The sequence below is a fragment of the Capsicum annuum genome, chromosome 3 (genome assembly GCF_002878395.1).
Source record: "Capsicum annuum cultivar UCD-10X-F1 chromosome 3, UCD10Xv1.1, whole genome shotgun sequence".
Classification (NCBI taxonomy): Eukaryota; Viridiplantae; Streptophyta; class Magnoliopsida; order Solanales; family Solanaceae; genus Capsicum; species Capsicum annuum.
The window spans coordinates 166025865-166097953 of NC_061113.1; the positions used below are offsets into that span (position 1 = coordinate 166025865).

Sequence of the window (72089 nt, forward strand, 5' to 3'; positions counted from 1 at the left end):
TAAGGACACAACCCAAACCTACTCTGGATACATCACATTTCACGACAAACCTATCTGGACCGTCTAGAAGAGCTAAGACTGGGGCTAAGGTGAGTCGAGTTTTCAACTCCTGAAAGCTCTTCTCGCAAGGATCTGACCACAAAAACTTGACTTTATTTTGAGTCAATCTAGACATAGAGGATGCAATAGACAAAAATCCTTCAACAAATCATCTATTAGCCAGCCAAACCCAAGAAACTCCTGATGCCTGATGGAGAGACAGGTTTGGGCTAGTTTCTTACCGCTTCATTCTTTTGAGGATCTACTCTAATTCCATCACCAAAAATGATATGGCTAAGGAATGCAACTGACCTTAGCCAAAATTTGGACTTATTAAATTTGGCGAACAACTGATGATTTCTAAGAGTTTGAAGTACAATTCTGAGATTGTCTGCATGATTATGCTCACTACGAGAATAGACCAGACTATCATCTATAAAGACTATGATGAACATGTCTAAGTACTTCTTGAACACATGATTTATCATGTCCATGAAAGCTACTGAGGCATTGGTAAGACCAAAGGACATGACTAGGAATTCAAAGTGACCATATCCGGTACGAAAGACTATTTTTGGAATGTCATATTCTCTGACTCTGAGTTGATGATAGCCTAATCTGAGGCCTATCTTAGAAAAATAGTTGGCACCATGAAGTTGGTCAAACAAGTCATCGATTCTGGGAAAATGATACTTGTTCTTGATCGTAACTTTATTGAGCTGACAAAAATCAATGCAAATTCTAAGAGAACTATCTTTCTTGCACACGAATAAGACTGGTGCACCCCACGGGGACACATTGGGTCCGATGAATCCCTTATCTAAGAGATCCTTCAACTGCTCTTTTAGTTCTTTGAGTTCTTCAGGTGCTATTCTGTATGGAAGAATAGATATAGGTTGAGTATCTAGAAGAAGATCAATGCCAAAGTCTATTTTCTTTTCGAGAGGAATTCTTGGAAGATCTTCAGGAAAGATATTTGAATATTCATTCACTACTAGGACTGATTCAATACTGGGAGTTTCAGAACTAGCATCCTTAACTCGAACAAGATGATAGACACATCCTTTAGACATCATTTTCTATGCCTGAAGGTAGGAAATAAGCTGACCTCTAAAAACTGAAGTACTACCCCTCCACTCTAGGACAGGTTTATTTGGAAATTGAACCTAGACTATTTTGTTTCTGTAGTCGACTGTGGCATAGCAGGAATAAAGCCAATCCATGCCAAGAATGACATCAAAATTAGTCATCTCTAATTTGACTAAATCTACTAAAGTGACTTTCTGAACTACCATAATCTAGCAGTTCCTATATACCCATTGGGATATGATGGTTTTACCCACTGGGGTAGAGACTGAAAAGGGCTCTGCTAGAATTTCGGGACTAATTCCAAAATCAAATGCTATATATGGAGTGACAAAAGACAAAAAGCTCGTGGATCTAGCAAACCATAAGCATGCACATAAAATATCTGTAACGTACTAGTAACCGTATCAGGAGAATTTTCTTGATCTTGCCGGGACTGGAGAGCATAGAGTCTATTTGGGTGTTGCCCACTAGTAGCACTGGAAGTGGCACCCTATTGATTTGGGAGACAGAACTAAGCTGAGGAATGGTTTTGCTGACCTGATAACTTAACTGGGGACAATCTCTGACTTTTTGGCCTGGCTTGCCACATCCAAAACAAATATCTCTACTAGCTCTGCAATTACCCTTGTGGTGCTTACCACATGTCTGACAAAGGGGATTAGTTCGGGCATTGCTGACACTTCCCTGAGACTTAGAGCCTGGTGCCCTATCACTATTTCTATCCCTGAACTTAGGACATGGAGCACTAGCTGAAGAAGAAGCTAGAACTAATGACTTAGGAAGGAACTGAGAGCGGTTTACTCCTTCTGATTTGGACTAAGCAAAGTTAAAACTACCTATCTTTGCTCTCTTATTTTGTTTCTCCCTCATCTTAACCTTTTAGTCTTCTATCTGCTCAACATGAGTCATAAGTCTAGCTAAAGTCATGTCACTATTCAACATTGCAGACCTACACTAGTTGACCATACTATTGTTCACCCCAGAAACAAATTTACTCATCTTAGCCCTGTTATCTGCAACCACATGAAGAGCATATCTGGCTAATTAAGTAAACTTAAGAGAATACTCTTTCACTGTCATGTTGCCCTACCTGAGTTTGATGAATTATAACACATTAGCCTCTCTCAGCTCTTAGAGAAAGAATCTATCTAAGAATACAGTGACAAACTCCTCCCACTCAATAGGCCCTGCATCATCTGGCCTTTCTGACTTCCACTATTTAAACCAAGTGTGGGCAACATCCTGTAACTGGTATGCAGCTAGCTTAGCACTCCCGACAGGAGTAACCCTCATGATGTTTTTAACCTTCTGAACCTGATCGATGAATTCCTAAGGGTAGTCATCTAACTTATACCCGACAAAGAATGGATGATTCATTCGGTTGAAATCCTAAATCCTGGCTGCAGCTGAATTGGCGACTGGGTTGGCCGGAACGACAGCTAGTCGTTCATTCTAAGCAACAACTGACTAAGCAAAAGAGTAGTGAATGCATCTCTGAACTCTGCATGAGAAACATGTTTACCCAAAGGTTCTTTGGCCTGAGGGGCTGACTAATTTCCGTTTCTTCTTTTAGGAGGCATGTTCTGTAGAAGAAAGAGAGAAATAAATTAGACTGAGAGAATAACTTGAGATATGCTCACTAGCATGACATGAATGCTGAAAAAAGGGAAAACTATTCCTAAAATATCTTATAGTCTCATGTACATAAATGTGGCATACAACACACCCATGAACACGACTCTACTAGATATGGCTTCCAGACTTTCTAGGACTCTATTGAACCTTAGGCTCTGATACCAAGTTTGTAACGCCCCAAATATAGTATTCGGAATGCTACACAGTGCTTACGACCCTGAAGGACCACAAGCTAACCCCTGATTGATATATGCACCTATATACTGTATAACATACTAAATATGATGCGGAAATAGAGGCTGAAAGAACATAAGGTTCAAAACTGCATGACTGATAAAATATAAATCTGAGTGGGGTAATAAAATACCCAAAACTAAAATACTGTCTGAACATATTGTAGTCTGAAAAGCCTCTAAAACATAACTATTTAGATAAGGAGTTAATGGGACATATCCCCCACTAACTCTAACTTATAAATTAATTAATGAGATAATAGATAAATGATCATGTCCTTGAAAGATGAGGGCTCACTGCTAACTCTGACTGCTGAGACTGAAATTCTACTGATGCTCTGGAACTCTTACTTCTGAACCTAAGGTATAAGACACCATAGCGCAAATAGTCAGTACTTTGAATGTACTGGTATGCATAGAAGGTAGGCTGAATGCATGGGGTTCATATGCATGAACAATATTGGCTAACTAATAAATATGAATATGAGAATGAATATATGCATGAATACGTCGTAACTATATCTGAGATCATGATAATATGAATTTACTAATAACTAACATGATTGATAACTGAATTCTGATGACTGATATAACTGATGACATGAGTGACTATATCTGACAGTCCCAAATCTGATGGAACTAGCTAAGTTTTGTATTATTTTGAGTTGACTATATCTGACAGTCTTGAATTTTGTAGAGCTATCTGAGTTCTATTACTGAGACTGAATAACTGTATCTGATAGTCCTGATTTTGTAACTAAAAATGTGAGAAGTAGTTATCTAAACAACATGCCCCTAATACGCCATTATGGCTGAGTTGAGGTCCAATCTGTAACCCTAATTGGAAGGGTGTCAATACCGCACCACTGGTAAGGATAAGCTATGGGTGACCCTCATCTGATAGTGTCCCTATAAGAGAATGGTGGGGCCATCATCTGACTGTCCTTATCCACCTCATCAACCCTCATCTGATAGTATTGATGTCTAGACCTAAGCTGGCTACATAGTTCTAAAATGGAAGGATGACTTCTAAGGATCACACCCTTATCTGACAGTGTGTGTTCCCATCCTTGGGTTCACTCGATTCTAATTCCTACTCCCATCTGAATAGAAACTGATCATGGATTACTGAACTGGACTGAATTAACTGAGTTTCGTTGACTGACGAAATAGTACTGAGATTACTGTATTACTGAGCTTTCCTGAGTCACATGACTGTCGAAGTTTTATGGATCATGGCTTAACTGAGGATATCGTGAAAACATGACATGGACTCTCGGCACACAGCTACATTTTTTGGGTACAAGTACCCCCCAGGACTCAATAGAAGGAAACTAACAAAACATGACTTTCTTGAGTACAGGACCAACATCAACAATACATAATCCATTGGCTAAGACATTTCATCAAACACTTAACATACATAACTTGTACATGAAGGGAGATTTCATATTATCATACTAGTATGGCACTTTTCCTTCACATAGTCATTTGATCAAACATAGAGGGGATCATGCTATGGTTAAACAATCATCAACACGTCTAATAATCAAGGATACATCAATAAACTTGTGAATTGAAGTGTTTATAATAATACCGCATAATTCCTCACATACTAAAATCAATTCTTGTAATTAATAGTCTATAACATGAACTGAAACTAAACAACAACATAAACATCACTTTTCAATTCAATCAAATCATGAACATTCGTAAATATACAAATCTTTGAATTTGAAATGAGATTCTTGAGCTTCACGGGTGAAATAGACCCATGAATCAACACATGACATACCTTAGTTCTTGATTTAGCGAAGATTGACGGAGAGACTTTCTTGAAATTGAATCCCTAATTGAAACCTTAGTTTGTTCTTGAGAGAAAATTGAGAGAAACTACTATATTTTAGATTCCAAATAGCTGAATCTCGTGTTAAAGGGCCTAAATTGGGGTTGGAAATTGACCCTTTTAACCCTGGACACGTCTTTTAAATTGGTGAAAATTTCCTGACCTGAACCCCTGTCGCGACGTAGCGCTATTATATCGTGTCACTAGAATTTGACAATTGGGAAATAAGGAAATGGAACGACGTGGATCCATCGCATTACCACTTCATTTGCGACCTGGAAGTTTGGCGTGATGCGGAGAAATCATGCTGGGACACTGGAAAAAGGACAAGTGCTAGTTTATCTTGTGGTACAGTGCGCCACTGACCAATATGGCGTTGTTTTATGACGGGGACTTGAAATAGTCATAACTTCTTACTCGATTATCGAATTTAGGTGAATTTTGTATCGATGGAAAGTTTATTGAATTTCCCATATGACAAAAAGTGAAAATCTTTAAAATTCTCCATGAAATAAACATCATTCAATTTAGAAGCTAAAACTTGACATTCTTGAGATAAAATTAGTTAGGAAACTTTGGGGTATTACAGATCTGATACCAAATGATACAAGAATAACCAAGGAACACACGAAACACACTCCAAAAATAGTCCACAACTTCAAGGAATCAGAGAACTTTTTAGAGACCACTCTCGAATTCAATAAATAAGAGAAGAATGAAGAGATTACAAGTTGTTTAACACACCAAGGCAGCCAACAACCAAACTAAGTTACAAAACAAGAAGAAAAACAATATTATAACAACAAGAACTTCACGAGTTACATTAACATGAACAAGAGAGCCAACGGTTACAACAAATACTGGGATAAATAGATAGATAAAAATGATATAATCTTAAGAACTCAATAACATATCACACTCTTGGACCCTTAACACTACACCCAACAATCACATATCTCCTATGAAGACACAAGATCATAATCCACCTCTCAAGCACCAACGTTTCTAATCAAAATGCAAACACAAATGATTCCACACTTGCACTCACCCTAGTTATGATTTAGGACTCTCTCTCTCTCAAGAGATATGTTCTTTCAATATCTTTTAAACAACTCAGGAAATAAAACCCTACAATGTTTTATTTACACTACATTACAAATAGTAGACAAGATGACAAAAAAAACCCTAAAGCCGGCCATTGAATGCACCATAGGGATGGTTTTTGGGCCTTTTTCACATTTAAATTTGTGCACTCTTTAGGTGGTCTTCAAAATACTCAAAAAGAGTCCATAACCATGATCGTACCTATACCATCCTCTCCATATTGGGAGGAATTTGACCATAAATTCACGGCCTCATCTCTTTTATAAAGACCATAACTTGTCTTTCACCTTTTGTAGATCTAAAGTTCACTTTTCTTGTTTTAACAAAAGATGAATGGGTAAAGAATCAACAAGAACACAAAAACAACTTCCAAGAACACAACAACAATATAAACCAATACCCAACAACAAGGTTTCCCACATGGACAACTTAGCACAACAACAACAAGTCACGGCCCACATCTTGTTCAAAACAACAATTTCAACAAGTTCAAGATTAAATACAGATATAGACACCTTTAGTGTTAGTAAATCAAGAAACTAACACAAGAAACACACTAGACAAACAAAAATATTACTAGATCTAGACACATTAAAAAGTCTCAGCTAAGATGTAACAACAACTCCAATTCTCGACCAAGAACAAGAACAACTTCTACATTTTTTTGTATTTTCAAGCAAGCTTGCCCGAGATTGATATTGTGGGACCAAAATCAAGCCATGCTCTGATACTAAATGATACAATAATAACCAAGAAACACACAAAACACACTCCAAAAATAGTCCACAAATTCAAGAAACTGAGGACCCTTTTAGAGACCACTCTCAAATTCAACAAATAAGAAAATAAATGAAGACATTACAAGTTGTTTAACACACTAAGGCAGTCAACAACCAAACTAAGTTACAAAACAATAAGAAGAAGAACAATATTATAACAACAAGAACTTCACAGGTTACATTAACAAGAATAAGAGAGCCAACCACTAAAACAAATACTAGGGATAAATAGATAGACAAAAGATGTTATAATCTTAAGAACCTAAGAATATGTCACACTCTTGGACCCTTAACACTACACACAAAAATCACCTATCTCCTACAAAGGCACAAGTTTGGAATCCACCTCTCAAGCACCAATGTTTCCAATAAAAATCCAAACACAAGTAATTCCACACTTGCACTCACCCTAGTTACAGGTTGAGACTCTCTCTCAAGAATATATTCTTTCAATATCTTTTAAAAAACTTAGGAAATAAAATCCTACAATGTTATATTTATACGACATTACAAATAGTAGACAAAATGATAAAAAAAAGGCTCTTTTAATGAAAGGTCTCCAAAAGCCGCCCATTGAATGCACTATAGGGATGGTTTTTGGGCCCCCTTCATACTTAAACTTGTGCACTCTTTATGTGGTCTTCAAAGTTCTCAAAAAGTATCCATGACCATGATTGTACTTGTACCATATAAGGAAGATGTAGTAGATTTTATAGCTCGTTGCCTATGTTGCCAGTAGCCAAAAGTCGAGCATTTAAGACCAGGTGGTTTGCTTCAGAGATTATCCATTCTTGAGTGGAGCGAATGAATCACTATGGACTTTGGGACTAGTCTGCCTCGTACTTCTCATGGTTTTGATAGTATTTTGATCATCATGTATTAATTTACCAAATTTGCTCATTTTATTCCAGTACAGGTTTTCTTTAGTGCTGAGAAGTTGGCCCGTATCTATATGATAGACGTTGTCACTATCTAGTTAGTTGGTTTAATGTTTCGAATATTAAACCTTGAGGAACATACTTGGTTTATAAGTCCTTATATAGGGTTCGAGTCATTCAGGATTGACTTTGAATGGCTCAGAGTAGGCAAAAATATTATGCGGATCGTAGACTTCGTGCCTTGAGATTCAGTATTGGTGATCAAGTTTTCCTTTGTATGTTACCCATGAAAGGTATGATGAGGTTTGGGAAGAGGGGAAACTTTAGCCCCAGGTATATTAGAGTTTTTGAGATTCTTTGGACTATTGGTGATGTGGATTATGAGTTGAATTTTCCCCATACCTATCATTTGTTCATCCAGTTTTTCATATTTTTATTTTTCTGCTCTACATCCCCGATAATTCTCATGCTATTCATTGGGATTCAGTTTAGTTATATGAGCAGTTGTCTTTGTTGAGAAGCCAGTCTCCATTCTAGCTAGGAATGTCAGACGATTGTGTTTTAGAGTTATTCCTGTAATTAAGGTCTAGTGGAGGCATCGGCCTATAGATGAGTCTACTTAGGAGGTCGAGTCTAATTTGCATAGTAGTCAACCCCATCTCTTTGCAGACTCAGGTATTTCCCTTGCCTTTAGTTTGAGAAAGAAATAGATTCTTAGTAATGGATGATGTAGTATGACTTTTTGGTGATTTGAGTGGTATATTTATTTGTATGATTTGACCCTTTTACCCCTATTATGGTATTTCTAGGGTGTGGGAATGATTGACATGATTCCCAATTCATTTTATTATGATTTGTGTGAGTTTGTGATAGTTAGTTGCTTGAAAAGCCTTATTGTTGACTTCGATCAACATTAATTGATCTGTGTGTTGGATGGCAAAACAAACTGTGCCAGCTGATCTGAAAAGTCAATTTTAGGTTAGTAGAAAGTTGGTATGGTTTTACGACTTTTATATCTCACTTTGAACCTTGATTCAAAAAGTTTTGAAATTAGATTTTAGAGGTCAAATTTGTGAAAATGATGTTTTTTCAAAATTTTGATATCGCTATTAAGTCTGGAGCATCGAATTTGATAGGGTAGCATAGTTCATTTGCATTCTTGGGATTCTATATAAATCCTGAGAGGTATGTGGAGACTTAAAATTCTCTAAATCTCCAACTGGTGCATGGCTGTTGGTGTGACCGCTAAAGCAACCCTTTGGGCGCTTTAACGAAGGGCACTTTAGCGTCCCTTTGGTGTTAAAGCGACCTGACTGCCTAGAAAGTACCGCTAAAGAGGTAACCTGGGTGCTTTAGCAGACTGTCATCCTGGTATGGGTACCACTTTAGCAAACTGACATATTTAAATACTCATCTTTCGTGATTCTTCAATATTTTTGTGACTGGAGCTGGGATTCTAGTTTCTGAGCATTTTCTTCGATTTCTATGCTTGGGTAAGCTCCAAATCCCTATTTTACTTCCTTTTGTTTGATTATTATCATCTAAACTTTGTTAAAACTTGGATTGAAAGGAGAAATTTGGGGATTTCGGCCCAAAAGGCCTAAAAATAGTATTTCTTTTATTTAAACCCTAATTTCAACCCATTTTCAGTTGGGTTTTCTCCTATAAGTTCCTTTAATCTTGGGAAATATGTTTTTTGACAAAAATTTTGGTTTTACCCTTCTTTTTTAAAAATCCGTTTTGAGGGTCTATTTTGACCCTAATTCAAAAGTGGGCAACATGGGTATCATTGACTTCCTTTTGATGCGTAGATTCTATATGTATGTTTTAGTTGATTTTCGATCTGTTCATGAGGGAAAATCTCCATACTGAAGTTTTGGGAATTGGTTTTCCGCTTTCGAGGTAGGTTATGGCTTAACTTTTTTCAAACTGGATTGAGTAGTTAATAGTAATGTAAAAGCATGCTATGGGTGTGGGGTTGTATCATAGAAAATGTGTTAGGTGATTCATGTACCTGTATGTGGGGCTACATGGATAATATTTGGTGGTTTTGAGACATTTTTGTTGTGTGACCGTGTAGGGTCTTATAAGATGTTATAGCTTAGTATTGATATATGTATATTTGGTTGTACTCTTTTTGTGGAAAATGCCTAGATTTTGAGATTCATCTAGTATCAATGATATTTGTTTGCATGTTTTACTTGATGGTTTATGAATTATATTGGATCATGGATGGTTGGTTCATTTGAGTGGATTTTTGGCTCACTTGGCTAGTATATTAGTTGGATATTAGATAATCTCATTTTTTTTGTTGTAAGAATTATATCCTCATGTCATATTTAATTATAAAAGTTTGGTACCACCATAGAAATACTGGAAACACAGGCTTTTTCTGATAGAATATGTGGCCTTTAAAACCTTTATCGATGGATGTGTCAGAGAGTAGATATGGATATCGTATTGGATATGGATTGTATATAGGTTGATGAATCCCCCATAGGTACTACCTCGAGAGCACAACTCCGTAGGTGTATACAGAGGTTGTGCGACAAACTCATGCATCACATCATCATCATCATCATCTTCATTGCATTCCATATATTGTGCTTATTTTTTTATTGTGTTTCTGTCCTTGACTTGATATCTATCCATTTTCTCATCTTCTTGTACTTGTATTCGGTGTATGTGTATATTTGTTCTTCTTTTCCCTACCCATATTTTTTATATGTGTATAGTAAAACTATTAGTGGAGATGGTGTGGGCTACCATTTGGGACATTTTTTGATTGCAAGTGACGTGCCCATGGTTTGTGTTTTATATGCTTTATTTTTTACTTTACTCAACCTACCTATGATACCTACTGAGTACAAGTGGACCGTACTCATCCCTACTGCGCCCTTTTGGTTCAAATCTAGGTACAAGTGCACCTCATGATAGTTGATTTAGGAAAAACTTAGAGCACATTCAAGGTAGTAGTTAATCTATGCATCCGGAGTCATACCTCTTCCTATCTAATTCATATAATATTTTGTATTCATAGATAGTTGCTCCTTTTTAGATATCCTGTGTATTTTTCCATTCAAGTTGTACTAGTTAATTCTTATAATGTGACACCAGGTTTTGGAATATTATATGGTATCTTGACTATGTATTTCCGCCTTTACTATATATGTGTGGTTTGACTCCGTTCTAAGTATGTTTCCTTGGGTTTTGGTACTGATTTCTTATTCATATCAATTTGGATGATAGGTTTACTTGTCAGGGCTTGCCGTGACAAGTGTCATCATGACCCTTGGTTTTTAGGTTGTGACATTTCTATCTAGGGTCATGTCCTCAGTAAGCTATAACTGCTCCATGCCATGTCTAATCACCTCCTTCAAATATTTCTTCAAAGTATCTCTACCTCGCTTGGAATAATCCATAGTCTACCTCTAATACCTCCATATTGGGACATTCATGCATCTCCTTATCATATGTACAACCACCTAAATCTCACTTCTTGCATCTTGTCTTCCACTGGCATCACTCCCACCTTATCTCAGATAACCTCATTTCTAATTCTATCTCTACTAGTAAACCCCCACACCCATTGTAGCATCCTCATCTCTACAACTTTTATTAATGGCCAACACTTCACCCCATATAACATAGCTGATCTAATTGCCACTCTTTAGAACTTGCCTTTAACTTTAGGAGGTACCAACTTATCACACAAGACTCCGGAAGTGAGCCTCCATTATCCACCATGCACCAATATGGTGAGTGCCATCCTTGTCAATCTATATATTTTCATAGATCATAGACCCAAGATACTTGAAACTATCCCTCTTTTGATGGCTTGAGTATCAAACTTCACTTCCATATCAGCCTCATGCGTCACCTCACTGAACTTTCACTCCAAATATTTCATCTTAGTCCTTCTCAACCTAAATCTTTTAGACACTAGGGTCTGTCTCCAAACCTTCAGCATTAACTCCTCCGTAGTTCTTATCAATCAAAACTATGTCATCTATAAATAACATACACCATGGCACCTCATCTTGAATTTGTTGCATCACTACATCCATAACCAAAGCAAATAAAAATGGGTTAAGGGTCGATCCTTAGTGCAACCCCATCAATACGAGAAAGTGCTCTAAGCTTCCTCCCAAAATTCTAACATGAGTTTTGAGTCCATCATAAATATTCTTAATCGACCTAGTATTCACCACTGAACACCTCTAGCCTCCAAGCACCTCCATAGAACCTCTCTAGGAACTTTAGCATAAGCCTTCTCTAGGTCAATGAACACTATGTGTAAGTCCTTCTTTCTCTCCCTATACTGCTCCACTAGTCTCTTACCAGATAAATGGCTTCTGTAGTCAAGCATCCTGGCATGAATCAAAATCGATTCTTGAAAATGTCACAATCCCTCTCAACCTCAACTCCAGCACCCTTTTCGAAATCTTCATAGTGTGGCTTAACAACTTGATACTCCTATAGTTGTTGCAATTCTGAATACCACCCTTGTTTTTGAAAATGGAATCATCGCACTCCATTCCAAGATTTGGACATCTTTGTTTTCCTGAAAATGACATTAAATAACTTGGGTTAGCCACTCCACTCTTGTCCTGCCTGTGCTCCTCCAAAAGTCCACCAGATCTCATTTGCACTAGTCGCTCTTCCCCTACGAATAGAACCCTTAACCTTCTCGACCTTAATTTGCCTATAATAACTATAATTGTGATGGCTCTCTAAGTACTCCAAGTCCTCCAGCACAATGCCTTTGTCTCCTGCTTTGTTTAAGAGCTTATGTAGTATTATTGTCGTCTCCTATTAATGAGTACCTCCCCTACCAATACTTTGTCAGCGTCACGCTTGATGCACCTCACTAGGTCAAGGTCACGAGCCCTTCTCTACCTAGCCTTAGCTAGCCTATATAACTTCATATCCCCATCTTTATCCTCTAATTATAGGTAGAAGCTTTCAAATGTTGTTGTTTTAATGCTATAACCGCTAATTTAGCCTCGTTCCTAGCCATTTTATACTCCTCATTCCACCAACTTTACTTAAGCCCCCTTCTTTGCCTCCACTTTTCCTTGTATTTCTCCATTCTACCACCAGTCCTCTTGATGACATCTGGCAGATCGACCTCTCGAGACACCCAACACCTCTCTATACATTTTCCTAATGCAACTAGCATTTTTATCCCACATATTGTACGCACCCCACTACTCTCTCAATCCCCCATATACATCAACTTCTCTCTTATCTCTAAGGCACTGGTCATAGTCAAGCTATCCTATTTGATCCTAGGTCGATCATCCTCAAACTGCTTCCTCATCTTCATTTTTATATCCATCCATCACCAAAAACTTATGTTAGGTCGAAAAATTTTCACTTGGGATAACCTTACAAATACCACTATCCCCCTTAATAACTATTAAATATCTTATATGTATCTGCATTTTTATTGATGTTACACAAAACACGAAAAATAGTTATTTTAATGTTATTTATCAATTTTCTCTTTTCCTTCCTTAATTCACCATCCTTAAACTATGCTACTATCTCCCAAAAAAGGGCAGTCTGGTGCTCTAAAGCTCCCGCTATACATAGGTATCCATAGATACTATTCCAGTAACCAAATATCTTAAATAGTATAAGCAGACATGAAAATGGAAACTTCTAGTTGCATTTGTAGAATATTTAGGAACTGGCATGAGAATGGTTCGGAATACATGACCCATTATATTAAGTCATAAATATAGGAAATGTAAGAGGAACAAGAATATGGTAGTGTGAGACAAACAGAATATTTGAAGTGCCATACTAACTGGTTGTAATAACTTAATCAATCAAGAAACTACCAGTAAAGATGACTTGATGTGTAACATATATTAGAATATCAGCACGACAAGTATATACAACATCATCAGCATCAGGATCTCCAAAGATCTTGTGTATATTATCAACAAAATAGGTGTGAATATAACATAGAGAATACACCTGAAAACTAAAGAATGGTTTTGGATGTATCTTAGCAACTTACATTTGCCTCAGCAGCTGGACTCATCTTTTTGTTTACAGAAAAGGCACCACCAAGAACAACAATTTGTCCAGTGTTTTTAACAAAAGCAAGATCTGATTGAATGGCCTATTTCAATATGCCATTTCACTAAACAGTTTTCTATTAGGTTAAAATCTACTCATTTTGTTTCAATTTATGTGGCATAATTTGATTGAGAACAAAACTTAAGAAAGAAAAAGTTTTGGTATTAAACGTGCCATAACATTTGTCTGACTATTACATGACTTTTAGAACTTGGCAACTTAAACATGTCATTACATTTGTGTGTCTATAAGAACTTAAGTTAAATTGCTTTCGAATTCAGAAATTGCATTCTGCTCGAAATAGACTAAAAAGGAAATGCTACCAATAAACTGCAATGGATCTAGTAATATTTAATTGGAAGATTACATACTTACTAGTGCTATATTTTTTAGGGGACCCAAAGCTACAACAGTAACCTTTCCAAGGTATAGAATAGCTTGTTGAACGAGAATATCATCATCATTCTATTCAATAGGCTTTCAATTTGGTGCAGGAAAGTTTTGTTGCCAAGTCCATCCGTGCCTTGAACAAAATCATCAATTTGAAGTTTTGTACCTTAATTTACATAAAATTAAAAAAAGTAAGTAGAAACATATTCATAAGAAAAAACATTTCTAAGTTTGCTGCCTATTCAGACTATTAATATTTCTCAAAAAAGGCTTGCATCCTATTTTGCTAAATATACTAGTACAACAACAACAACATACCCAATGTATTCCCATATAGTGGGGTCTGGGGAAGGTAGAATGTACGCAGACCTTACCACTACCTCAGGTAAAGCAGAGAGGTTGTTTTCAATAAACTCCCGGCTTAGGACCGATAACAGTATAATAAAACACAAAAGATAAGTACATATAAACTAGTACAATATGAAAAAATAATCTAACATCGCTAGACACAAGATAATACTATAGCCACAACACTACAAACAAGAAACTTCAGACACAAAAGAATGCTTCCCTACTGTTACCGATGCACTCCCACCCCCCAATCCTCTACCCTAATCCTCGTCCTCCACACCTTCCTAAATGTATTAGTAATCAGAAGAAAATCACATTAAAATTTAGCAAAAGGAAATGTTACTGGTAAACTATATGAGAATTCTGCAACAATCATTACTTCCAGGACTGATGTTGGAATAGATTTTTTTCTTATAGGGAGGAAAATGCAAGAAAATAAAATAAGAAGATCCAGCATACACTTCACTATTCTTTTATCATATTTCCTAACAATGCTTAATTCTATGGATATGTTTACTACTAAGTTAGTTATTGTAGGTTAAAAAATAAAATTCTAATGCTGTTAAGATAGAAGTTTGCTTTGAGCCACAACCTTCTTGGTCTTCCTAAGAGAGCATCTTCATTTCCACTTGTTATATGGAGCAAGATCGCTATTGGTACATGGAGGAAGCTCTTGAAATTTATATCATACACTTAGAATATGGAAGAAACATCTTGAAGTATTTTTCACAAACTTACTAAGCAAGATTTGTAATACGATCCGAGATACAAAACACCGTGGAATATTAAGTAACAAAAATTGAAAGCAAAGTAAAGATACAAGTCAATAAAATAATTATGAATAACCTAAACAGTAAAACAAAGAAGGAACATAGAACCCTAGATAGACGTTTCAGGCAACAACCGATATACGAGCATGATCACTTCCAAAGAATGATAAAATAGACCCCAAGATATAAAGAAACAAGCAATTCATGAAAATAGGCAATCATGAGTCAAACACAAACCAAAGATTCAATCGTGTCTCCAATGGAGTTTGCCAATCTTAAATATGCAAAAAAATTCTCATCCTTTTTCTTATTTCTTTTTGTTCTCCTACTTTTATCATTAGGGCAATTTTGCCAGAAGTATAAATCAATTTAATGCCTACACATTTACAATTTTAAATTATTGAAAAGATATCTAATTAAGCATGATCATAGAATTACTTAGCATAACATATATTCATGAGCAAATTATTAGTTTGTCTATCAAATATTCTGTTGTTGCCATAATTCTGCTCTTTTATCAAAAATCAATGATATATAATATAAATTTGAAATTTTGATAACAAAATTTTCATAATGTTTATGACTTATTTCTCTTTTATTCTAGAACTTGTGTTTGCCCCTCCCCTAAAATACTTCCCTGGTTCTGCCTGCCCCTATATCAATCAAATGGTTTGACAAGATGGAACTAATCAAAGAGCACGCTGTAGAATACTACTTGTTATACACTAGGCTTAGACTGCTGCAAAAGCACTACACTAACATGGTTAGTCATATTTGACACAAACACAGCAAAGAGATAAAGGCTAATGAACACAAAATATTGCTGAACAAGAGAGACAGAAGGAGATATGATGGTTCAGAAAAGTATGCTTACATCTAAGTTAAGATAAAGAAATTACTATATGTCGTCATCATGCCTTGGATCTCAACAAGTTGGTAAGATCGAAAAAAAGTATTTTTTATAAGGTAACGTAATTTCATTAATTAAGTGCCAATGAGGAACTTAAAAATACAAGAAAGAAACCAAACTTTCAATCTTCCATAAGTGGACATGCATAAAATACCTTTGCTAAACTACCACAAGCTCCACTTAACCAAAATCAACCCAACCAAGTTAAGAATTAAGGGAAGAGGGAATTAAGAAAGAGGAGAAGAAGAGTTGAATGAGGATGTTGAGCCAACGATTAGATTAAAAGAGGTCGACAAGGAACACTTTGTTGTGGAACTTGTCAACCCCGAGCCTTTGTTGTTTACTAACAATGCTAGCATTTTTCCTAGCACCAATAGTTCTCTTTTGCAAGGTCATAAGGAAGTGTTTTCAAATGAAAAGTATAGGAAACTTCCTCTTAGATATAAACTTAAAGGTCTAGATAAGTTCTTATTCAAGGAATCCGAAGTTGATAAAGACTTGACTCAAAGGAGGAAACTTAAAACTCCTATGAATCAATGGATAATTGATAACAAGGGGTAAGTATCTAACTCCGTGGACTGAAAGAAGGATTTACCTACCAAGGAAACTCCCACAAAGAGGCAAGAGGACCAGGCCTATTGGACCAAGTTGATGTATGGAAGGGAAGGTCCTTGTAAAGCACATATGGGGGACAGGAGAACGAGTTACTTCCAAGGTATGTACCCACCCCCTACTATTCTTAGTGATCCTTGGAGGCATGATGATATTTTCTCATATTGAGTAGGCCTTTAAAATTGATTGATATCATGTCATACCATAGGATTATTAGTGTCTCCAAGATTACATCATGGTATATGTCTTTTGTGCTTAAATTGTGTTGGTCTTGCAATCTAAATGTTCAATCTCTTTATTTCTTTAGAAAGAGTCGTTGGTGTGTACTTGATGTACAACTTTTATTTCCCAATCCTTTTCACACTTACGTAGTTGAACAAGTTAAAGTGATAGGAAACACTCTTAGGAGTATGCTGAATGTCATGAATAGAGATCACCTAATTTTTGGGTATACTATTTGTTTTGGAGTGAATTTTTTTTCACAGAAGCTTTAATTCCTCTAATAGCATGACTCTATTGGTGAATGCACTTCTTATGGGATGTTGCTTCAAGGTAAAAGATGTAATGTGCTTAAATTTTCTTGTCTCACCTTCTTGTATACTTATGTTTGAGGGTAATTTCGATGAGAATGATGTCCTTAACTCTTTTCTTTCTATCTTTTTGCCTATGATGATGGTCATGTTTGTGTTGAAAATATATTTTATATGAACATAGGTTGTCTTGAAAGGAAAGGTAATGTACATCCTAATAACTTGACTCCATCCTTTGTTGTTCAAACTTCTAGTGACTTGATTACTAGCTTTCTTGAGTACCTTGCTACTCTTAAGTGTTATTATATATGGAAACACCTTAGATGGGAATCATCTTCTTTATATCTTCCTTTACTACCTCTTTGCATTTGATAACGTCCATGTTGATATTGGATTTGTTTTAGATAGAGTTAGGATTCTTCGATTATCATCTTATGGTGAAATAAAGAAACACTTTTGTCATACGACCTTGGTGGTTTCTTTATTTCATAATGCTTCTTATATCCAACACCTTTGTATAGGATATAATGAATTTGTTTTATTTATAACAAAAGATCATTGGTTGTATGTCAAATGTGTGCCTCCTTGGCATGGAAATATTAATATTGACCCTTGTTCTAACCCTTGTGCTTCGAGAAAATAACAAATCTTCTTTAAGAAGTAGAGGATGATATAATCCAAAATGCCTCTGGACCTTTGGAAGGGATGATCATTAAGTTAGAGGTGTTTGACGACTCTTTATTGCTATCAAAAAGGTGCCATGAGTCTATGTTTACATATAAGAAGGGCCAAGAGGCCTTGGGAGGTCAAAAGGAGGAAAAGAAGAGCTTGGAGAAGCACTAAAGGGACCTGCAAAGCCACAGCGCATACAGATGGAGCACATACAGTCACAGATTCCCATTTTGACACTTCCAGTGTGACCTGCATCGCCACATGCATGAGCAGGTCACTAGTTTGCGTGGGCATGCTCCCAATTTGCTGAAATGGGTCACTTCTAGGCCCATAATTGTAATAATTAGCCCTAATCTATAAATAGGAGTTTCACTTTTATTTTTATACTAACTTTAATGCTAATGAACAATTATACTGTTATGGGTGTGTGTGAGCTTGGACTAGTTTACGTTGAATTCTCCTTTGGAAACATTGATTGCTTGGGAATTGATTCCCTTGTGGCCAACATAGGAGTTTAGGTGTTTGTAGGTAATTTGAATTGAGGACTAAGGGTTTAATATATCCTTTATTTGCATTTCAATTCCTATCTTGTGTCTAGCTTATTACTTATTTTTTCATCTATGCTTTATCTTTATTTCTCATATCGTAGTTAGTTTTCGTTACCGTAGTTTGATCTCTATCAGCTTTGGTCCTAGATTTGAACATCCGAAAGGACCAGTCTAGAAATACCTTTTTCTTTTCTTCTCATAACCACATACATGTCTAAGATCCCATGATAAACAGGATCAATCTCTCTGTGTTTGAGCTTTTTTCTTTTCTAGCCCGGATATTACCAATTATTTCTCCTCTTATTAGTTTTCTCTTATTATATTCACCAAATCGAAGAAATCTTTACCTTTAAATCAAAAGAAAAGGGAAGAGAGAAATTGAGAGGCAGAGTATGCACTAAGGCAAGTATATCTAGCATGGATCATCATCACATAATACACAACAGTAGTGACAAATACTAAGTCCCCTTTAACAAGTAAACTAGAGTTTCAACAATAACTAAAAAGCATGGAGTATGTGACATCTAAGCAAGTTAAAATGAGTATCAACGCATTATTGAACCTAGAGTTTAGGATTACATACAGTGATTGTAACATGAGAGCCTTCAGCCACTAGAATACCTATCCTCCCAATTGTCTCCAGCTGAATTATTAAGGCGTCAAATCAATAACTATGAGTATAGCTAAAGTAAAAAGTATATCGAATACACAACTACCATAGCCCAACTGAGTAATAAAGCTGACTCACTAGTTTGGTAGGAGGGATAAGCGATAATCGTTGGTAACTTACCCAAGATTATAGTGTTATTTTCTACCACATTGATGGTGGGATAACAATCCTGGGATAACAGATCCCCGGATAACTTGGTTTCTTAACCAAACAAGCCCTTAAATGTTACACTAACAAGAAAATAACTTCATAGAAATTTAGCAATTATCCAAGAACGGGCAAAATCACAAAATCATACTAAGCATTAGTCCAGAAAAAATGGGAACTTTACTAGATGTAAAGCATTTCTGGTAGCTAGAGTTGTGTAGATATTTTTGTATATTGTTGTAAGCTCGATAACATCAACTTCAGGTGATTGCAATGCCACAAATATTGCCATTGCATCATCTAAGCATATTCATAATAGCTCAATTAACTCAACAATACAATTTCCAAAAATTAATCTTGGAAAGTGTAATTCAGCTTAAAAGACATTAATGGTAGTTTTTATAGGAAATGGATTACACATGTTGACCCTGATGCAGAATTTAGAGAAAATGAAAACCCAAATAAATCATGGCAAATTCCATAGTAGCAAAGTAAGTAACAAAAAGTATGGAGAAAATGTTGGGATTTCAAATCTTTTTCAAAGTGCCTTCACATCTACAATACTATATGCATGAATAGAGGAAAGGGAAGATACCAATGCCAAGATCAATGTCAGTGATGATCTTCTTAGGCCCTGCAGCAATTTTTCTGAATTTAAATAGGAAGGTGAATGAGATCTGGGATTGGAGTGATGATACAACAAAGTGGAGATTGATATATTGATTTGAATTATTTGTCTTCATTGAGAGTCTAAAAATTACCTTTTCACTTTTTTACTTCAGTTGTAATTTTATTACGTTTTTATAATATTAAATGTTGATTATAATAACGTATATTGAAAATAAATAGAGAAGAAGTTTGTTAGGTGTAAAATTTATGAATTCTCCTATTTTTATGGAAAAAGTTTGTTTTCTTAATATTTTGTACGTGTTTTTCTACATTTATGGAAAACTAGTCACGAGAAGTCCATGCTGAGTACGGGCCCAACACCTATCCTAAATTGATATTATAAAATAACCATATCAATTAATATAACATCTTTACAACAACAACAACATACCCAGTGTATTCATACATAGTGGGGTCTGGGGAGGGTAGAGTGTACGCAGACCATACCACTACCTCAGGTAAAGTAGAGAGGTTGTTTTCGATAGACCCCAGGCGTAGAACCGATAACAGTATAACAAAAACAAAAGATAAGTGCAAAATAAACTAACACGGCTAGCAACAAGATAATATTCAACCATAAGATAATAATAAGAACTATCTAAACGAAATCATAGACATCACACAACACCACGAATAAGAAACTATAGACACAAAAGAACCCTCCTTTATTATTATCGACGCACTCCCACCCCCTAACTCTCTACCCCAATTCGCGTTCTTCACACCTTTCTATCAAGGGTTATATCCTTTTAAGTTGTAACTGCTCCATATCATGCCTAATCACCTCCCTTCAATATTTCTTCAGTCTACCTCTACTCCGCCTAAAACTATCCATATCTAGTATTTCACACCTCCACACTAGAGCATCCAATCCCCTCCTTATCATGTGTCCAAACCAATGTAACATCACTTCTCATATCTTATCCTCCACCGAAGCAACTCCCACCTTCTCCCGAATAATCTTATTTCTCACCCTATCTTTCCTAGTATGTCCACACATCCATTGCAACTTTTGTATCTCCGCTACCTTCAACTTTTGGATGTGGGAGTTCTTAACTGGCCAACATTATGCTCCATACAACACAGTCGGCTGGACTACCACTCTATATAACTTACCTTTAAGCTTCGGGGGCACATTCTTATCACATAAGACTCCTAAAGCGAGCCTTCATTTCAACCACCCTGCGCTAATACGATGTGTGACATCCTCATCAATCTTGCCATTACCCTGAATCATAGACCCCAGATACTTGAAACTTTCCCTCTTCTGAATGACCTGAGAGTCCAGCTTCACCATCACTCCATCCTCCTGTGACACCTCACTAAACTTACACTTCAAGTATTCTGTCTTGGTTCTGCTCAACCAAAATCCTTTAGACTCAAGCGTCTGTCTCCAAATCTCTAACTTATCATTAACTCCTCCCCGAGTCTCTTCAATTAGTACTACATCATCTGTAAATAACATACACTAAGGCACCTGCCCTTGAATATATTGCGTCAAAACATCATCACTAAGGCAAATAAAATGGGCAAAGAGTTGATCCTTGGTTCAACACTATCAGAACTAGAAAGTTCTCAGAATCTCCATATACTATCCTCACACGAGTCTTCACCCCATCATACCTGTCCTTGATCAACCTAGTGTACGTCACGGGCACCCCTCTAGCCTCCAAGCACCTCCACAGAATCTCCCTCGAAACTCTACCATATGCCTTCTCTAAATCAGTAAACACCATGTGCAAGTCTTTGTTTCTCTCCTGAAACTGCTCTACTAATCTCATCATGAGGTGAATGGCTTTAGTGGTCGAGTGACCTGGCATGAAACCGAATTGATTCTTAAAGATATTCATGATCCTTCTCAGCCTCAACTCTATCACTCTTTCCCAAACCTTTATAGTATAACTCAACAACTTAATGCCTCTATAGTTTTGTAACTTTGAATGTCTCCCTTGTTCTTATATAATGGAACCCTTGTACTTCTTCTCTATGTTTCTAGCATCTTTGCCACCCTAAAAATGTTAGGATTTTAAAATATAAATAAATTTATTTTTTAGAGCAATTTTTGCATATATTCTTTAATATTTTAAGTTAACAATTATTGTGATTTATTATTCAAATATATAATTTTATTTTAAAAATTGAATTCATGATCAAAATTAAACTCTACAAATGTATAAATTATTAAAGAGTGAAAAATAAAATTTAATGGGACTATATTACTATTCTTCAGATAACACAAGTTCAGTACATGTTATTTTTTGTCTCAATTTATACGATACAAATAGATTAGATAATCAATCATACTTTTAATATATTTTTAGATTTTTTAAGTTGTTAATAATATTTTTTATGTAGTTTTCAAATAATATGTATTACTCTTCCTATTCAAACTCTTTGTACGTTGATCGTCAATTATATTTTTAAAACAATTTAAGTTTTTAATTATTGTGATTTATAATGCGTTTCTTCTATTCCAATTTAAGTGATACTGATATAATTTCGAGAGTCGACCAAATATTTTATATCTTTTAATTTTGTAAAGTTGTTAATTACTGTGATTTATAGTATTTTTTTACATATTTTTCAAAATATATAACATATTATTTTTTTAGATATTTTAACCTGTTAACTATTGTAATTTATAATACTTTTTATGTAATTTTTAAACAATATATATTACTCTCCTTTTTCAAATTTTTGTGGCATTGATAGTCGATTACATTTTTAAAATAATTTAAGTTTAAATTATTGTGATTTATAATACTTTTTCTTCAATTCCAATTTAAGTATCATGATACTTATATGACTATAATAATTAATATGAGTGATATAATAAAGTCACAATTGGGGTAGCAAAATAGACATGTCTTAATGACTCAAAACAAATAATTAGATGTGATATAACAATAAAAAATACTTGTGAAATTTTTTTAAGTGGGTCTCATATAAGACGTCAAGTTAATTTAAAATATCAAGAGTTAACTTCTCATTTTATTTCTTTTTACCTTTTTTATTAAATGTTATTATTTTTTTAATACTTAGATGACTGAAAATAATTAATTAGGGGTGATATTTAATAAAGTTACAATTGAAGCAGCCGAAACAGACATGTCATAAATGTCTACTTTACTTTTTTATTAAATATTATTAATTTCTTAAAACATAAATGACTTATAATGAGTAATTAGAGATGATATAGTAAAATCATGGAGTAAGCCGCTGATGAAGCAGATAGGAGAAGCAAACATGTTGACGGAGGAGAGTTGTTTGCTTCTGTTGCATTTTGCCTCTTATTAGATAGTAAAAAAATTGGCTTTCTAATGTTGGCAAATAGTTGAATTTTCTTAAATATATGAGAAAGGTTAGTTTTCTAAGGTAGGAAAATTATTTTTATGAAAAATAATAAATAAACTATAGGATTATATGAAATACTTTTAAAATATTAATTAGTATTCTTTTTTATTTATAAATTCTCTACTTCTATATAAATAGTCTTTTAATTGTAGATTCTTACTTGTCACGATTGTGATGGTAATATTTATGATTAAAGAGATAAATTTGCTTATGATTTGAGGTAAGTTTTCAGAAATTTTAGTATATTTCTAAAGTTTTCAATGATAAATTCTTTATAGACAATTTTTATATTATTTATTATTAAAAAAATGAATTTACTTGTGATTTGAGGTAAGTTTTCTCAAATTTTAGTATAAACTTGAAGTTTACAATAATAAATTATCATTTATTCTTGATAGACAATTGCATATCCAAGTATATATGTATGATATATTTATTTATATATATATATATATATATATATATATATATATATATATATATATATGTATGTATACACATACTTATTTAGGCATACCCGCCTCGCGTGTGTACCTCACTTTAATGAGTTCAAACGTTACATTAAATACAGTATTTGTTTAAATAATAAAAATGAATAAAGTAATTAAAATTAACATTTTTTAATATGTAAAGATGGAGATTTTATCTAATTAGTCCGTGATATAAATAATGTAGGTGAAATATATTGGCAGTCTCTTAAATCACGATTGTTGTCTTCAATAATTCGATGATTAGTGCTTGATAACTCATATAAAGTTATGCAATTTGACTTTGTTTCGTCTTAAAATGAGAAATTTAACTTGTAGATTTCATACCACTTCAATCCTTCTTCTTGATGAAATAGTTGGGTTGTCTTTTCTGCCATGCTAAAGATGGTCGTGCTCTTTCTCAATAATTCACCCATAATTTCAAAATTAATTAGTTCGTAACATGGATCTAGAGAAACAATAAAACAATGTCTTAGACAAATAATCGTAATATTTAACATGGTTTGGTCAAGTGAGCTACATATTAAAAAATTAATATTAAAAAATACACAACTTATTGAGAAAATAATCCCACACTAATCAAACAATTCCATTAAATTTCTATGTGAATGGTAAAACAAATTAAAATTAGACTAGAGTTTTATAAAGTTGGTATGTTCTTTTATTAAAATTTCTTTTAAAAAAAATTGAGTCAACTAAACTGTAATATTACCTTTTCTTTAGCTATTTTCTTGCACTCAATTGTTTTAAAAAAATTGTTTCAAGATGTATTTCAAGATAAAGAAAACCTAACAAATAGAAAGTTAAAAATTGAAGTATAATCAGATTGACTCAAATAACTTGCAACAAATTGATGAACAAGGCTTTGAGATAAAGTTATTGATGAATGAATAAAGTGTTGCAGTTAAGATAAAGTCAAATGGGTTCATCAAGTGTTTCCAGCAATGAATGACTGAAACATCACCCTACAAAATGAGTACTAATGTCTTTCTTAGTGAAACAAATTAAACCAATTCCTGAACAAATATGAGCAAAAAGTGATATATAATTACTACATGTATAGTCCTTCTGGCACTCCCTCTTTCTTCTTGTATATCATCTTATCTTTTGTCATCTTAAAATTTGCATGAGTCACCTGAAAAAGAATAGAATAATTCTATCAACATCTATAGCGAATGCAAACTATTAGTATTAAATATTTTACTGCACCCTTGCAACATAATTTTTACAATCCATATGAGACATGAGGATCAATCTGTGACGACCCGAATCAGGGCCTAACCATGACGGTTATCTCAAGTCTAACAAGGACTAGAGACCACCCCCTGTACCTAACCAAACATAACACCATATCCTCCAACGTTGGATGAATTTTGAACATATAACAAGATAGCATAAGATAAGCTCAAAAAATTTAAGACATGAATATAACCGATAACCGGTAACCAACCAAAAAAATCAACCATCATCACCCAAGTCCATAGTAATTAACAAAGCCTTCTAACAAAATTAAAATCAATAAATTTTGGAACATGCCCCCGACTCTGACAATAACAATGCTAATATGAACTCTTCAATTCTAGTCTATAAAAGGAAACTGATGAAATAATCAAGTCTTTTGGAGAATGAAAGCTCACCACTTTACCACAACAACCGATGAATCGAGCCAATCCATCTAACATTGCGCTGGAAAAGTGGAAGTATCTCAGGTGCCTGCATCATATGGGGATACAGCATCCAAAGACGATTAGTGGATTGATCACGAGTATGTAACTCAGGGTTAGGGGATAAAATAATGCCATGAACCACATTTCAAAATCATTAAAGCCAATGCACATAATCATATATATATACATACAAACATTTCATGCCGGTAAAGGAAACAAGACTTAACATGAGGTAAAAACTTTATCTTGGTCTATATTGGTCAACCTTCATAAATAGGCACCTACGGGCTATATATGTTCAATTCCCCCTGCTGAAAGGGTCCCAGTGTGTGTTAGCTGACCGAACCGGAGGTATCAAGGAAGACCAGCGAATACCCCGACCACACGTCAGTCAAAGATACAAATATATCAATAGTGTGAACTATGCACACAGGTCATCAAGACAAAACCTCACATCCACAAATATGAGTTTCCAGTACACGTCATCCAGGACTGACACCTTCACAACTTTGCTACATAACCCCCATTAATCCCAATTTAAAGCAAGTTTCATATAACCCATTTATCAAACAATGAACTAACTTTTAAGGTACTTCATAGGTATCGTCACACCCTTACATTTGTAAGCTTATCTTTATTCTATAACAATCACATTAACTTAGGGGAATGCCCGACCCCCTTTGTTCATTAAATCAAATTATAGCCAACAAGGCTTTCAAAATCCATATTCATTGTCTTATCATTAATGCAATGCAATAATGTAGGTGAGTAATTCAAACCAAGTGATAATTTCACAATTCAAAGCCAATTGCACAAGTGGGTTGAGGGGGCACAATTCAAAACCACTTCCAATTTCAAAACATCAATTTTGGGGAAAACCATGACCCCATTATTTATTCACCGTTCCCATGCACCCATAAGTTCAAAACCAACAATAAAGCATAAACAATCCATAATAAATCAGGAGAAACAATTCAAGAATCAACCATATCAAAACCCCAACCACATCAAAACCCACAATCAAAACCATCCAATTAAATTATTTAAATACATTTTTTTCATAAAGTAATATTTAGGGAAGAGTAACATGCCTGAAATATCCAAACTTATGGAGAAAATCAACCCTTGAGCCCTTAGATGAACTACTTCTTGGAAACCCTAAGTATCTTGATCTTAGAGAGTTTAGAGAGAAGAGAGAATGTTTTATTACACTATGAATGAGAAATAACCCCTTAAAGTTCTTTATAGATATGGGGTCTAAGTAAGGGAAAAGAAAAATTGACCAAAATGCCCATAATGAAAATATTGGAAAAATACCACCCAGTCGCTATGGATTTTCGAATGACTCATTAAGGCTCCTTATGACTCACCTTCTCGAGTTATCGTCAAGACAGTAAACCTAAGCACCCCTACTAGTTTGGTAATGATTCATATCTTATGACTCATAACCAGTCCCAACGACTCACATGCACCACCCGTCATCAAGACAAAAACTTTTGAGGCACACACTGATCACCTTACGACTACCACTTAATGACTCATTATGGAACCTTACAATCGTAAGGTCCTAGTCGTAGTCATAGCAGAAAATCTAGGCCTACCTATTGTCCAGGATACAATTGGGTCCTTAAGACCCATCAAGACTCCCTATGACTCATAAAAAGAGTTGTACTCTGGGGAGTAAAGATAAAATTTCAGAAATTTTTCAAGGACCAAAAATCTGGGGTGTTACACTCTCCCCTACTTGGGATCATTCATCCTTGAATGATGAGTCAAGGTATCCCTTAGCATGATTTGACATGGAAACACACCCACTCTTACCTTTAATAAAGACAGAAAACAAAGATATCAAGGAATTCATAATTTTCTTTAACAAAGTTAGAAAATAAAGATGTTAGGGAATACACATACCACTCATACGATTATCTAGAGCAAAAAACAAAAATGAGTATTTGGACTTTATGTCATCTTTGGCTTCCCAAGTAGCTTCTTCACGCTTTTGGTTCCTCCATAGAACTTTACCAAAGCCACGTCCTTAGTCCACAATCGATGGACTTACTGATCTAAGATCTTCATCGGGACTTCCTCCATGACAAGGCGTTCGAAATGCCCACACTATCTAAAAGAACAACCAAAGAAGGATCACCCACGCACTTTCTCAACATCAACACATAAAAGACCAGATGAATAAAACCCAAACTCGAAGGCAATTCATATTTATCATCCATATTTCCCACTCACCTCAAAATATAATATGGAACAACATTACGAGGACTGAGCTTCCTCTTCTTTCGAAATTGCATTACTCTCTCTATGGGAGACACCTTTAAGAACAACAAACCTCTTTCTTCAAACTCCACGTCTTTTCGCCTCACAGCTACATAAGACTTTTGCTAACTTTGGGTAGCCTTAAGCCTATCCTGAATCACCTTCACCTTCTCCATAGCTTGGTGAACCAAGTCGGGATCATACAACCTATTCTCACTAACCTTAAACCATCCAATAAGAAAACTACACCTCCTACCATACAAGGCTTCAAATAAAGCTATCCTGATACTCGGGTGATAACTATTATTATAAGCAAACTCAATGAGAAACAAATGGTCGACCCAAATACCACCTAAATCAATCACAGAAGACCTTATCATATCCTTCAAAGTTTGTATCGTCTTTTCTATTTATTAATTTGTCTGCGGGAGGAAGGCGGTGCTAAGGTTCACCTTAGTCCCCAAATCTCTCTAAAAGGAATACTAAAAGTGAGATAAGAATCAAGTACCTCGATCAAATATGATAAAAACTGGAGCACTATGCGACTTCATAATCTTCTTAATGAAGAACTTAGCGTAATCATCTACTGAATAGTTAGTCTTTACTGGCATAAAGTGAGAAGACTTAGTCATCCTATCCACGATGATCCAAATGAAATCAAACTAATGGTGAGATTATGAAAGTTCAATAACAAAATCCTTATGAATCACTTCCTATTTCCACATAGGTAATTCAATCTCTTAAGAAAACCCAATAGGCCTCAAGTGTCCACCTTCACTTGTTGACAAACCAAGAACTTAGCCACAAAATTAGCCACATCCCTCTTCATGTTATTCAACCAATAAATGTATATAAATCCATGGAATATCTTTATCGAACTAGGATGAACCATATACCACAACTCATGTGGACTATCTTAGACTACCTTTACATATAATTTAGGATCCATTCTTTGATAAATGAGTGATTTGGGTTAGCCAACAAGTAAAGATATTTTTCACTTGGAGAATATCAAGATGAGGTCTGGTACGGTCTAGGCTTTTTAGATGTTTGTCACCTATATTTGTGGAGTGAATGGTTCCAAAGTCATAATATGTCTTATTAAAGTATTAGTACAAGCATGTCATGAACTACAATGGAAAATTTGTCTTTCCACATACATCTATTAAAGAAGAAGATACAAGTGAACCACTTCTAATTAAGGATCCTAGTAGTTTATGAGCAAAAGAATTATTTGATTCAATGACAAGGGACATTGGAAAGATCACTCAATTAATCACTGAAAAGGCACCTGAGTAGTTGGAAAGACTATTAAAGGGTAATACTCCTCATGAAGATGGACCTAAGGATTTACTTTTGGAGGCAAAGCAAAATACTTCTAGTGATGTTGGTGTTGAGAAGTATAAAATAGAAGTCAACACATCCACTCCTAGTGCACAAAAATGGAAACTCTATGTCATGGGATCACCTATATCTTCATAAGGAATCCTAAGAATGTGTCCTAACTCTAATGAAATACACAAGTTTGAGAGGAGTTAAGGTGGGATAAGTGACAACTCTAGAATGGAAAAAAGAGAGGTTGTGTGGAGTTATGTGAGAGGTTTCATGACCTTATACTAACCCTTGTAACTTATTTTTTTTCTAGTTGTCTTAATACTTATTTAGGTGTTCTTGGAGGTAATCCTAATGACAATATTTAATATATGACCAACTATGAGGAACTTGGAAGGCTTGGAATAGGAGAGATTGTACTCCAATGATATTAATCAAGATGAAGAAACTTTATTTTATGAGCTATAAGTTATAAATTCTAAGTACTACCATTTATTAGACTTGGAAAATTATTGTGTGGCTAGTAGCCAATTGAGTGAGAGTGTGTCACGACCCAATTTCTTCAGGTCATTATGGCATCTACCATAACCCACCAGTAGGCAAGCCAACCCGTAGTACAAGACGTCTAGTAACGAACTACTCAATAATATAAGGAAAAAAATGTGGAATATAAAAAATAAAGATCATTACATAGAAGAATCCCAAAACCTGGTGGTATCAGTACAATAACTTCTAATATAAAAAGAGTACAAAAAGAAAATGTCAAGAGAAATACACTAATACAACTTATCTCTGAATAACACTTAGAGACTAGTCTAATACATAAGAGAGAGATAAGTAATACTCTAAATGCCAAGAGCTCGGTCCACGTCGGCCAAAATCCTACCTCACAACCCATCAACATCGGGAACATACAACCTCCATTAGTACCTTAAGATACCATCACCCCCAATCTCAAAAGCCACCACACTTCCCACATAATCTTTGATTTGTATCAAGATAGGATCCAACACCTGTGAAATACCCTTGGTTCTGGTCTTTAAAAATCTTTTGAGATTAAGCCGTTTGGTCATCATACGACTCAAGCTTACTTATCATATAATATGGGTATGATTTAGGGATCTTAGTCGTATATTACTCAATATGCTTTTGGTTGTTTTCTATCCAAGGTACGAATAGACATCATAAGAGTCGTGTGTACATAATATAAGAGGTAGGGTCCAAACCATATGTTGTTCATTATCTAGCCTTGATATTCTTCTTAGGGTATGACTAAGTGGGTACTTGTCGTATGGTGATGGTATAATTTGGGTAAAAGGAGTCATATATTGGATAGAATATGGAGTTCAATATTCTATCTTGGGTACGAGTAGATGGTACCACTCATATGATGTGGGTATGAGTGGAGGGGTCCAACCATACCCACCTACAAAAAATTTTACAGTTTAAGTTGGGGGTATTCTGGATATTTTTCCTCTTAACCTTTTTTAACCCCATAACTTAAAACACTATTGGGACTTTATTTACCCACTATTCCCAAATCAAACACTCTTAAATCTCTCTCAATCTCTTGGTTAAAAAAGAGGCTAAGGTTTTCTCAAGGTGGTCAATTAAGGCTCTCAAGGGTGGTTTCTCTCTATCTTCTTTGGTATATAAGGCGTGTTACTCCTCCCTCATTATTATTTTAAACTAAAAACATGTTTTACTTAATTATTTTCATGGCATTATTTTGGGTTTGTATTGGTTTTGAAATATAAGTCAGGGTTTTTAGTTGTTCTTGGTTGGATGATGTATTCCCATATCTTTCTTATGGTATTCATGTTATAATATTGGTTTGAACATGTGGTTGCGTGAGAATGGTTAATTGGTTCTTGATTTTTGTTTTGGAAAGTATATTCCCTCAATATGTTTGTTAAAATGCCAATGAGAATATTTTTGTCACATAGTTTCACTTTTATTAGAAACCTTTCATTACATATTATGGTAATGGAACCCTAAATATTTTTATTGAATTAAATGATTTGGAAAGTCCTTGGTAGCCATGGTTTTGATTTATTAGAAATTCTATGGGGTACATGGGAATCCCCTAAGTATTGGCTAATGATATTGGTTGCATTCTATACTCAGTATGACGATACCACTTCATAATGACTTGGTAATTATCTTTGGAATTGGTGGTTTGATTATGTGCTAAAGGATTTAAATGGGCAATAATAGCGGGTTGTGATAGCTAACTGTGAAGGTGTGAGTCTAATGGATGGATACTGGAAACTCATGTTTTTCAACATAAGGGTTGGTCATAGTGACCATATACTTGAGGGGTACATGAGAATCCCCTAAGCTTATACTTGTATATATTTATCATGGAGGGCAAAGGGTACACGGGAATCCCCAACACCTATGATATCTCCAATTCGTGCAGCTACATGCCCTGGGGACCGCTCAGGGGGTAACACTAGACCCATATAGCCTGTGAATGGTTGTAGTATGATCAAGATACACAGTACAGGTTAAGGTTTTAAATAGATGCTAAACCCGATTCCCTTTCCTGGTATGGTATATATATGTATATATGTATGTGATTGCATATGGTTATTTACTTTAGTTTTGACTGATGGCATTATTTATCCTTATTCCTGAGTACATAATAGCATTCACCTGCTAACTCATCTTTGAGCATTGTATCCCCACGCGATGTAGGAACAAACCATGTTACTCCTCCTGCTCAATGATCTTAGATTCAAAAACTTCTTATGATGGACTAAAGTGGTGAATTTCCATACACTAAAAGACTCTATTTCATGTTATGGATATCATTTCATACTTTTGGTTATTTCATAGACTTTTTTTTTTTGGTATGGTCAGGGGCATGTCCCAACTAAACGTTTTTTGTTTTTGGTTAGAGGCTTTGTGTGACTACTATAGGCATAGACGGTGTCGATACTGGTTTTATCCTTGCCATTGCTATTGATATTAAGGTCGACACTGATTGGACAATTGATTGTATTATTGGTTGGTTATGGTTATGGATTCTTTTACAATCTTTGAATATTAATTTTCTTGTTATATGTTCTAAATTTATCTGACATAAGGTACCGGGAGGTTATGATTGGGTATTGGGGGTGGTCTCCAGTCCAGGTAGACTTAAGGCACCCAAAATGACTAGTACCTAGTTTGGGTCATGTCATATTGGTATCAAAGCTTGGTTCATGGTCAAATGGGAGTCCACAAAGCCGTATCGAGTAGAGTCTCTTTTAAGGGCATATAGCATGCCACACTTATAAGGGAGAGGCTATAAGGCATATAGGAATGTTTCTCTTTCTTATGTTCTATTTTCAATCTGTAGAATCTAAGTCCTAAAATCTTTTCTTATTCCTATTTATTCACTTTTCATATCATGCCTCAATGATTTGAAGTTCATGGAAAATCCTCTATCCAAACTGAAGGCAATGATAATGGGACCCACTCTACTTATAGGGTCTAGACCGGGTCTAGGGGTCTAGCTCCTAATTGTTCTCCTAGAGTTCTAACAGCTCCCTCTAGTCTATCTCATACTCCTCAAGCTAAAGTGATAAATGCTAAGTTTTGTTAGTCTATTTACATGTTGGCATAGTTGGTAGCTACTTAATCTGAGCGTGGTATTTCTGTTACTTCATCTTCTGAGGCCATAAGGGTTGGCTAGTTCATGGGGTTGAACCCTCCAACCTTTACTGGTGTTAAGGTGGAGAAAGATCCTTAAGGTTTTCTAGATGAGATAAAAAAGATCTTTCATATTATGCATGCCACAAATATGGATGGTATGTAGTTTTCCACCTATTAGCTAAAGGATGTGGCGTACCAATGGTACAAGGAATGGGATCAGGCAAGGCGTGACATTATTGAGTCATCTTTATGGGAAGATTTCTCTAATGCTTTTTTGGACCATTTTTTTCCTCGGGAGTTAAGGGAAGCAAAGGAAAAAGAGTTTGTTAATCTAAAGCAAGGTAAGATATTTTTCAAGTAGTATGCCTTAAAATTTCACCAGTTGTCTCAATATGCTCTAAAGATGGTTACATGCATGAGGGCTAGAATGAGAAAGTTCACTTCTGGGTTGTCTAGGATATAGATATATCTAGGTTAGTTATATACATCCAATAGATAGAAAAAAAGAAGAAGAAGTAGGTTGAAATAGGGGAGAGGTAGGGAAAGAAGTTCAGGTTCTCTGAGCAGGGTGATGGCCAACATCAGAGTGGAAAGAATGGTGGGAAAAAGCCCAAGAAAAAGTGGTACAATTTTGGGTCTTACTTGACAGCTACTGCTCCTTACCCAAAGTTGTCGGGTGATAGACATTTCCATGATGGAAAAAACTTAATGCCATAGGGTGCCCAATCTCAGGCTAGTAGGGCCCAGTCAGCTCCATTATATCCTTCTTATAACTTTTTTGGTAGATTGTATCGGGGTTTCTGTGATAAAGGGAGGGACATGTGCTTCAATTGTGGTCAACCGGGACATATACTTAGAAATTGTCCTATTGGTAATGTTTACTCTAAGTTAAACAAGGTTCGATTGCTTAGTGTTCAATTCCAGCACCAAAGGATGCACCATCTAGTTTTGGCACTGGTCAGAACTGTCTATATGCTCTCACTAGCTGATAGAAGTCCAAGGCATCACCTGATGTCGTGACTAGTGTGTTGAAACTCTTTTCTTATGATGTGTATTATTTACTTGATCCAGGGTCCTCTCTCTCTTATGTGACCCCATTTGTGGCTATGCATTTTGGTTTTGGTCCAGAGTATGTTTCAGACTTTTTTTTGTTTTTACCTTAGTAGGTGACTCAGTGATTGCTAAAAGAGTCTATAAGGTGTGTGTGGTATCTATTGGCAGTAAAGAAACTTTGGTGGATCTGTTTGAATTAGATAAGGTGGATTTTGATATTATATTGGGAATAAATTAGTTTCACTCGTGCTATGCTTCTCTAGATTGTCGAACTCATAAGGTTACCTTTAAATTCTCTAATGAGCCAGTTATTGAGTGGGAGGGTGGTTCCCTAGCTCCTAAAGGGAAGTTCATATCATATCTTAGAGTTCAAAGATTAATCTCTAAAGGGTGTCTCTATCATCTAGTTCGGGTTAAAGATTCTAACTCGGATGGTCCGTCCTTGCATTTTGTCCTAGCGGTGAATGAATTTCCTGAGGTCTTTCCCGATGACCTTCCTGGTGTTCTTTTCGATCAGGAGATTGAGTTTGGGATTGATCTTGTTCCAGACACTCGTCTGATTTTTAATCTTTTTTATAGAATGGCTCCAACTGAGTTGAAGGAGCTTAAGGAGCAACTCATGGATCTTTTAGATAAGGATTTCATTCATCTTAGTGTGTCCCCGTGGGGTACACCAGTGTTATTCATGCGTAATAAGGATGGTTCCCTTCGGATGTGCATTGATTACCGGTAGTTGAACAAGGTGACAGTAAAGAATAAGTATCCTTTTCCAAGGATAGATAATTTAGTAGATCAGTAGTAGGGTGCTAAGTTTTTTCTCAAAGATTGATCTTCTATTCGGGTATCATTATTTAAAGATTAGGGAGGACTATGTCCCCAAAACTACCTTCCATACTCGATATCGGCATATTGAGTTTTTGGTTATGGCTTTCGGGTTAACCAATGCCCCGGTGGTATTTATTGATTTGATGAATAGGGTATTCCGATAGTTTCTAGACTTGTTCGTTATTGTCTTCATAGATGATATTCTGGTGTACTCTAAAAGCAAGGTGGATCATGCGAATCACCTCCGCATTATATTATAGACCTTAAATAAGCAGCAGATGTATGCCAATTTTTTTAAATATGAATTCTGGTTGAACGTTATCACTTTTTTGGGTTATATTATCTCTGGTGAAAGGATCATAGTGGATCCGCAGAAAGTTGTAGTGGTGAAGAAGTATCCTAGACCTACAACTCCAACCGACATTCAGAGCTTCTTGGATTTGACTGGCTACTATAGGAGGTTTGTTGAGAGTTTTTTTACTATAGTTTCTCCGTTTACTAAATTGACTCAGAAGAAGGTAAAGTCTTATGGTCTGATGCTTGTGAAGGGAGTTTTGAGAAGCTGAAGGATAAGCTAACTTCAACTCCTATTTTGACTTTGCATGAGGCACTGAGGGGTTTGTGGTCTACTATGATACATCTGGTGTGGGACATTTGCATTCTGATATGGTATGGAAAGGTGATAGCTTATGCCTCTAGACAATTAATGGTGCATGGGAAGAATTATCCAACTCATGACTTAGAACTGTTAGCTGTGGTATTCGCATTGAAAATCTAGCATCATTATTTGTATAGAGTGCATGTGGATATCTTTTTTGATCATAAAACCCTACAGTATATGTTTCCTCAAAAAGAGCTTAACCTCATGCAAAGGAGATGGCTTGAGCTCCTCAAGGACTATGACATGAGTCTTCACTACCACCCAAGTAAAGCTAACATGGTTATTGATGCTCTTAGAAGGTTTTCCATAGGGAGTCTAGCTCATGTGGATAAGGAGAAGCCAAAGTTGGTGAAGGATACTCACCATTTATCTAACCTTGGAGTTCGCCTATTGGACTCTGAGGATAGTGGTATGTTGGTATAGAAAGTGGCGGGGTCATATCTTGGTGTTGAAATCAAGGAAAAACAAGTATTAGATTTTGTGTTGATGAGGATCAAGGGTGACGTTGGTGGGAAGAAGGTTATGTCCTTTGATATTAGTGGTGATGGTATTTTACGGTACCAAGGAATATTATATGTTCATGATGTCGATGGGCTGCAAGAGAGGATCTTGGTTGAGATGCATGAGTCCTGCTATGTTGTGCATCCTGGTTTGACAAAAATGTATCATGACCTTAAAGAGATGTATTGGTGGAACAATATGAAGAGAAACGTGGCTAATTTTATGGCCAAGTGCATGGTGTGTCGGCAAGTGAAATTTAAACACATGAGGCCCAAAGAATTGTATCAAGAAATTGAGTTTCCTGAATGGAATTGGGAAATAATCAATATGGATTTCATTACCGGTCTTTCTCGATCTTGGAATCAATTTGATTCGGTTTGGGTAATCATGCATAGGATGACAAAGTCGGCTCACTTTTTGCCAATGCGGACTAACTTCTCAATTGAGGATTATGAGAGGTTGTATCTCCATGAGACTGTGAAGTTGCATGGGGTACCTATTTGTATCATCTCTGATTGTGGTATGCAATTTATATCTCACTTTTGGCGGTCATTCCAGAAAGGTTTAGGGACTAAGGTTAGTCTTAGTACTACTTTTCACCCGTAGTCGGATGGGCAAGTAGAAAGGACTATTTAGACATTGGAAAACATGCTTTGTTCTTACGTAATGGATTATGGTGGTAGTTGGGTTGAGCATTTTCCTCTTGTGGTGTTTGCTTATAATAATAACTACCACTATAGCATTGGGATGGCTCCCTTTAAAGCCATGTATGGTAGGAAGTGTAGGTTTCCTATTGGGTAGTTCGAGCTTGGTGAGGCGAATATGTTTGGTCCGGATTTAGTTCACCAAGCCATGGATAAGGTGAAGGTGATTCGAGATAGACTTAAGGCTTCCCAAAGTCTCCAAAATTCCTATTGGGATATAAGGCAAAGAGAGTTAGAGTTTGAGGTTTGGGATAATATGTTCTTAAAGGTGTCTCCCATGAAGGGAGTGATGCAGTTTGGTAAGAAGGTAAAGCTTAGTACCTACTATGTTGGTCCATGATTGTCTCGAGAAGGGATGGTAATGTCATGTATGAGTTCGAGTTGCCTTCTAGCTTGATCTACATTCACCCTGTGTTCCATCGCAAATTATGCCTATCAAGGATATTGGTATTTCAAATTCTATCTTATGAAGAGGTTCTGGTTGAGATCTTGGATCGGCAAGTTCATCGATTGCGGACCAAGGATGTAGCTTTGGTTAAGGTTCTCTGGAGGAACCACAAGGTTGAAGAGGCTACGTGGGAAGCGAAAGAGGATAAGTCTAGGTATTCGTTCCTATTTTCTGCCCCAGAAATTCATGCGAAAGGTATGTGTTCTTCATAACATCTTTGTTTTGAAGCTATGTTAAATGAAAGATTGAGGTCCTTGCATTTTTGTTTTCTAAATTATTTAAAGGTTAGAATCAAGGTGTTGGGGTGTAAATTGTGCTTGTACTGCCTTGGTCCATCATTCGAGTATGAATGATCTAAGTGGGGGAGAATTGAAACACCCTATGATTTGGTCCTTAGAAATTTTTTGATTTTGATCTTTCTGATCATCATCTGACTCAGGCTTATTTGTCATATGATGTGAATACAGTTTAGGGGTCTTGGTCATATATTACTCAGTATGGTTTTAGTTGTTTTCTGTCCAAGGTATGAGTGGACATCATAAGAGTTGTATGTACATGATACGAGAGGTAGGGTCCAAACCATATGTTGTTCATTATCTAGCCTTGACATTCTGCTTAGGGTATGACTAGTTGGGTACTTATCGTATGGTGATGGTACGATTTGGGTAAGTAGAGTCGTATGTTGGACAAAATATGGAGTCCAACTTTCTATCTTGGGTATGAGTGGATGGTATCACTCGTACAATGTGGGTACGAGTGGAGGGGTCAAACCGTACCCACCTGCAGAAATTTTTACAGTTTAAGTTGGGGGTATTCTGGACATTTCCCCTCTTAAACTCTTTTAACGCCATGACTTAAAACACACTTGGGACTTTGTTAACCCACTATTCCCAAATCAAACACTCTCAAATCACTCTTAAATCTCTCTCAAGCTCTTGGTTCAAGAAAGGCTAGGGTTTCTTCAAGGTGGTCAATTAAGGCTTTTAAGGGTGCTTTATCTCCATATTCTTCGGTATCTAAGGCATGTTACTCCTCCCTCATTGTTATTTCAAACTAAAAACATGTTTTACTTAATGATTTCATGGCATTATTGTGGGGTTTTGTTGGTTTTGAAATAGATGTTGGGGGTTTTTGGTTGTTCTTGGTTGGATGATGTATTCCCATGTCTTTCTTATGGTTTTCATGTTATAATATTGGTTTGAACATATGGTTGCATGGGAATGTTTAATTGGTTCTTGATTTTGGAAACTATATACCTCAACATGTTTATTAAAATACCAATGGGAATGTTTTTGTCACAGAGTTTGATTTTCATTGAAAACCTTGCATTGCATAATATGGTAATGGAACCATAAATGATTTGATTGAATTAAATGATTTGGAAAGGCCTTGGTGGCCATGGTTTTGATTGATTTGAAATCCTATGGGGTACATTGGAATCCCCTAAGTATTGGCTAATGACATTGCTTGCAAGCTATAGTTGGTATGACGATACCACTTTGTAATGCCTTGGCAATTAACTCTAGAATTTGTGGTTTGGTTATATGCTAAAGGTTTTAAATAGGCAATAATGGCGGGTTGTGATAGCTAATCATGACGGTGTGAGTCGAATGGACAGACACTGAAACTCATATTTGTCGGCATGAGAATTGATCATGGCGACCATAAACTTGTGGGGTACACGGGAATCCCCTAAGTTATACTTATATTTATGTATCATAGAGGGTGAAGGGTACATAGGAATCACCTGCCCCTATGATATCTCTGGTTCATGCGGCTACATGTGCTGGGGCCCGTTCTGGGGGTTACACTACATCCTTATAGCTCGGGGGTGGTTCTAGGACAGTTAAGCTACACATACCCATGTTAATGGTTTTAAATGCATGTTAAACTCGGTTCCCTTTCCCGGCTTAGATTATATATGTATATGTATGGTTATTCTTGCATATGGTTATTACATGGTTTCAAATGTTGGCATTATTTTATCCTTATCCTGAGTTAATTCTAGCATCCATCCACTAACCCGTCTCTTGGTGTTGTATCCCTACGTGATATAGGAACCGGCCATACTACTCCTCTTGCTCAGTGATTTTGGATTCAAAAACGGTTTGTGTTGGACTGAAGTGGTGAGCTTCCATACTCCGGAAAACTCCATTTCATGTTATGGATTTCATTTCATACTTTTGGTTATTTTTTGGACTTTGGTTTTGGCAATGGTCAGAGGCATGTCCTAACCGGATGTTCTTTGTTTTCGATTAGAGGCTTTGTGTGACTACTATGGCCATGGATGGTGTCGGTATTGGTGTCAGTCTTGGCATTGGTATTGGAATTGAGTCTGACACCAGTTAGACAATTGATTATATTGTTGGTTGGTTATGGTAATGGATTCTTTTACGGTCTTTGAATATTAATTGTCTTATCTTGTTATATGTTCGAATTCACCCGACATAGGGTATACGGCGGTTATGGTTGGGTATTGGGGGTGGTCTCCGGTCTCGGTAGACTTGAGGCACCCGACACAACTAGGTCCTGATTCGGGTCATGTAAACCTTCTTTTCTTTTACCGCAACACCAATACATGACTACACCACCTTCTTCAGATTCCAAGAGATGAAATCCAAGATTATCCAATTGGTGAATATCCTTTACCAACTCTCGCTTCTCTGCATCCACATAAGATAATCTTCCCATAGACAAGCTGCTAAGATCATCTACAACCACATTAGGTTTACCTGGATCATAGTGAAGACTCATGTCGTAGTCCTTGAGAAACTCAAGCCATTTCTTTTTCTTGAGATTCAACTACTTCTGGGTGAAAACATATTGCAAACTCATATGGTCTAAGAAGATGTCAACATGAACCCTATATAGATAATGGCGCCAAATCTTCAAAACGAAAACCATAGCTAACAACTCCAAATCATGAGTCAGATATTTCTTCTCATGCACCTTTAACCACCTAGAAACATAAGCACCCACCTTACCATGTGCATCAACACAGCTTAGTCCCACTCGGGAAGTATCACAATAAACAACAAAACCATCGGTACCCTCGAGCAAGGTCAAAATCGAAGCCGAAGTTAACTTATATTTCAACTTCTTAGAACTAGCTTCACAAGCATCGGACAATATAAACTCCACCTTCTTCCAAGTCAACTTAGTAAATAGGGAAGAAATAGATGAGAAACTTTCCACAAACCTCCTATAATAACCGTCTAAACCCAAAAAGCTACGAAAATTGATTGGATTCATGAGTCTAGGCCACTTCTTAACCACCGCAACTTTCTGTGGATCCACCCTGATCTATTCACTAGAAGAAACATGACCCAGATAGGTCACAACATTTAACAAGAACTCACATTTAAAGAACTTCTCATACAACCGTTGCTCTTTCAAGGTTTGCAACACAAGGCGGAGGTGATTGACATGATCCGTCTCACTCTTGGAATACATCAAAAATTGATTAATAAATACAATTACGAACAAATCTAATAATTGACGAAATACCCAATTCATAAGATCCATGAAGGACCCTGGGGTGTTAGTCAAACCAAAAGGCATCACCAAGAACTCAAAATGACCATACCAGGTTTGGAAAGCAGTCTTAGGGATATCCACCTCCCTAATCTTCAACTGATGGTAACCCGACGGAAGATCAATCTTAAAGAAGTACTTAGCACCCTAAAGCTGGTCAAAGAGATAATCAATCCTAGGAAGTGTATACTTGTTCTTCATAGCCACCCTATTCAGTTGACGGTAGTCTATACATATCTAAACAGACCCATCTTTCTTACGCACGAAAAGAATCGGAGCACCCCAGGGAGAAACGCTAAGGTAGATAAAACCCTTATTTAGAATATTTTTCAACAACTCTTTAAGTTCTTTCAACTCAATTAGAGACATTCTATAGGGAGGTATGGAGATAAGACGAGTCTTTGCAAGAATATAGGAGCCCCAGCAAGATCATTAGAAAAATCACAGACCATAGGTAATGATTGCAAAGAAGTACCTTCGAATCTTGAATCCTTAACGTGCATTAAATGGTAGAAAAACCCATTAGAAACCAATTTCCAGGATGTAAGATAATAAATAAACCTTCCCTTGGGGACTAGAGAACTACCTTCTCATTTAACCATCGTCTTACTCGGGAATCGAAAACTAAAACTGACCCTTCGGGTTCGACAATCAAGGGATGCATAGCACGAGTACAACCAATCCATACCCAAAATCACATCAAAGTCTAAACATATCTAATTCAATCAGGTCCATAAATGTCTCTCTACCACTATTAGATACCACACAACCCTTATAGACTATTCTAGCTATGATAGAGTAACAGGGGTAAACATAAAAAAGAGATCCGGAATACACTCAGAATCAAAACCAAAGTGAATAGCCACATAAGGGGTCACATATGAGAGAGTAGATCTGGGGATCAAGTAGATAATATACATCATGAGAGAAGAGTTTTAGCGTACTTAACAATATCAGGTGACGCATCAAAATCCTTAAGTGTCAAGAGCATACAAATGATTTCGACTTTGCCAGAGCTAGAAGTAGCAGCTTTTTGTAAGAAAGCAGAAGAAACAATAATCGAGACTGTATTAGCCTCGGTAGTAACTTTTCCTGAAGGATAGTTCCTCTAAATATAGGAAGGTTTGCCACATCTGAAACACTTATTCCTTCCCTCATCACAAAATCCATGATACACCTGCCCACAGAAATGACAAGGGAGATAAGATGAAGCCAACTAAACCCCCACAGTCCTGAGATTGGGCACCTTGTGCCTTAAATCCACTGTTTCTATGACAGCGGTGATCACCAGATAACTTAGGATATGGAGTACTAGCCGTAGAATAGGAACCAAAATTAGCCCACTTCTTCTTAGACCAATGCCTGCCATCCATGCCACTATTTTGCTGGCCATCACCCTGCTCAAAAAATTAAGATCGCTTATCTGCCTCTCCCCAATATCTGTCTATTTTTTATTCTCAGCCTCTACTTGTTGCATATACACCACAATCCTACAGATATCCATATCACTATCAACAAAGTGGCCTTACACTCCAAGACTAAGTCTCGAGACAAGCCCAAACCAAACTTCCTCATCTTATCCCTCATATTAGATACTAGCTTAGGAGTATAAAGGGATAGCTGATGAAACTTCAAGGCATACTCCTTCACAGACATCTTGCCTTGCTTCAAATTCATGAATGCCCTAACCTTCACCTCCCTCAACTCATGAGAAAAGAAGCAGTCAAGAAAAGCACCAGAGAAATCCTTCCATAAAGCCAACTCTGCATTATCTCCTATAGACTGATCCCACTCTTCGTACCACTGATACACCATATCCTTCAACTGGTACATAATGAACTCCATACCTTTAGAGTCAGAAGCATGCATCACACAGAGAATCTTCTCCATCTCATCTGTGAACCCTTGAGGATGTTCCTTAACCCTAAAGCCAGTAAAGGTTGGAGGATTCAACCTCATAAACTGGCAAACTTTAGTAGCCTCAAAAGATCTTATAGTAGAATGAATAGGACCTGACTAACATGATTGAGATATCACCAACTGGGTTAATAGACAAATAGAATGATGAAACTCAGCATTGGTAATATCTCCATAAGGTGACCAAGCAGAAGTGTTACCAATGAGAGAGAGGCCAGTGTGGACCAGTGGAACTCTATTAGGGAAATCAAAAGTAGTGACCCTAGACCGGGTCTGAATTCCTTGAGTAAAATGATCCCCCTCTACATTACCCTCAAGAGGGATAGAGGAATTTCCACGAACATCAGATCTTCTAGGAGGCATGATCTAAAAAATGGACAAATGAGAATTAAAGAAGATTTCAAGACCTTAGATACCATAGCCCCATCATAGATTACAAGAAAGGAAAATATTCTTAAATGCCTTGTAGCCTCCCCCTTATAAGTGTGGTGTGCTACACATATATAAGAGAGACTACTCGATACGGCTTTATAGAAATACAAAGACACCTAACCTTCGATCTGATGCCAACTTTGTCATGACCTGAACCATGAACTATTCGTAATAGGTATCTCAAGTCCAATAAGGATCGGAGAACACCTTCTGCACCTAACCAAATAGAACACCATATCCCTCAATGTCAAATAAATTCCGAACATATAACAAGATAGCATAAGATAAGATCAAAGAATTTAAGTCATGGCTATAACTAATAACCGATAACCGACCAAAAATAACCAACCAACATCATCCAAGTCCACAATAATCCACAAAGGCTTCTAACAAAACCAAAATTAGTAAAGTGTCGGGACATACCCTCAACTCTAATAATGACAATGACAATGCTAATATGAACTCTTCAATTCTAGTTTATGAAAGAAAACTGATGAAATGACCATGTCTTCTGGAGAATGAATGCTTACCACTTTACCACAACAATCAACACACTAAGACAATCAACCTAACACTACACAGGAAAAATAGGAATATCTCTGGTTCTTGCATCACGTGGGGATACAATATTTGAAAATATTTAGTGGGTTGAGCACTTGTGTGTAACTTAGGGGTAGGGGATAAAGTAATATCATAAACCACTTTTCAAAATCATTCAAGCCAATGCGCATATTCATATACATATACACATAAACATATTATGCCGGGAAAGAGAATAAGGCTTAACATGAGGTAAAAACTTTATCTTGGTCTATGTAGCTCAACGGTCATAAAGAGTCACCCATAAGCTATATGAGTCAACTCTCCCTACTGAAAGGGCCTCAGTACGTGTAAGCTGCACGAACCAGAGGTATCAAGGAATACCAGGGAATGCCCCAACCCCATGTCATCCAAGATATAAATATATCAATAGCGTGAACTATGCACATAGGTCATCAAGACCAAACTACATATCGACAAACATGAGTTTCCAGTGCAAGTCATCCAAGACCCAAACCTTCAAGGCTTCGCTATATGACCCCCATTAAGCCTAATTTAAATCAAGTTTAACATAACTATTTATTAACTAATGAACCAACTATTAAGGCATATCATGGGTATTGTCATACCCTTACACTTGCAAGCTTATCTTTATGCCATAATAATCACATTAACTTAGGGAAATGCCTCGACTCCCTTTGTTCATTAAATCAAATCATAGCCAACAAGGTTTTCAAAATCCATGTTCATTATTTAATTATTAATACAATGCAATAATATAGGTGAGTAAGTCAAACCAAGTGATAATTTCACAATTCAAAGTCGATTGCATAAGTGGGTTGAGGGGACACAATTATTCAAAACTAATTCCAATTTAAAAACATCAATTTTGGGAGAAACCATAACCCCTTTGTTTATTCACCATTCCCATGCACCTCATAAGTTCAAAAACACCAATAAAGCATAAATAATGCAAAATAAATCAGGAGAAAAATTCAAGAATCAACCATATCAAAACCCTCAACCACATCAAAACCCATGTTCAAAACCATCCAATTAGACCATTTAAATACATGTTTTTCATAAAGTAATAATTGAGGAAGTGTAACATGCCTGAAATATCTAATTTTATGGAGAAAAATCAACCCTTGAGTACTTGGATGAACTAATTCTTGGAAACCCTAAGTATATAATCCTTGAAGAGTTTAGAAAGAAGAGAGTATTTTTTATTGCGTTATGGAGAAATAACCCATTAAAGTGCTTTATGGACGTGGGTTATAACTAAGGAAAATGGGAAATTGACCAGAATGCCCTTAATAAAAGACTGGAAAAATACCATCCAGTCGCTATGGGTTTTCTAACGACTCATTATGGCTCCTTATGACTTTTCTTCTCTAGTTGTAGTCAAGACAGTACCCGTGGGTACCCCTACTGATCTGGTTATGAGTCGTACCTTATGGCTCATAACCAATCCCTACGACTTGCATGAACTACCCATCATTAAGACAGAAACTTTTGAGTCATACACTGATCACCATATGGCTACCACTTAACAACTCGTCATGGGACCTTACAACTCGTGAGGTCCTAGTCATAATCATAACAAAAACTCCAGGCCTACCTACTTGCCAGTATATGATTAGGTCCTTTAGACCCATCAAGACTCTTTATGACTCATAAAGAGAGTCATAGTTTGGGCAGTGAGGATAAAATTTCAAAAAATTTTCAAGGACAAAAAATTTGGGGTTTTACACAACCAGTCAGGAAGTTCAAATCATATATTCCTAGTATACTTAACCTCTAACCACTTATAAGTTCACAACATTAAAGGTATAAAGAGTATGTTATGCCTCTATTTTACCTATCGAGACATAAAAATATCGCACATCAAAAAGAAATTTTTGCTGAAATTGACAACTTTGACTTACACCAAACAATTTCCTCCTAACAATTTAAATATTCCATGTTTTGAGAACAAAACTTATTCAACTTGTCTTCTTAACAACCCAAGTCAAAGAGAGGGTTATAATATACATTTCCAATGGGATTTATCCCAAGAAACTAAGTAAGTCATCTTATTTGATACACCAGCTAAAAATCATATGCAATTAAAGTTGTTCATTTGTCCATTTTCACAGTTCTTCTATTGTATGTCGCAGGTCCAGGGGAGTTCAGAGAAAATATAGCATAATAATCAACAACAACAATGACATATACCCAGTACTATCTGTTATGATCCATTTTTGAAAAGTCAAAAATGTTCCACAACTTGATGGAGAAAATGAAAGAAGAGTCTATTTGATTTTATTTTTGAAAATTAATTTAGAGTCGCCACTTAATTTTAGGAAAATTAAGAAACTATATACAATTTTGATTTTGAAAAAAATACCTTTTAAAAATAATCAGAGTCTAGGTTAGGGTTAAATTAAAATCGAAAGAAGGAGCTAGACACTTTTGAAAATTCACAAAATGTGGTTCCCGACAGATTAAACTTATTTGGCTAATTCTGAAAAATCTTACGTTACTTGAAAAAATCTTATTTTTAAAAATAAATAAAATTTATTAGAACTTGTCCATTCATTTTATTCCAAAGTAATAAAATAAACTAAACATCGAAGTTCCAATATAATTCTAACTTTAACAATTTATCCGAATTGAGATTTTTGGAAAAAATAATTAATTCAAATTCTTAAACATGAATTCATAAAACTTTCTAATAACTACGAAAGAATATAGAGGGTTCTTGAGTTTTTTTTTCTGAAAGTTTAAATTTACCTAAAATAGTAGATTAAAAATTAAAAATATTAATAACCAACATAATGAATAATTTCAATATAATTTTCTCTCCCGAGGATTCATCTAAATTAGATTAAATTAAAAATAAATAATCAAATCAATTACAAGAAAACAAAGGAAGAAAAACTGAGAATTCGGCCCCTTTTTGGCCCATTTCAAATATGGCAAGCCCTTTGGGCCTATTTTTATGGGTTTTTTAGCTCTTCACATTTTTGTATAATTGGTGTATACATGAATAAAAATCAGTCATATACATATCCTTTAATCCTCTAGCTGTATATTAGCACTTTTTTCCTCATTATCACATGTATGTCCTATATATTCATTGTATAATAGTGTATATAATCCTTGTTTCTTCATGAATTTTAGTCCACTTCGAACTTGTAGGAGGCTTGGACTCGATAATGCTTGAATGCAAAGGCAATAGGAGTTCGAGGGAACTCGATGAGGAAGTTTATGCATAAATGGAGAAATTGAAAAGAATTAGTAAAAAGTCAAAAGAGATAAAGTTAAATTCATGTAAATATCATACAAGTTGTTGAGTCAAAAAAGGACATCATATGTGTACTCATGTAAACATTATACAAGCAAAAAGTCTAACTTGACAATTTCACCATGTGAAAAAGCAAATCAGATTGAATGGTTATAATAAAAATTGATTAAAACTGAAATATGAGTTAGGATAGTGGCCTGTAACATGATAAACTTATGGAGAAGGGAAAAACAAAGGTAAAACTATAAAAGAAACAAGAAGATACGAATGCAAGATTAAGAAACACAATAAGCAGCAACTATGTTTTGGACATCAAGATACGTAAGAAACAAGAAACTATGACTATAGGATTAAGAAACACAACAAGTAACAACTAGGTTTTAGACATCAAAATATATAATAAACAAGAAAATATGAACACAGGATTAAAGCAAGCGTTGAAGATTGATAACATGTTCTACTAATTGAGTAGTAGTTATATTTTCTAGTGTTACTAGCTTCATCTAACTGTTTGCAAGCTAATTTCTAAACAAATCAAAAACTAAAGGAGGTAGATTCTAACATACAACTAAAATAACAACAAAAAAAAAATAAACAAAGGACAAGAAGATTCAAGTGACTACCACCATTTGCTTCTGATTTAAAAACGTCAAGGAAAAATAAAACTTGAACCAAAATTCTCACAAGTCCAGGTTGGGGATAGAAGCCTAAATCCTAACCAAGTAGAGAATTTTAGCCCATTTTTGTTCGGAAAAAAACCTTTCGATTGTGAGAGGGAGGGATTTATATAGGAACCCCAAAATCCCATTTCTTGAATAATTGCCAATGTGGGATGTAGGGATGTTTGAAAATCCCTAATGGATATGCTTCTAGATAGATGGTGTAAAACTTTCATAATAATTAAAAATAAAAATAAAATGAATTTTGGAGGAATATTTAACGAAACAACGCTTTCAGAAGCTTCCAAAACTTTTGATGGTATAATTCACATGCCTAGCACCCTGAAACTCATATGGTGATGAAGAGGAGAGAGAAATTAAATGAAAAAGGGGAAATTGAACTGGGGCTAAGGGTTTTAATGGGTTGAAATCATTGTCATTTATGCATAGGTTACAGGATTTAGGTCATTGGATTGTGGTACGGGTTAGTCGGGTTTTGTTGTGGGTATTGTTGTCCGTTGTTGATATAATTATACATTGAAGTTGTTGTGTGTTGAAGTTGTAGCTGATGTATGTTGTTTTTTGGTTATTTGGGAAGAGAAAGATATAAGGTGTATGGTGTGGGTTGGGTAAAAGGGTTATTGGGTTTTTTGGGTCGGTAAAATTAAAATCAAATAAGCATGGGTTGGGTAATGCTGGAGGAGGCTGGTTTGGTTTGTTTAGACTATTTATTAAATAGTCTTAGATTAAAATTTCACTCAATTTATTTAAATTTTAGTCAAATTAAAAATTAATTTGTCAATTGCGATACAATTGCGGTCAATTTATGATCAAATTTAATAAATTAAAATTAAATTTGATACAAATTAAGTACCAATTTAATTTCAAGTTTCTTGGTTAAATAAAATCTAAAAAATATTTTCTAAATAAGTTATTTTTTAGGACAAATTATTTTTAGATTAAGATTTTACCCATTTGAATTAATTTTCAAGCTAGCCATTGGTTAAAATTTAATTCCCATAAAATAATTATTTAAGTAACAAAATTATAAAAAGGGCAGCCCGATGCACTAAAGCTACCGCTATACGCGGTGTTCAGGGAAAGGCTCCACCACAAGGGTGTATTGTACGCAGTCTTACCTTGCATTTCTGCCAGAGGCTATTTCTAAGGCTTAAACCCGTGACCTCCTGGTCACATGGCAGTAACTTTACCAGTTACTGCAAGGCTCCCCTTCAAGTAACAAAATTATACAATCTTATAAATATGAAAATATGTAATTGCTACTTAAAATGACAAAATTACCTAGGTAAATATTTTTAATAAGTTTTTATTTGGATAAAATAAATGGTATAATTTTATTCAAAATTGAAGAAACTTAAAATAACTTAGTTGTGGAGGGTAAAATTAGGTGTCAACAATATCTCATAGTGATATAGGGAAAGATTGAGTGAAAAACAATAGTACTATGCAATAAAATAGAGTGACTCTTTTATATTGAGCTCTTCCAATAATCCCCACAAATAAGTACTACTCCTTGGTATATGATATGTAATCTTTTATCGGTTATTACAACCATACCAAGGCAGCTAGAAAGTTTAATGCACCTTAGTGAAGCCTTTGCTCGGATTTCATTTTTCAGAAAAGGTTAGTATAGCTTTATTAGTACTCATCTTTGTGTTTCTGACTTCACCTCCTGAAGATGCTACTGTCACTTCACATGCATAATGAGAGAAATGATGTAATAGAGGCTTTTCGACTTCTAAAAGTTACCTTGATCATGCTACATGTGTAAAATGCTATAGATGTATAGTCTATAAAAATCATTATTTTTATATATTTAGACAGTATAAGAGGACACGTCAAATTATTAAATTTATATCAGTTACCTCCCAATGTTTCTTAACTGTGAAATATATGTTCAAGTGGTTGCATGCTATAGAAATATCATTTACTTTAGCTTGCATTATGTTGTTGGTGAGATATATTTTTTCAAACTTCATGCTTTTGCAACTGTCTGTAGGTTGGGTCAATATCTTCCATTCAAATAAAAATTACACTTAATGATTATACGTCTTCATAGTACAACAAAGAATCACATGAGATGTATACTCTTTTAATATTGGTGAATGTGCATTTATAGTACAATAAAGGTTGTTTGCATGAGATGTTAAACGTTCAAGCAAAAACTTATCTACATGAGTAACGTGATGGAGAGAATGTGAAATTATAATGACTTATAAAGAAGTACAGGATTTATAAGTAAAAAAGAACACTAATTAATATTTCAATAAGATTTTTCATATTTCTATATATTTCAGTCGTTCTTTAGTCCCCTCCGCCCTCCCAAAAAAAAAATACAAACCTTTTCTTTTTGTAAGAAAAGGCTAATTTAACCAACCCAACAAAAAACATTACAGTAAACATAGAAATTTTGAAAAACCCCATCTACTCAACCAAAAATCCAAACACACGATTTTTATTTTTAAAAAAAAGTCTAGTAAATGCTCTTTTCAGGGGGCGGAAAGTTCAAATAACTAAAAAGGTCCCAAACAACATCCTTTTCAAATATATTTATTAAAGTCAATTTTCACTATAATAAAGATAATAGTAATAATTTTAGAAAAACTGAAAAAATGACTTTGTCTATTGAGGAAACTTCTAATGAAACGCCAAAAGTTTGAATGACTTTTTAAAGGATTTTCGCACTTCTAATATATATTTTGTGTGTGTTTTTCTATATATATATATATATATATATATATATATATATATATATATATATATATGCCATCACAAGAAAGTGGAAGTGACTCAACAATGACATAGCTTGATTAAAACTAAAGGTTATTGGAAAGAATGGGGATCATTTCTTCTGTGAATATTGCTTATTTAATTGGAACAAGGACAGGATTAAAATGTGACAAATTAAACCTTCATCAATCACTTGAGCAGTTGAGCTATTATAATTACTAAAAACAACATAAATCCCAATCAATTTTCTTTTTATGAATAAATTTTGCTTTTTTATTAGCATGTTTCTCTTTCTTGAGAAAATTGAGTGTAGGGTGACAAATAAGTTTTCAAACTAAAATTGGTGATAAATTTTACCATTTCAAGTTAAATATTTTTTAATTAGTGATTAAGACTTTTCAAAAATGCAAAATACGATCAATCAAAAGACAAGGGTCACTTTACTAATTTTTTCAAAATTAGTCTCACAATTTATTCTCTCTCTCTCTAAAACAGAGCAAAAAAATGGTGAATATCTCTCACACTTCTCTCAAACACTATCAACCTTATCTTAGGTTGCCATTTTCCTGTGTTGCCATCGTTATATCCATCGTCATTCTGACCTAAGTTAAGATTTTGATTCTCCAAGGTACAATTATTCTTTGTTGCTCTCACAGTTAGGGTTTTATTATTTATAAGAATCTATCAATTTTAAGAAAATAGGTTCAGTTTTTTTAGATTCGTGGTGCCCTCTTTTGGGTTTGTTCTTTTTGAAATGGTGAATTTGCAGCCTCATTAATCTTGAAACAACTCTAGAAATGTAGTTTCTTGAAAATTCACTTAGGTGAATTTAGAAAAAATGTGTTTTTTAGATGTAAAAAAGGATGTTTTGTACATCGAAGATATACAATACACTTGAATTTTGTATTATTAAGATATAAACTATGTTCCAATCCCAATTTAGTTTGAGTTAGCTATATGAATCCTTGTTGATTTTTAGACAGTTTATGGCTTGATGCTACTACTGGTTATGCTTCCAGCTAACATAGGTGGGGTTAAAAGTGAAAGACCCAATTTTTCTTGCACCTATATTCTAGTAAATTATTAAAAAAAAAAAATCAGCTATAGAGAAAAGCGTTGCAGTAGTGAAGACATAATTATTTTTCTTCATTACCTCCCATGTTGTATGGACTAATTCTTGACTGTAAATTTCTCTCTTATCTTTAAAATAAGTTTTGTTGTTCATACTTCTCTCGGTTTGCATGAATGCTCAAGATTGCATATATTTCTATAAGATAGTTAGGCTGCATCTGTGTAGGATTCATTGTGTTTGTGAAGGATACAAAGACATTTATTGTGTCTAATGTAATTTGGATTAAGAATGGTTTATAGGGAAGCAATTGTACTTGCAGTGGAGAAAGAAGATATAATATATTTATCTTTTATATTAATTTGTGAATCACTATAGTTTTCTCATCTATGATCAAATTAGCCTTTTTCTCCTTTATCCAATACTTCTAAGCTTCCTTGGAACAAAGAATAGTATACTGGTGTGCTGAGTTTGTTATTTTAAAATCTTTCATTTTCCATCCAAATTAACCTGAAAAGAACCTAAATCCTTAGATTCTGTTGAATAACTTATTTAATTGATAGAAAGATGGAATCTTTAGCTGTAACATTATTGTGAAAGTGGAATGTTTCCTAAGGTTTGAGTTGGGTGAGTTTAAGGATCAGTTCAATTAATAGAAAACCAACTCTTTAACTATAATTTTACAGTGAAATGTAATGACATCTAAGGTTTGGGTAGATGAGTTCAAGAACTTGTTTAATTAGCAAAACAATTATATCTTTAACTCTAGTTTTATTGAGATTTATGAAGTGTAATGTTGCCAAAGTTTTGAGTTGTGTGAGTTCATGAATTAGTTCAATTATCAAAAATATTGAATGTTTAACTTTGATTTTACTGTTAAGTGTAATATGTGCATAAGTTTTGAGTAGGGTGAGTTCAAGAATTTGTTCTGTTGAATCTTTGATTGCAAATTTACTATGAAGTGTTATGTTTGTCTAAGTTTTGAGTTGGGTGAATTCAAGAACTTATTTTGTTGAATCTTTGACTACAAATTTATTGTAATTATCCATGTTAACTATTTTGTTGGTGGTGGTGGTTAAAATAGTTAATAGAAATCTATTTTATTTCATGTAGTGTAGATTAAATAGATCTAAGGAAAAGAAGAGCAACAACTGCTACTACTCCTACTAAAAATACAATAAGGCGAATTAGTACACAGAGACAAAGAGAAGAAGAAGAAGAAGAAAAAGAAGAAAGCATAAGGTTGGATAAGTCTATAGGAGAAGATAAAAGCACAAGGTTAGAGAAGTTTATAGAAGAAGAAGAAGGCACAAGGTTGGAGAAGTCTATAGAAGAAAATAGTGGAACAGATGCTTCTTCCACTAATGTAGATGCCTCAAATGACAAATCCAAAAGTAATGAAAATGTAGAAGGTGGGAATACAGGATTGGAGGATGAACAGAAAATGTAACACTGTAAGATACACCTATCTTGGAGGAAAAGCTATCCCATACTATCGAGTCCTCTCCGGCTAGTCCTTTACCCTATACCTCACTTGTCAAGCCTATTAGGTACTTGAATTATAACTTTGAGACACTGGTTTAAAGGTATCCAAGTTTGACTCTGCTAGTGTTAAATCTTGGTTGGGTAAGTCTTTTTCTGAGTTTAGAAAAATACTAGAAGATAATAAATTGATGAAGTTCTTTAAATTTTTTATTTTAGAGAATTACTTACACCTACTTAACAATGTCAATATATGATTTCAAATAAATTTGGTTTACCAACTTCTTCAATGTTAAGTTATAAGTCATAAAAATAGAAAGTTTGGATAAACTATTGTGGCATGTCGATTTGTTTTGACATGAAAGAGTTTGCGAAGGTCACTAGCTTAAATTGTCATTTTCCAGCTGTGTATGATGAAAACCAATGTCAACTAAGAAATTAAAAAGGAGAAACAAATTATTGGCTTATTAGGGAAGACTTGCAAAGAAAATGAGTTGATTGAACATATCAAATTTGAGGATATTTGTAAAAGAGTAAAGAAGTCACTGTGCTTACTCTATTTTGTGCACAGTTTTATTTGTGCCAAAGATTTAAACATGAATATTCTGTCTGAATAGGTTTTTCACTCAGCTAATAAAGAAGCATTTTTTGCCCTTTCATGGGGGCATGTAAGTTATGATCTTGCAATTGAATACCTATTAAAGGTGGTCAATCCAAATGAGAAGATATCCTATCTTTATGGCTTTCCATAGGATTTTGTGGTAAATTTTATTTTATTTAATGTTTCTTTCTTTTTATTATTTTTGGGTCCATTCACTATTCTGAGCCTCTCTCTCTTAATATCTTTATTTTGATGTAGTGTTAGGCATTTGAGGTTATTTCTCCCCTCCAAAAAAAAAATAAAGGTGTTTTTAGAAGAAATTTCTTCATCGAGAATCCTTAGATGGTTTTTTACAACTAACAACATATCTGTTGAGATTAATGAGTTGTTTGAACTCCTCAAGGGCTCAGTAAGCATCATCTTTATATTTTTATTTCTATGTTGTTATCATTCTTTTCTTCATTTGATTTTTTTCAATATGCATCATGATTTTCCTTTTAGCTTCTTTTTCTTGTGCATAACTAAAATCATCTTATGATGGTTCAAGCTAATTTGTAGAACTGGATATTTTTCTGAAAATTAAAATTCAACTTTTTAGTTGCTAACAAATCATACATCTTATATTAGTTAGAAGCTTATATTTAGTCTGCATCTTTTTGTCTCATTTTCCCTCACAAGAATGTACAACTCAAGTTGTACATTTCTATTGAAAAGAAACTAAATAATTTGTCAAATTTAACTATTATCCCATGTAGTAATAGCATTGTCTTCAGAGGTCCACAGATAATAACAAGAACATAGATTTGAGTTGTAAAGTAAATATGATGCTCCACTCTGCTTTGTTCATATGACCTACTTGGAATCTCATCCAACAATATAACTTTATTTGCCAAAGAATCAATAGAAGAACAATTACCTTTTTTAGAAAAAGAGTCATCACAAAGCGGAAAAATCTTAGCCTTAAAATGTTGAAGATAAAATTCCATAAATAAAAAGTATGTCTCTTTAATAGCTTAAACTTTGAGATAAGATGATCACAACTTAAAATGACACTAAAATACGCAGAATTTCATATATTCTTAAAAGCTTTGTTATTTTGCATCTTAAAAGGTCATAATAAAGAAAAAATTAGCCTACTTGTGTAATAGCCCAGGTTTCAGCCTCTAAAAATTTCTTAATCACTGCCCAGGAAATGACTCACGTGATGAGTTATTATTACTCATCATAAGTCATAGTGTGTCAATCATAGTCATAATTATAAGGTTGTCTATGTTTCTATCTTGATCACGACTAAAACCCCATGAGTCATAGGGTAAGGTCATGAGTCATGATAAAAGACTCAAGACTATAACAGTATGGTGCCCAGAGTGTTCTGATTAGGCTATGAGTGAAGGTGACAACTCATGATCAGTCACTACGAGTAGTTACTTGATCCTTAGCGACTGGGCGTTATATTTCTGCCCATTTTCATTTAGGGCATTGTGGTATTTTCTTATTATTCCACTATTTCCATGACTTAAAACCCTTGCTTTCTCCCCATTACTATCAGTTAACAAACATAAACATTACTCTCTTCTCTCTAAATTCCAAAATTATGAACAAGCTAGGGTTTCAAGGGCTTGATTATCTAGACTTTCATTGGTGGTTTTCTCTCCATAATTCTTGGTATTCTAGGAATATACCTCTTTCCTAAATTGTTTTAACACAAATCATGTCTTTAATTATCATTCATATGGTTTTAATTATTGGATTTTGACTATGGGCTGAGGGGTTTGGAATGGCTACTAAATGAATTGATTTCCCCATGGTTTGAATAGGTTATTTGTGTTTTATCCTGTGGTTTTGAACTAAATGAATACATGGGTGGGTCAAATAGGAATGAGGAACATGGGTCTCACCAAATTTTATGGTTTAATAGTTTGTAATTGGCTTTACCCTCAACCCAACTTGGCTAATTGGTTTCAAAACATAGATACCTACATAATTGAACTCACATTTGGAACTTCACATTGTATAAAGGTTTATAGAACTTAAATTGGTTTTTAGAAGACCTTAGTGTCCATGGATTGGTTTTTAATTGGAAACTTTTAAGTCGTTTTGGCTAATTGGTTTTGGAATGACAAAATCGGATTGGCTTACAAGCTTAAACTTTATTTGGTATGATGATACCAATGGTAAATACCTAATTAAAAGACTACTTAGTTAATGTATAAAAATATGTAAATAATTTTACTTTAGGCTTAAAGGGGGTTGTGTAGCTCATCGTGAAAGGTGGAGGTCCTGGGCGGATCGCTGCTGGAAATCACTTTTGACAATGTGGGGGTCTTGATGACTGTGTGCATAGTTCACACTATATATATATATATTACAATGGTTGGGGTCATTGATTCCTTGGCCCTTCCTCAAATTTTCCTAGTTTGTGTGGCTAACATGCGCTGGGACCCTTTCAGTAAAGGAAGCTGAAACCATATAGCCCGTGGGTACCCTTTGGATGGCTAGAGCTACACAGTCTAGGTTAATGATTTTATAAATTCATGTTTTAGCCTTGTTCCCTATCGAGGCATATTATATATATGTATATATGAGTGTGTGTATATAGTTTTTGAATGGTTTTGGACCGATTTGATCATGGCATTATTTTATCCCTTTCTTGAGATATATGCTAATGCTCATCCCACTAACCATCCCCGTACATTGCATTGTTTTATGATGTAGGGTCCTAGGGGTTCTTCGGTTACTTTTGAAATACCCTGGGTTTTGATCCTTACAAAATATCGTGAGTTTAAGCTTATGGACATTATACGATTTGTGAGTATGTGTCGTATGATGTAGTATGGTTTAGGGTTCTCAACTCATATGATAATTAGTATGATTTGGTTATATTCTGTCCAAGGTATGAAATGATATCATAAGACTCATACGAAGATGGTATAAATTAGGTGAGCCACTCATATGTTGCTCAATATGTCTTGCCTAGGAGATTCTGCCTAGGGTACGAGTTATGGGTACTTGTCATATAATTTGGTATAAGTTGGTCCTTGGGAGTTGTATGGTGGATAGTGTGTGATGTTTATCATTCTGTCTAGGGTACAAGTAGTGGGTACCACTCGTATGTTGTGTATACGAGTCAAGGAGGAGGGAGTCGTACCCTCCTACACGTATTTTTCAACTTTTAAGCTAAGGGTATTTTTGATATTTTCCCTCTTACGCAACTTAAAAACCACATCTTATAACTTTATTAGGGCATCATTAGCTATCAAAAACACTTCAAATAGACTCTCAAACACTCTCAAATCCTCAAGGTCAAGAACACTTAGGGTTTTCATCAAGCATATCAATTGGGGCTTTCAAGGGTGATTCTCTCCATCTTCTTTGGTATCTAAGTCATGTTAATCTTCCCTTATTGTTTGTTCAACTAAATTCATATTTTTAATGAATGGTCTTCATGATTCAATTATAGGTATTTTTGGTTTTAAATTATATGTTGAGGGTTTTGGTTGTAAATAGCTGGATATGGTTTTCCCATGTTTTTAATTATATGTTGAGGGTTTCGGTTGTAAATGGTTGGATATTTTTTTCCCATGTTTTTACTTATGGTTTTCATATAATGGTGGGTTGAACATGTGGTTGCATGGGAATGGTCAATTGGTACTTGGTTTGGGTTTTGGAAACTATATGCCCTCAACATGTTTGTTAAAATGCCTATGAGAACGCTTTTACTATATAGTTGGACTTTCATTGAAATCTTTGCATAGTATAATATGGAAATAGAACCTAAATTAGTTAAATAGTTTTCGTGGCTAAGTGGTAAGGCCTTAGTGGCCATGACTTTGATTTAAAACCTTGTGGGGTACACAGGAATCCCTCAAGTGAGTCTAATAATAGAACCTATGGGGTGCATGGGAATCCCCTAAGTAATTGGCTAAGGATATTTCTTGCAAGCTATAGTCGGTATGATGTTACCACTTCTTATAGCCTTGGTTACTAATATATGGAATTGGTGTTTTAGTTATGTGCTAACGGTTTTGATTGGGCAATAATGGCGGGTTGTGATAGTTAATAATGAAGGTGGGAGTCCAATGGATGGACACTGGAAACTCATGTTTGTCGACATGAGGATTGGTCATGGCGACTATTTACTTGTGGGGTACACGAGAATCCCCTAAGTTATACTTGTATATATGTATCATGGAAAGAGAAGGGTACATGGGAAACCTCTACACCTATGATATCTCTGGTTCATAAGGCTACAAGTATTAGGGCCCGTTCAAGGGGTAACACTGGACCCATATAGCCTGTGGGTGGTTCTAGGACGGTTAAGCTACACATACCCATGTTAATGGTTTTAAATACATACTAAATTCGGTTCCTTTTCCCAGCATGGATTATATATGCATATGTATGGTTGTGCTTGCATATGGTTATTACTTGGTTTCAAATATTAGCATTATTTTATTCTTATCCTGAGTGCATGTTAGTGTTCACCCGCTAACCTATCTTCGAGCACTGTTTCCCCACACGATGGAGGAACCATCTATACTACTCTTCTTGCTCAGTGATTGGATTAGGGGACAGCTTGTGTCGGATTAAAGTGGTGAGCTTCCATACTTTAGAAGGCTCTATTTCATGTTATGGACTTCTCTGCATACTTTTGTTATTTATTTGACTTTGGGTTTTGGCTATGGTTGAGGGCATGTCCCGAGCGGGTATTGCTTTACTTTAGGATAGAGGCTTTATGGGACTACTTTAGGTAGGTATGGGTAGCATCGGCAATTGTGTTAGCCTTCACATTAGTATTTGTATTGAGGATGACACTGGTTGACTGTATTTGATTTATGATTGTTCTATTTTATCATGTTATATGTATGAAACTCATCCAATATAAGGTGTAGGGTGGTTATTATTGGGTATTGGGGTGGGCTTCGGTCCCGATTGGGATTGAAGCACTCAACACTACTAGGCCCTAGTTTGGGTCGTGTTATATTGGTATCAGTCCTAGGTTTATGATCAATTGGGAGTCCACAAAGTCATGTCAAGTAGAGTCTCTTTTAAGGGTGCGTAGCATGCCACACTCATAAGGGAGAGCCTACGAGGCATCTACGAATATTTATCTTTTTGTGTTCTATTTTCAAGCTTAGATTCTAAGCCTAGAATCTTCTTTAATTCTTGTTTATTCATTTTTCAGATCACCTCAATGATCTGAAGTTCACAGAAACTCCTCTGCCCCGACTAGGATAATATGGATAGGGCACGCTCTACTCATGGGATCCATACTCTATCTAGCGGTCTAACTCCAAATTATTCTAGAGTTCTATCGGTTCCCTCTAGACCATCTCAGGCTCCTCAGGCTGAAGTGACGAATGCTGAGTTTCGTCAGTCCATTCATATGTTGCCACAGTTGATAGCTACTTAGTCTGAGCATGTTATTTTTGTTACTCCATTTTCTGAGGCCATAAGGGTCAGACAGTTCATAAGGTTGAACCCTTCAAACGTTATGGGTGTTAAGGTAGAGGAGGATCCTTAAGGTTTTCTGGATGAGATAGAAAATATCTTGTGTTATGTATGCCACGAATATGGAAAAGGTGGAGTTTATTGCCTATCAGCTGAAGGATATGGCATACTAATGGTATAAGGAATGGGATCAAACAAAGGGTGACGGTGATGAGTCATCACTGTGGGAGGATTTCTCTAATGCTTGGCTTCTTTCCCAAGGAGTTGAGGGAGGTTAAGGTAGAAGAGTTTGTTAATCTGAGGCAGGGTAAGATGTCAATCAAGGAGTATGCCTTAAAATTTCACCAGTTATCATGGTATGCTTCGAAGTTGGTTTATAGCATGACAGCTAGAATGATAAAGTTTACTTTAGGATTGTATCGCGAGTTGATCATTGAGAGTAAGGTTTCCTTGTTAATCAAGGATATGGATATCTCCTGGTTGGTTGTGTATATGTAGTAAGTAGAGAAAGATAAAAAGAAGCAGGCGGAGTTAAGAAGAGGTAGGGCAAGAGTTTAGGTTTTCTAAATAGGGTGATGGTCAATAGCATAGTGGAAAGGATGGTAGTAAGTGGCCAAAAAAGAAGTGGGGGGAGCTCTGGTTCCTTCTGCACGGCTAGTGCCCTTTACCTAAAGTCATCGAGTGACAGGCATTTCCAAAGTGGCGACAACTTTATGACATAGGGTGCCAAGTCTCAAGTTAGTGGGGCTTATTTGGCTTCATCATATCCTCTTTGTAGGTTCTATGGTTGTTTGCATTGGGGTTTCTATGATGAGAGAAGGTACAGGTGCTTCAACTGTAGTCAACTAGGGCATATGCTTAGAAACTGTCCTGTTGGTAAGGTTTCCTCTAGGGAAAACAAGGTTATGGTTGCTTTGTCTTCATCTCCAACACCAAAGGGTGCACCATCTAGTTTTGCAATAGGTCAGAAATGTCTATATTCTCTCACTACCCGACAAGAGCCGAGGCATCGCCTGATGTCGTGACTGGTAATTGCAACTCTTTTCTCGTGGTGTATATTATTTACTTTATCCACGGTCTATATTCTCTAATGTCACTCCTTTTGTAGCTGTGCATTTTGGTTTTTGGTCTCGAATATGCTTCGGACCCTTTTTCCATTTCTACCCTGGTAGGTGACTCGGTGATTGCTAAAAGATTCTATAGAGGGTGTGGTATCTATTGGTAGTAAATAGTTTTTGATGGATTTATTTGAATTAGATATGGTGGATTTCGATGTTATATTGGGGATAAATTGGTTGCATTCGTGCTATGCATCTCTAGATTGTCAGACCCATAAGGTCATTTTTAGATTTCCTAAGGAGCCAGTTATTTAGTGGAAGGGTGGTTCCCGAGATCCTAAATATAGGTTTATATCATATCTTAGAGCTCAGAGATTGATATCCAAAGGGTGTCTCTATCATTTGGTCTGAATTAAATATTCTAACTCGGAGGGTCCTTCTCTGCATTTTGTCCAGGTGTTGAATGTATTTCCTGGGGTCTTCCCTGATGACCTTCCTGGTGTTTCTCTAGATAGGGAGATTGAGTTTGGGATTGATCTTGTTCTGGACACTCGTCCAATTTTTATTCCTCCATATAGAACGGCTCCAGCTGAGTTAAAGGAGCTTAAGAAGCAATTAAAAGATCTTTTAGATAAAGGTTTCATCCATCCTAATGTGTCCCCGTGGGATGAACCAGTGTTAGTCATGTGTAATAAGGATTGTTCCATTTAGATGTGTATTGATTACCTATAGTTAAATAAGGTGACGGTAAATAATAAGTATCCTCTTCCAAGGATAGATGATTTATTTGATTCGTTGCTGGGTGCTAGGTTTTTCTCCAAAATTGATCTCCGATTTGGGTATCATCAGTTAAAGATTACGGAGAAGGATATCCTTAAGACTGCTTTTCATACCCGGTATGGGCATTATGAGTTTCTGGTTATGTCTTTTGGGTTGACCAATGCCCCAACGGTGTTCATGGATTTGATGAATTGGGTCTTTCAGCGGTTATTGAATATGTTTGTCATTGTCTTCATAGAAGACATTTTGGTGTACTCAAAGAGTGAATTGGATCATGTTGACCACCTCCGTGTGGTATTGTAGACCTTGAAGGAATAACAGTTGTATGCCAAATTCTTGAAATGTGAATTCTGGTTGAACGCTGCCAGTTTTCTAGGTTATATCATTTTTATTGAGAGGATCATGGTAGATTCGCAAAGGTTGCAGTGGTTAGGAAATGGCCTGACCCATGACTCCAATTGATATTCAAAGCTTTTTGTGTTTAGCTGGTTACTATTAGAGGTTTTTGGAAATGTTTTCAACCATCGCTACCCCGTTAACTCAGGAGAAGGTAAAGTTCTTGTGGTCGGAGGCTTGTGAGGGTAGTTTTAAGAAGCTGAAGGATAAGCTAACTTTGGCTTCAATTTGACTTTGCCTGAAGGCACTGATGGGTTTGTGTTCTACTGTGATACATCCCATACAGAACTTAGTTCTGTTCTGATGCAGTATGGTAAGGTGACAGCCTATGTTTCTAGACAGTTGAAGGTACATAAGAGGAACTATCATACTCGTGATTTGGAATTGTTAGTTGTGGTGTTTGCTAAGAAAATTTGGTGTCACTATTTGTATAGGGTGCACGTGGATATCTTCTCGAATCATAAGAGCCTACAGTATGTGTTAACACAGAATGAACTTAACCTCAGGCAGAGAAGGTGGCTTGATTTTCACAAGGACTATGACATGAGTCTTTACGACCATCCAGGTAAAGCTAATGTAGTTGCTAATGCTCTTAGCAGGTTATCGATGGGGATTCTAGCTTATGTGGATAAGGAGAAATGGGAGTTGGTAAAGGACATTCACTATTTTTCTAACCTAGGAGTTTGCCTCTTAGAAACTGAAGATGGTGGCGTGTTCATTCAAAAGGTGTGAAGTTGTCTCTTGGTGCTGAAATCAAGGAGAAGCAGATGTTATATCATGTCTTGTTGAGGATGAAGGATGATGTCAGTAGGCAGAAAGTGATGGATTACGAGATTTATGGTGATGGTACTTTGCGGTATCAAGGAAGGTTATGTGTTCTCGACGTTGATGATTTGCGAGAAAGGATCTTGGCTGAGGTGCATGAGTCGTGCTTTGTTGTTAATCCATGATCGACAAAAATATATCATGACCTTAAGGATATTTAATGGTGGAACAATATGAAGAGGGATGTGGCTAATTTATTGTCCAAGTTTATGGTGTGCCAATAAGTGAAAGTTGAGCACGTGAGGCCCGAAGGATTGTATCAAGAAATTGAGTTTCCAGAGTGGAAGTGGGAAGTGATCAACATAGATTTCGTTCTCGGTCTTCCTCTTCCCAGAATCAGTTTGATTCGATTTGCGTCATCATGGATAGGATGACAAAGTCTGCTCACTTTTTGCCAGTGAGGACTAATAACACTCAATTCACTCCCATAATTGAGGGGTGAGGCGGTCATTGTCAAGTAACCAAATATAAATCGGGGTCGAATCTTGAGGAGTGAATGATGTAGACTTCAGACCTATAGGTATTCCAATTACTATAAGGTCATCCGAAATGCTGAAGAAAAGACATATATAATTAAATGGGGGATTTGTTTGGAAACCTTTTTACTACTACCTTTAACAAGTAATCAGTAAACAATATCTTTGATTTGAATTCAAGATTTGGAGGAATCTTGGGATCACGTATCCTTAGAGGTGAAGCATGTGGGATATTATTGGTTTAGTATGGAATTTACTTGTTAATTAATAGATAAGCTAAGTCAAAGGTTTTTAAGGTAAATCTTTCAATAAAACCCCAACGATTTCACTCATTGGCTCTTTTGAGAACCTAACAAGTGTGGAGTTTGTATAACCACCCAAAACCTTAACCAAGCCTCCCTATTTCTAGGATGATGCTCTTGACATTAATTATAATCCCTAAATGCATTTCTAATATTGTAAAGGGTAGTAACCCATAGGCTTAGTTGTTCACCATTGCCTTGTCCCCCGATAACCCTCTTTCAAGGATTTTATGAGTTACTTAATATTCACCTAAGTCCCTCTCTTGAGGATGACAAAGGGTTTCTAGAGCTTTGAGCTTTCACCCATCAAACCCATTTAGAACTTTGGAGTTTTCACCCATCAAATCCCAACTCATAAGCTCAAACAATGATAAAACCCATACTCAACAACTAAAATCCATGCAAACATAACAATACCCACACACAATCACACACTAATTCAATATAATCCGAAGACTAAATTATTTTAGCTACTCGTGAAGAAAGTAAAAAAGAAATATACCATATGGGTCAATCAAAGCTTCCATTCTTCAATAAGAAACTAAGAAATTGATCCTCCTAAAATAATTACACACTTGCCCAAGTTTAAGGTTTCAGATCTTGAATTCCAAGATATCTTAGGAACTAAGCTATCTTAAAGAGGAAGGGGTTTTTGCTTAAATATGGATTAGGATGCGTCTAAGTGCTTTTACAAATCTATCCCTGGGATTATTATCACTTAACTACGATTGCGGACATCTGTCCGCGACCGCGACCTCGCGACTGTGGTTTTGTGCTATGATCGCGTTGCTCTGACCATCTTGACTGACCGCGATCATGGCTAGAGAACCGCGGTCGCGGTAACCGAGGATGATGCAATCTAGGTCTTTAGCTGCACTCTTCTATGCTTTCTCTTTATCATTTTTAGCTCCAATCCATATCTTTTGACCTCCTTAGGTTTTTTTTACCTGCACCGAGTGGATATTAGTGCATCTAACCATAAGTTTGTCTCATTTATGCATTCAAATCAAGGCATTGTGCACGAATAATGAGTATGAATGAGTGGTAAAAACACCAGTCATCAACAACCCCCAATTTAAGACTTTGCTTGTCCTTAAGCAACACTGCCCCTATGTTATAAGAGAATGTGTACCCTAATTCTATCAATCAATAATCATGATAAATTAACTTGAGTGCCACCACTAAAAGCATTTCACACATAGGCAAATAAGTTTTAACCACTCCCCTCATTATAAAGTGAAATAGTGAAGGATGCAATAGACTTTGGTGAGCAACCATGTAATAACTCCTAACACTCTAAAAATAACTTGTATGCCCTTATTTACCTCATTGTGAGGGATATGCTATGTCAACTAGCTTGCATGTCTCCTCATGAGAAAGAAAAATTCCACACACCTGGTTACTAATCATGCAACAAGGAACTTTAAGTGCAAGCTCTCACTCTCTCAATAAATTCTCCATGTTAACAAGCACCATACCATAGGCTTGCCCCAATCTTCAATCACCACTAAAAAGAAGGTAAGCGGTTGGAGATCTCAAAGAACTTTCTAAGATTGTAATGTAGGGTTGGGGTAGGGTAGGATATCATTTTGGAAACAACATGGCTACACCCTTCCTTGAACATCTACATCACATTTTTCAAAGTTCTTTTTTTCTCTCTATAACTATGGGTTAATCTCCTTACTTTCTTTCTTTTACCATGCCTACTTTTTGCTTCGTTTGCTCACCCAACTTCTTTTATTTCATTTTCTTGCAATGTTAAATCTATCTTTTCTTTGTTGGGTCATTTTCTATTCTATTCTCTTCTTTTCAAAACTTAGGCATTAGGTATACACTAACTCTTTGTGGTACCAAACTTTATTCCTTCAATATTTTCCACCCTCCACTTAGTCTTTTTGCCTCAACCTACATTCTCAAGTTCAAGAAGGGTATGGTTCAAAAGAGGGATAAAAAGAATGGTTCATGGCTTGTAATGTGTTTACCAAAGAAAGGTCCAAAGTCTCAAAGTAGGTTCTAGGGAATATACTTATGCAAGGGTAGGATTTTTAGGCTTAAAGTGGATACCAAAATCACAAAGATGGCCTATGGTCATTCCTCCAACCAAAAACAATCTAAATTAGCTTTGAAAGACTAAAGGGGCAAGTTCTAGAAAGTACAAGTACACAAGCGATGAAGATAATCAACCTTACACACATGGCATGCAACTACCGTCAAGAGGGTTAAATCATTCTACTCGCTCGAGATAAATATGGGGTATTCATTAACTTTCCAACGTCAAATCTCAGAGTCATACAAAGAAGGAAAATATCGTTACAAAGTTGCTCACGTCCATGCCTTCAGATTTTGTGAAAATTTTTGGACGAAGGGGGTTGTTTGCCTTTGTATTTGCATCATAGATAATTTGCTAATTATGGTAACAAACAAAGTTGTGGTCTCTCATTGTGACTCGTAGTACAGGCTAACTACCCATGTGGTTACTCAGACTTCACCAATGGATATGAATGTGCTCCCAAAGCATTAATGCTACAGGTACTCAAACTTTCCTAGCATTTTATAGCTTTGATGCCGTGGATACTCAGACTTTCCCTGCATCTATGGATTGAAACCCAACAACAATGGCAAGTCTCACTTAATGAAAATAAAACTAAAACATCAAACTAAGAATGAAATAACAAATTCAGGCTAGCATGAGCACCATCAGGATGCCCAAATATTACAACCCCAATAAGAAACAAGATAAGAATAATCTTAATGAGTCGAGAGATGTGCATCGATATCAAATGTATACACATAAATGAAATGTGTAAGGAAACATCCCCAACTAAAATGTATCAATGCCCCTACTGCATGATAATCAAGGCTAACAAAGAGATAAGGGTGCTCCCTAAGACTCCATCAGGGACTGCTATCATTTTCAGACTCTGCACCACCATTTAATCTAGGATCAAACTGGTCTTGTATGGAAGAACTTGAGCAGGGGTGTAAGGGGTATAGAGTTGCAGTCACTGAATCAACTAGCTTCACTATCTGTGATTGCAACTATCTAACCGCTGTCGTAGATAGGCGAGTATCCATGATTGCATATGAGGACCATAGTCGCAATAACCGAGGGCATACCTACTCCCCTATTTCTTCTTCATCCATCTTTTTAGCTTATTTGGTGCCTATGTGCCCACTGATAGATCTTCAACTCAAATCATTGTACAATCTTCCCTTTCCATACTTATGCCAAGCACTCCATAGCGTCACACTTACATGAGTTATTCATATGCTAAATTTAACATTCATACTAGAAAAATATGATAAAAAGGATGTGAGTGGTCATCGTGGAATTTGTGGAATGCCTCCCACACAGCGTCGTAGTTAACATCGTGGCCCGACGTTGGCATGCATCAACTCATCAAGAAAGGTCCACAAGACCCCACTTATCAAATTCCCCTTCATCAATCAACCTTTCAAAAATTCCTTCCACTTCATTCTTCTTCTTCTCTATTAAAATTTGGGACATCCTCTTTGTTAGTTTGGTGTTGGGCATTTTTCCCCCAAATTCCTCCATTAAGTGCTCCACCATTGGCTTTTTATCCACTGCACGCATTGCTAAAATTTGATCATCGGTTTGAATATTTGTGGTTTTGCCACTAGTGGAGTCACCCTTAGGCTTAGCATCAAGACGTGTTGAGATTTGTCCTATTTGATTCTCCAATTCCTTTATGGAATCCGAATGGGAGGCTACCTTTTTAGAAAGTGAAATAAAGTTCTTTCTTACTTCATGAACCAATTCGTCCATTCGTTCAACCTTACTCAAAATCCTTGCAAGGAGATCCTCCTTTCCAACTTTGTCGGTATCGATGATGTACTTAATAAATAGTTCAAGTTGATTAAGGATCTTATCCTAGATTAGCCTTTGATTCTTTTTCCATTTTGGTATAAATTAGTCATGGGTTTAGTTGAAGGGCTATTTGAGATATGGATGTATTGAGTGTGACCTTCTCGATTGTGTTTAGTCACCTCTCTCATCAATTTTTCAGCCACATTAAAGTACAAGTTCAAGAGATGACCCTTCTCTGCATTATTTACCACCAATTGGTTCAAAGGATCTAGCCCCCGATAGAATATTTGGAGGAGTGCCTTCCCCAGAATCTCATGGTTTGGGCATTTGGCCTATATTCTATGGAATCTCTCCCATACTTCATGTAGGGGCTCGCCGTTCTTTTGCCTAAAATTCATAATTTCATCTCTTGATTCACACACCTTGGATGGATAGGAGAATTTATCTAAAAACTCCTTTATGAGCTCATTCCATAAAGTAAGTAAAGCTGAAGGAAATATATGGAGCCATAACAATGCTTCACTTATTAGTTAGAATGGAAATAAATGAAGTCGATAGGCTTCCTGAGCACTAGGGCAAATGTTGAATGGAGTACAAACTTCCAAAAAATTTCTCAAGTGAACATATGAATCTTCATGGGATTGGCCTCCTTATAACCCCTTTACTTATAACACATGAAGCATGACACTAGACACATGAAAAGACCCGTTCCCAAGGTGAGGTGGGGTTGAATTTTCATCTGCATGATACCCATCGTTCAAGTGATTTTCTCCAAGCAAGGGTGTAACACTCAACTTCATAGGGTTGTGCCTTCACTCATTAATTCATTTTATGCTAAGTTTACCTACAAAAGATCCAAAAACAACAAAGGAAATAAAATACGACACTCTGGATACTCCCAAGTAAGAATCATACCGCACAAGCACAATCTATATTTTAATCCCCGACAACGGTGCTATATTGATAACGCTCAACTCACTCCCATAATTGAGGGGTGAGGCGGTCATTGTCAAGTAACCCAATGTTAATCGGGGTCGAATCTCAAGGAGTGAATGTTATAGACTTCAGACCTATGGGTATTCCAATTACTATAAGGTCATCAGTTATACTAAAGAAAAGACATGTATAATTTAAATTGGGGGATTTGTTTGGGAACCATTTTACTACTACCTTTAATAAGTAATCAGTAAACGATATCTTTGATTTGAATTCAAGGTTGGAGGAATCTTGGGATCATGTATCCTTAGAGCTGAAGCGTGTGGGATATTGTTGGTTTAGTATGGAATTTAGTTGTTAATTAATGGATAGGCTAAGTCAAAGGTCATTGAGGTCAATATTTCATTAAAACCCCAATGATTTCACTCATTGGATCTTTCGAGCACCTAACAAGTGTGGAGTTTGTATAACCACCCAAAACCTCAACCAAAGCATCTCTATTTCTAGGATGATGCTCTTGACATAAATTACAATCCCTAAACACTTATTTCTAAGATTGTAAAGGGTAGTAACCCATAGGTACAAAGGGTTTCTAGAGCTTGGCGCTTTTACCCATCAAACCCATTTGGAAATTTAGAGTTTTCACCCATTAAATCCTAACTCATAAGCTCAAGTAATGGTGAAACCCATACTCAACAACTAAAATCCATGCAAACACAACAATACCCACACACAATCACACACTAATTCATCATAATCCCAAGACTAAATTATTTTAGTTACTAATGAAAAAAGTAAAGAGAAGTATACCATATGGGTCATTCAAAGCATCCATTCTTCAATAAAAAAACTAATAAATTGATCCTCCCAAAATCGATTACACACTTTCCCAAGATTAGGGTTTCAAATCTTGAATTCCAAGAGATCTTATGCAATAAGGTATCCTAAAAAGGGGAAGGGGGTTTTGCTTTAATATGGCTTAGGATACGTCTAAGTGCTTTTATAGATATGCCCCTAGGCCAACTCCCGCTTAACCGTAATTGTGAACATCTATCCATGACTGGGAACTCATGACTGCATTTTTGTGTTGCGATCACATTGCTCTGACTGTCTTGACTGACCGCGATAGTGGCTAGAAGATCACGGTCATGGTAAATGGGGATAATGCAATTCAGGTCTTCAACTGCACTCTTCTAAGCTTCTTCTTTATCATTTTCAGCTCCAATCTATATCTTTGGACCTCCTTAGCTTTTTTTTTACTTGCATCGAGTAGATATTAGTGCATCTAACCATAAGTTTATCTTATTTATGCATTAAAATCAAGGCATTATGCATGAATAATGAGTATGAATGAGTGGTAAAAACACCACCTCATCAAGGACTAACTTCTCCATTAAGGATTATGTGAGGTTCTTCATGAGATTATGAAGCTGCATGGGGTACCGATTTCTATTATCTCAGATAGTGGTACGCAGTTTACATATTATTTTTGGTGATCATTTTAAAAGGTTTAGGGAACAAGGTGAGTCTTAGTACTACTTTTCACCCACATTTAGGTGGGAAAGAAGAGAGAACTATTTATATATTGAAGGATATACTTCATACATGTGTGATTAACTATAGTGGTAGTTGGGTTGAGCATCTACCTCTTGTAGAGTTTTCTTACAATAATAGTTATTATTCTAGCATTGGGATGGATCCGTTTGAGTCCTTGTATGGTAGGAGGTGTAGGTTTCCTATTGGGTGGTTCCAGGTTGGCGAGGCAAAGATGTTTGGCTCGGATTTGGTTCAACAAGCTATGGAAAAAGTAAAGGTGATTTGGGATAGGCTTAAGGATGCCTAAAGTTGCCAAAAGTCCTATGCAGATGTGAGGCAAAAAGAGTTATAGTTTGAGGTTAGGGATAGGGTTTTCTTAAAGGTGTCTCCCATGAAGGGAGTGATTTATTTGGTAAAATGGGAAAGCTCAGCCCCCTGTATGTCGGTCCTTCCTTGGTTTTGAAAAGGATTGGTTATGTTGAAAATGAGTTGGAGTTACCTTCTAGTTTGAGCTGTATTTATCCAGTGTTCCATGTTTCTATGTTGAGGAAGTATATGGGTTATCCTTCTTTGAAACACCTAGGCTTTTGATCCTTAAGAAAATTCACTTAACTCAGGGTACTAGCTGTACCCTTATATATAACTTAGTGACCCCTATAGTATCCTAGGTAGTGTGGTGGGGGTTACACACTATCCAATATACAACCTGGCCTTCTCATGGTCTATTTAAGGTACGAGTCTTACCAAGTGAAGTCGTATAAGGGTTGGCACTTAGTCTAGTTGACACTATTGTGTATACGATTTAGGGTACAATTTGTACCCTTGGGTACAATTCAAGGGTGTGTTTTCATACCTTAGCCAGTGTAGGGGTCCTTGTAATGGCCTAGGGTACGAGTTAGGGTACCACTCGTACCCCAAGGTACAATTGAGTAAGTGAGTCGTACCCACTTGGGAAGTCACTTCTCAAATTTTAAGCCAAGGGCTTTATGGATATTTCCAACCCTAAAACCCTTATTCCCCTCACTATATAATATCTTATGGCCTCCTAAACATTTATTTTTGAAGATCAAAATATTCCAAAAACATATTTTACACTTCTAAAAATAGGATTAGAGGCAAGGGTTCCGAGGGGTGTTCATCTAGAGGCAAAGAGGAGTCAATTTTCTTAGGGATCATCTTGTTTAAGGCATGTGACTCTTTCCCTTGCAAAAATCATGTATTTTAAACGTGGATTAATACTTGTAAATGGTGATTTTGAAATGAAATGATAAGGGTTTTGTTTCATAATGATGTGTATTGTTTGCTCTTGCTTAGACTTGTGATTTTACATGATATTGGTGGTGATTTGCACTTGTGGGAGCTAGTTGTTAGTGGTTTATCAAAGGGGTCTTGAGAATCCCTAATAATAATGATTGCTCCTCATATAGAATAAAAACCACTCTGGTTTGGGATGTGGTTCAACTAATTCCATCTCCCTTGTTAGCTTGCTTAAGATTCAAACCTGTATTTGCAAATTCAATAGATAATACCAAGTTTTTAACACTTATCAAATAGAATAGTAAAACCAACAATTAAAAGTTTGCTAATTTTTTAAGTCCCTGGCAATGATGCAAAAACTTATTGCATCAAACCGCACACGCAAGTATACATGGTTGTGCAAGTAATAAAGTAGATCTTACAATCTAAGAAACAAAAATGAAAACAATACAAAATTTAGATTGTAAACAACATATAGAGAGCTTCTAGGGTTGAGACTTACAACACATTCATTCATAACCATGGTTTCTAGCTGGTTTTGGTGTTTATCGTGATTGTTGATCTATGGGGTTGATATTACAATATGGGAATGATCATTCCCTAAGGCATCTACCCAAATTAATCTTACAACTAAATTGTTGCACGGGGATGTGAGTCTTTAATTTGGATGCATTAAGTTATCTTTCTATTTTATTAATCAATTAGGAAGCACTCAAACTTTCCTTTTTATCAGCTTTATTAGATTCAACTTGCTTTTTCGTCTGCTTAGGTGTGATCAATTCTTATTGCACCTCATGATTCTTCTTTTTAGGTGTCTATCTAATATCTGCCACTCCTCAAGGTAATTGCCATAATTTGTTTTGAATTTTGATATGTATTACTAGGCAAACCCCCTTGAGGTCTTGTATTTTGTGCTTGGGCTAACTAACCTATCTGTGTCTCTAAATTCTTTTGATCTAATTGCTAATTTTTTATCTCTGCAGCCATCTAGTCTTAGTTGGTCAAAATCTTTTTCAAAGTCTTTTCTATGTTTCTAGCCTGCTTGTTGTTTTGAATACCTTGTTGCTACTAAAACTGTTAAGGTTGGACCTGGTTAGTGCCCCAAGAGTAGTTGGACTGACTCTGCCAGTTTCTATTATAGTCATTACCATAAGTCTAATTCTCTTTTTATGCATTTCCACAAAATTCACTAATTGTGAATTTGCTTAATATAAGTTTGCAGAGTGATCATTACTACAACAAATTTCACACCAGGTTTGTACTTGTTGAACTACATTAACCTGGGTCTGTGGTTGAGCCATACTCAATTGATAAACAGGGTCATCATCTGTGTTTGAAAAGTGCCCAACTCTACAACCAATGTTGTCATATTATCTACCTCAATCATACCTCTAGGCTTCTTTATAATGCTTCTGGAAACATCATCCTACCACTCTGGATTGCCTTGTACAATACGGTTAAGGAGAGTATATATCTCATCATAGGTTTTCTCTAAATCCTGACTACCTACCATTGAATCTAGCAAAATATTTGTGTTATGGTCAAGACTTTCAATGAAAGTATGAGTTAATACTTCATTTTTATGTTAATGATGTGGGAAAACTTTTATAAGAGGTTTGAATCTCTCCTATGCATGATAGAGATTTTCGTCTGGCTTTTGCTTGAAACTTAAAATCTCACTCCTCAACTGGGGGTGTGCAAAAATCAAACTGACCAATAAACCGAACCAATAAAATGGTTATTGGTTTATTGTTATTAGGTAGGGTTAATAGTTTTTCAATGGTTTTATGGAAAAAAAATATTGGGTTATTGATTTGGTTTGATTTTTTCGTATTGGGCTATTGGATTAACTGATAACCCAATAAGAATATTCTAAATTACACTTTATCCCTACTAATATATATATATAACCTACTCTATATTTCTCTTTTATTTCTATAAACCTGTTCAATTTCTCGAAAACATATTCAAGCTTGAAGATTCTTGTAAAATAAAACATATTATGTAGGATTTTTACTGCAACTAAGATTTTGCTTCTTTTCTTGTTAGTTGCTACTATTT

At 35.7% G+C, this 72089-nt stretch overlaps 2 non-coding genes and 1 pseudogene across 2 annotated transcripts; 2 read left to right on the forward strand and 1 right to left on the reverse strand.

The window, feature by feature from the left end:
• Positions 1-13432: 13432 nt before the first annotated feature.
• Positions 13433-39662, reverse strand: LOC107852262 (annotated as a pseudogene).
• A 26945-nt stretch (positions 39663-66607) lies between these two features.
• On the forward strand, positions 66608-66714 carry LOC124897418. The gene has a single exon (XR_007054139.1). It is a non-coding gene; the product is annotated as a small nucleolar RNA R71 (small nucleolar RNA).
• Positions 66715-71611: 4897 nt separating this feature from the next.
• On the forward strand, positions 71612-71718 carry LOC124897339. The gene has a single exon (XR_007054061.1). It is a non-coding gene; the product is annotated as a small nucleolar RNA R71 (small nucleolar RNA).
• Positions 71719-72089: the final 371 nt, after the last annotated feature.